Consider the following 72,089-nt stretch of genomic DNA (forward strand, 5'->3'; position numbering starts at 1 on the left):
CTTTATTTAGAAGAGCCATGGTTAAGAAACTTGCACTATGTCAGGCACTTGTCCAATTTGCTGCTCCAATAAACGTTTATTTACATAATGTGGAAATGCTGCAGTCAGAGGAAATGTGAATTCCACTTTACAGTAACCATGGTCCTTGTGGTAGAATGCCCACTTCAAAAAGCTCCTGATTCAAGTCCCTAACTGAAATCAGGTAAGCTTTGATTGGGTATGCCACAGGTGCAATGACTCATTTGACAACAACTCTCCTGCCTATTATGAATTTCATTCTGCACCCCAGAAATGGCTTCTAATAAAAAGTTAATTAATTAAACTTATACATTACCAACAAAGTTTTGTGTTCAACAAATTTACACTTTATAGTAAAGAAACCCCAAACAATGACAAAAGTATTCCTGATGAACTGTTTGAATTGAATGGAGGTGTTAAAGGGAATGGTAAGCATTTGGAGGATCAGACGAGGTGTTAACCTCTTCAAACAGTGATGGAGAATCACAGAATCATAGAATGGTTTGCGTTGGAAGGGAACTTCAAAGATCATCTAGTCCAACCCCCCTGCCTTGGGCAGGGACATCTTTCACTAGACTGGGTTGCTCAAAGTCCCATCCAATCTGACTGGGCATTTCTAATAATGGGGCATCTACAACATCCATCTGTTCCAGTGTCCCACCACCCTCATTGTAAAAAAAATTCTTCCTTATATCCAATGTAAATCTACCCTCTTACAGTTTAAAACCGTTATCCCTTGTTCTGTCACTACAGACCCTGGTAAAAAGTTTTTCTCCTTCTTTAAGTCCCTTTATATATTGAAAGACTGGAATAAGGTCTTCCTGGAGTCTTCTCTTCTCCAGAGTAAACAACGCCAGCTCTCCAGCCTTTCTTCACAGGGGAGCTTTTCCATCCCTCTGACCATTTTCATGGTCCTCCTCTGGACCTGCTCTAACAGATCCATGTCTTTCTTGTACTGGGGACCCCAGAAGTGGAGACAATACTCCAGGTGGGGTCTCATGAGAGCAGACTAGAGGAGGAAAATCACCTCCCTCCTGTGACCTGATGCCCATGCTTCTTTTCATGCAGCCCAGGATATGAAAAGCTTTGATGTAGAAGGTGATGGTAGGCAGGGATTTTGTCAGATTTCAGTGCTTCCCCTTACAATAGGAACAGGAAAAACAAATCTCTGGGACTGATATATTATAAGTACCACAAAAATATTCAAGAGCCTGTGCAAAAGTGGTCCTGATAGCATTTGTTGTAGCTTACAGTTGAATTGATAGATTAGATGCAATTACTCTCACTCACCTTTAGCTACCTATATATGTCAGGCTTATTTTTAGTTTTTACAAGGATTTAAGTATGTTCATGTTACTAGCTAGCAAAGAGTAAGTGAAGCACTGTGACAGTGCTCAATCTAACAAAAGCATCAGCAAACACGAAAATGTAGTAAATGGAAACAAATCAGTACAGTAAACACAGAGTTATCATGGGAAGTCTCAGATCACAGGGAATGATGAAGTCCTAGATAAAATTCTACTTCTACAAGCATGAAAGCAGTGGGGAGGCAGGACTGGTGTCTGTACAAAGACAATGAGGGATATAGACAGGAAAATGAAGGAAAATATGAAAAGGATAAGTTTGCAACGTGTCGTTATCTGGAAAAATACCGAAAAAGGCTGGGAAAGATATTTATCTAGGACTTGAATTTCAGCCATCTATGTCTATATACATCTATACTACAGTTAAAGGGATTCTACAAAGCTGCCCTCAAGTCTAGGTTCCATGTCCAAATCTGTGAATTTTCAAATTTGACCCCCAGTGTGGATGCAGCACAGGGGAGCCTTCAGGCCCAGTCATCTAATACCCTGTTGGTAAGGTATCAGGAAATTAGTATCTTTGCAAGGAATGCTCTCAAGTGATGGTAAGGTCCCTCATCTTTATTGGAAGTGGACCTAAGATCATACCTTTCTAACACCACACATGTAGTAAGAGTACAGAAGAACATTGGATTCACACCCTCAATGAAGCAGCTAAAAAAGGACTTCTCATTGCTGAGAAATCCAATATCCGCAAGTAAATTTGAACATATTGAAAATACTTAACTAGGGATAGGATTGTACAGAAGAAATGTCATTCCAGACAATGTGACATTAAATGTTATCCCCAGTAAAAGGGTCAAGACAATGAATTAATACAAAATAAAAATTAATACCAACATAATTACATGGATAATAAATTCAAAGTGCAAGGGTTCAAACCATGAGAATCAAGAAGGGAAACAGGTGACCTGAAATACGGGCATACTTATCATGGTGCACATTATGCGGAAAACCATGTGCAGAAAGGCAGAAAGAAATATGCCCTATGTTTAGGCAATAAAGCACAATGTGTGGGAAAGAGAATCACTTTATCCTCTACAGTCATGCTATCTCAAGAAGGAAAAAATAAGTAACAATCACCAAGGCTGTAAAGATTTCTAGCAAGGGGAAGGATAACTTCAGTGTAATTTTAGAAGACTAAGAGACGCTGAGGATGAAGTTTTCCAGAAGAATGCCAATGATTCTGTTTCTATGTTTGCAACTATGCTGTTAGACCAATGACTAAATTCAATTGCCACTGGTTTATGGAGCCAGGTGCAATGTAATGCCAAGAACGCGGGTAAACAGCAACATTAGACTAGAAAAGTGAGGCCAAGTGTTGTTCATCTACAGTAACCTCATTCAGGAGACAGTGGACAAATACAGAGTCTTGGTAAGAAGCCCATGAACCAACAGACAAGGAAACCAAGGAAATGGTACACCTAGAGGCAAGATGAAGCTAGAAATAGTTCCTCACACAGTCTTTAAAGCTACAAGAACACAGAATGCCTTTAATGTTGATGTAGCTGCCTACAAAAAAGGCATCATTTCAACCCTTGACATTTTCAGCGCAGCTGTCTTGAACTGGTAAGAAATTCTTCAAGTAAATTGTCAGTTGCTCAAACCCCAGATCTTTTGAAGAAAAAAAAAATCATTATCATGACCACAACTCTAAAATGCTACTATCCTGCAGAATGATTAGAGTGAAAGTGTAATTTCAATGGCGAATCAGCAAAAATGCTCATCTAAAACTAGCAGGCCAAAGCCCTTGCTAATAGATACCTAATATGCTCAGAAAATGCATCTGGAATAACTGCATAATTTGGGTTAGAGTCTTATCTCCGAGTTATTAGAAAATGACTATAAAAAAGCCCTACCAAGTGTACCTGAATGTTTACAAGACATGCTTTTGAAACTTCTGTGCTGTGAGGTTAGAATAAAAGTTACTCAAAAAAGCCACTTATGGTGGAAATACAGTGTAGGGCAAACTTGCCAGGACATGGAGATTGCAATGGAATGTGCAATAATGTTATCAATACTCTGTAAAGTCTCTGTGAGACTGAAGACCACAATAGAATAGTGGCTGCCAGCCAGAGGGCCTCAAAAAAAGGACCAAGAAAACTCTTGGATATCACTTGACTTTGTGCAGGAGAAATATAAAAAGTAATGTATGTTAAGAACTACTAGGATACCACCAAACACTTTGAAGACATAAATAACTGTGTGACTCCTACTGATAACGTCACAGACATGAAACTCTTTGAAGACTATCCGGTTGGAAGGATTGTGATGCTTAAATATATGCAGTGTCAAAGTTTCACACCATCTGCATTCCAGTAACCTGTAGTCCCGCAAACTTATCAAACACTTGAAAAAAGACACAGAAAAAGCAGTATTTAAAAGGCAATACATGAAACTGTAAGGAGCCTGGATATCATAGAATCATAGAATCATTTGGGTTGGAAGGGACCTTAAAGATCATCTAGCTCCAACGCCCTGCCATAAGCAGGGACACCTTCCACTAGACCAGGTTGCTCAAAGCCCCATCCAGCCTGGCCTTGAACACTGCCAGGGATGGGACATCCATAACTTCTCTGGGCAACCTGTTCCAGTGCCTCACCACCCTCATAGTGAAGAACTTTTTCCTTACATCTAATGTAAAGCTCTCCTCTTTCAGTTTAAAGCCATTATCCCTTGTCCTATCACTACATGCCCTTGTAAAAAGTCCCTCTCCGGCTTTCTTGTAGGCCCCGCTTTAGGCACTGGAAGGCTGCTATAAGGTCTCCCTGGAGTCTTCTCTTTTCCAGGCTGAACAACCTCAACTCTCTCAGCCTGTCTTCATAGGGGAGGTTCTCCATCCCCCTGATCATCTTTGTGGCCCTTCTCTGGACCTATTCAAGCAGGTCCATGTCTTTCTTATGTTGGGGCCCCAGAGCTGAACACAGTACTGCAAGTGGGGTCTCACAAGAGTGGAGTAGAGAGGGAGAATCATCTCCCTTGACCTGCTAGCCATACTTGATGCAGCCCAGGATGTGATTGGCTTTCTGGGCTGTGAGCGCACATTGCTTGTTCATATTCAGTTTTTCATCCACAAATACCCCCAGGTCCTTCTCCGCAGGGCTGCTCTCAATCCACTCATCACCCAGCCTGTGTTTGTGCTTTGGATTGCCCCGATGCATGTGCAGGACCTTGCACTTGGCCTTGTTGAACTTTATGAGGTCTATAGAGGCCCACCTCTCAAGCCTGTCAAGGTCTCTCTTGGCTGGCATCCCTTCCCTCCAGTGTGTTGACCGCAACACACAGCTTGGTGTCACTGGCAAACTTGCTGAGGGTGCACTTGATCTCATTGTCCATGTCGCTGACAAAGACGTTAAACAGCATCGGTCCCAATACCGACCCCTGAGGAATGCCACTCGTCACTGCTCTCCACTCAGGCATCAAGACGTTGACTGCAACTCTTTGAATGTGACCTTCCAGACAATTCCTGTGCATTTCAATACTTTCAATCCAGTGTAATTCAGTACATTAAGAAGTCAGTCTGCAGGATGCAGCTGGCAGTCAACCTTTATGTGACTGGATTAATAGCTAAAATTGTAATCCTGTTGTAAATGAAGCATTTCTTTAGGTTTTCAGTCATTAGTCTTTATGTGATGTTCATCAGCTCATGATCCGTAAATTAGGTCGGATTTTGTTTTTGCACTTCCCTTTTAGAGATAAACATCTATCTTTATTCCAAGAGGATGAACAGCTGATGGGGGCAGGAAGGTTTGTTTGGTTTTTGGGGTTTTGTAAGCCATATTTTCAGAGACTTAAGAAATTTTCCAGAACCTGCTCCAGGCTATTTTATTGATATTTCCAATTCCTCAGAGGCTGTAAGAAGGGATTAACTGTTGGATGATATCCACATAAGAGCCCATGAATACTGGAAGTTGAAGGCTTTGCAGCATAATAATCTGTGGAAATGTCATCTGAAAAGCTGAGATAATGTCTGAAATTTGCCAATGGGCAAGGATACTGTATCTGGGGATGTAAAAAAGATAGGCTTGAGCTAGATTATAAGAATTCAAGAAAGATGGAATTGAATCTAAATAGAGAGTCTTGTGGCTCTGGATTAAGTCTCACAGGAGATAAGCACTTGCTGACCTTCAGTCCCTCAGTGCTCTTCTGCCCAGACTTTTAGTGCACTTGAATGTTTGTTTGTTGACCTTGAGCCCTAGCAAAGCAGAGAGGTTTAGGAATACTTGAATTGGATCTGTTGTTATGATTATCTTTTCATGAATAATTTTTTGGCGAGATTAGTGTAAATCTGGATGCTATTCATGAATGGTTAGCATTGCAAGATACAGAGGAAAAATCTCTGATTCTGTGAGAAGAGCAAATGGCAATGTGCTGTCAAGGGTAGGTTCTTATCTGCAGGACAAATATTTTGATGAGCTGCTGTCATGAAAGGGAGTGGTTTGGACCACTTAAAATCACTTCCAATGGTATAAGCAAAAAAAAAAAAGATTTAACAGGAATTTAAATAAAAGTGCGACTTCACAGAATTTGATGGCAAGGTTCACTCTATTACTTAATACATGGATGAAATGCACACTGGAAAATTAAGTTAGAATCAGACTAATATTAGGTATACAGAGACTGAAAATGTAGTAAGTTAAAAAAGAGAAATATACAATGAAATATCGAGTTAGAATTGATTTTTCATGATTTGTACAGAGATGGGGAATTTTAAGGGAGGGTAAGGGAGGCCCTTGCACTGAGTCACGAGGTTCAGAGAAGACCCCCTTGCTTTCTAAACTCCTGTTGGAGTCTGGGTGTGGCTGGATCAACTCCTAGTCCCAGACTTGGTCAACGGCTTATATCTAAGGCATTATGAGTATAATAACAGCCTGAGATTCATTCACAGTCGAATAAATTTCATGACAGTAATTTAAGTGTAGATTTGAAAAGCAATAACTTGTAATATACTTGCTATAGAGTATTCAGGTTAGTACACACACATGCATAAAGGCACTAAGAGATAGACATAAAAGCAAGCAAAAGCAGTATACCTGTTAAAAATTCCCCTTGATTTCAGTGAAAATATTCATATTGAATGCTTTGGCATATTTCTCAACAGCGTGAAGAGTCAAGCCTTAAGGAATGGAGAGTATCAGCCCAGGTCCCATAAGCTTTCGGTGATAGACCTCCGATCTTCACAAACAGGAAAGTCTGCGAGCTCTGGGAGGCGTCCCACTCAGAGGGAGATGCTGGTCGCAGCCCACTGTGGTCCAGGAGAGCTCAAAGGACCTCACTTAGTACTGCTGCTTGTAGGTTCAGGAGATGATTGACTATAGTCATCAACAAATTACGGGGATTCCAGCTGCGCTAGTACCATTTCACCTGAGTTATGATTTGGATGAGGAATACTCTGGGGCTGTTGGAGAATGACTTAAGATTCAGATACGGAATGCTCCAAGGTTGTCAGGGGAGGTCTGGGATGTCTCAAGGTTCTTATGAGTGAAATAGTTTTCTCTACTTTCAGGTTTTTTTTGTTGTCACCGGACACTTGCACAGATGACTTTTTTCTTTGCTAAACAGAGTATTGTGCTCATACCTTCATTATTTTTTGCAAGCAGAGGTTTCCTCTAACCCAGTGCAGACATTTCTCTCTTACAACTCTGTCTATGTATTAAGACAATTTTTTCCCCGTCTGAAAAACAGTATCTTCATGAGTGTGGACACTCAGTCACCCTTATAAATGGTAATGTGCAGAATAACGTACCTTGCAGCTCGAGATATTCACAGGTTTTGGATCCTTTTTCTTTTGATACAAATTTAAGCAGGCTGTACTATTTTTCTCTCTTTTGTATTGATGTTTCTGGAAAAGAATCTGAAGCAGGATGAGACCTGAAAAGTTTCCAGTCTTTTGGCTATGGTAAGGATGCATTCAGTTATGTATCAGACGATTCATGAGGTTTCTAGTAGTGGGGACTACTTATCCTGCCCACCCTCTTTAGGGAACTTGATGAGTGTCTGTTCTGGGAGAATACAGGGTGTCCAGAAGTTAGAATAATATCGGTTAAATACCATATACTCCAGACAGTTATATGTTTTTAGAAAAGTCTTCTTTCCATTACCTCTGAGCAGTTTGGCTCTGCTCACAGTTGCAGTAAGATCCTCCTGTTCCCCTTAGTCTTCCAGGCTACGATCTCTGAGTCTACTGCATCTTTCCCTACCTTCATTCTAAAATATTCTCCAGGGTCAGTGTGGTCATTTGTCTTCAGGGAAGTAGAAATTTGCTTCTCCTTCCTGGGACTTCTTTCTGATCCAGTGTGTATAGGCAGGATAAGACAAACAGGTGGTCTCTTTTCCTGCTCAGCCACAACCTTTTTAATACTGTGTACGGTATAGTGCGCACACGGCAAACGATGGTCAAAGAAACCAGTCAGTAACATTTCTCACTTAGGGGCTGATAAAGTACACATCTTTAACACGATATTTTGCTGGCTCAGACGTTGGTGGGTTATTTCACATCCAGTCAATAAATTTGGCTTAGAAAGCACTGGCAGCAAGGAGGTAGATACTCTAGCTGATCTATATGATTCTGTATGAAGTACAACTCAGAGAAATACTCTACCCTCCAGAGGCTTGCCAGCTTTTGTCTATGCTTTGTATGTTGTCAGGACTGCCTGACAGGCAAGATGAACCAAATGTTTAGTTCATCAGTCCCACCACACTACAGACACAAGATAGGTGCAGAGACATCTCAGCTCGCTCAAATTTTGAGCACTTCAGCACAAACCTGGTAACTGGAATTCTACTAAAAACCAAAGATGTCTAGGGAATGTCACTGCTCCTAGGGGAAAAAAAAAAGACAAACAAAAAAAAAAAGCTGCTAGGTGCCCCCACTGACCTTGTGTGTGTTCTGCTATAGCTTGAAAAAGGTACATGAGTCAGACCACCTATCTTACAGTGATGCAAGTTTCTTAAACTAAATTATTCCCTTTACTAGGTTCTTCCTTCCAGTTATGACTTGGCCAGCTAGCACAGTTATGAAAGTACTAAATTGCATGCACAAAAGCTGCTAAGAAGTGTTTCAATTAATTTTCTGACACTTGAACAACCCCCAAATTTTTATACTATGTTGTTGCCAGGACCTCAGTGATGATGATCTTATAGCCTATGCAGAAGAGGAAAATCATAATTTCTTTTTTTTTCTCTAGAAGCATTTAAGAGTCAATTACCTATGCACAAACTTTTTATTGAGGTGAGTGAAGTGTGACTGCAGCTCTTCCCCTGGGGAATGAGTTAAAACTTTCAAATTATGTTGTCATTCAAATGAATTTCCTCCAAATATAAGTAAAAAACTTAATCTTTTAGAAGTGTATGTCCAATATTGAGTATATAAATCAAAGTTTTGTAAAGTATTTGATGTTACTTGTAACAAAAAAACTTTAATATCATCTCTCACAGTAATTTGTATGGGTTGTATATTGGGGGCAGTCATTGAGGATGTGAAGTATTTTGAGAAGGTATGTACTTTTTCTGTTGGCTTTCCCAATTATCTTTGTTCTTCAGGGCTGATACAGGGCACTGTAAAATGTTTTAGAGTGATGTACATTACAGAGAATCAGTTGTCATAAAAAGGTAGGCTGATGCTTGAAATCTTCAGCAAAAGCTGTGGGGAAAATATATTTTCAGGTCACTGGATGCAGTCAATAGTGTTGAGTTTCATTTCAAGTGACTGAGGTATTACTTATAAATCCTGGAGCAGAAGCTATTAATCTGTTAAATGTAAATAAGTTCATTAATGGACTATACCAATTTTTGAGTACACAGAGGATAGAAGGCTTTATTTGGAGAGAGTTGTGCAGCTAATGATACTTTTGGTGCTCAGCTCAAAGCTTTGGCTCATAGTCTTGTGTTTAGAACTGAAATTTTTAACTCTGGTTAGTGTCATGATTTAAGCCCAGCCAGCAACAAAGCACCATGAGGCTGCTTGCTCGCTCCTCCCATCCCCCAGTGGGATGGGCAGGAGAAAATAAAAAGAAAAGCTCGTGGGTCAGGACAAGGACAGGGAGGGATCACTCACCAATTATAGTCATGGGCAAAAACCAGACTCAACTTGGGAAAAAACAAAATCAATTTAATTTGTTACCAATCAAATCAGAACAGGATAATGAGAAGTAAAACCAAATCTTAAAAACACCTTCCCTCCACCCCTCCCTTCTTCCCAGGCACAACTCCACTCCCAGTTCTCTCCACCTCCTCCCCCCAATAGCACAGGGGGACGGGGAATGGGGGTTGTGGTCAGTTCCTCACACGTTGTCTCTGCCGCTCCTTCCTCCTCAGGGGCAGGACTCCTCACTTGTTCCCTGCTCCAGCGTGGGATCCCTCCCACAGGAGACAGTCCTCCACCAACTTCTCCAGTGTGAGTCCTTCCCGTGGGCTGCAGTCCTTCAGGCACAGACTGCTCCAGCACGGGCTTCCCCATGGAATCACAGCCATTTTTGGGGGCAACCCCCTGCTCCGGCGTGGGCTCCTCTCTCCCCAGGCTGCAGGTGGGCATCTGCTCCCCCGCTGCCCTCCGTGGGCTGGGGGCCAGGACAGCCTGCCGCCTCACTGCGGGCTGTGGGGGCATCCCCTCCTGTCCCGCTCCTCCTCCCCTCCTTCTTCACTGACCTCGGTACCTGCGCAGGGGTTTCTCTCACATTCCCATATCCTCCCCTGCTGCAGGTTTCCCCTCTTAAATCTGTTCTCCCAGAGGCACTACCGCTGTCACTGATGGGCTTGGCCTTGGCCAGCAGCAGGTCCAACTTGGAGCCAGGGAAGCTTCGAGCAGCTTCTCACAGGAGCCAGCCCTGCAGCCCCTCCTCCGCTACCAAAACCCCACCACACAAATCCAAAACAGTCAGGAAAAAGAATAGGAAGTGTTTTCAAGGACACAGAAAAATTTCTATTCAGGTGGCTTCCAACACTTAAAGCCTTCCTCTTGCTAACAGGATTTTGCTTTTCCCATCTTCTACTACTTTATTAATTTTTTAAAATCGATCTACATTGTCAGGACCCTGAGGACACCAGTAGGTGTTAACGGCCCTGAGAAGCCTCACCTGTGACCCCAAGCCATGCCCCATCCATGGGCCCAGGACCCCATTTCAGCTCAACCCAGGGCCAAAGTCCCTACCCCAGCCATGCTGTAGGATGCTGGTTCTAAGCTCTGCCAAAGCCCTGTCCTCATCACCTTGGCTGCTACTGAACTGGGCTGGACCTGTGGGCTGATGTCCCAGCCTGGCTTCAGCCTGTCCCTGTCCCCAGGGAGATGCCCGATGTACTGGGATTGGGAATGCCCCCAACGGCCCCCAGTCTGCCCCACTCCCTGGCAGTGGGATGACCCTGTGGGGACCCACTGGAGCTCTCAGTGTTCAGCCCAAGGGAGCCACTGGCCCCGCTGCACGCTGGCATCCCTTATTTCATAACTAAAATCTGAGGCGGAGATGTTAATTTTAGCTGTAGACCAAACAAATATTCACCCATCCATTACACAGTTATGTGCTGCTATGAATCTTAATGTCTGTCTCTGTAAAGGAAGGCTTTTGTAAGCTGAATGTTTAAAGAGATAAACTATGGAGTAGATTGATAAGAATAATGTAGCTTTGAAATTGCTTAGCAGTTAGAAAATAATACTTGAGTAAATAAGTGCTTTGCTGGACTTACATTCAGATTATTTCTATGAGACATTAGCCTGACCATTTTCTAAGAGATTTTGAAAATAAATCTTATTGTATATTTGCTATTCAAACAAAAAAAATCTCTGCTTTGACAAGGTGAAAGGTTTCCAGTTTATAAAACCTTTCTGAATATTTACACACATTTCATTTAATCATCTGGAGCCATCATTTTTACCAGTAAGATACAGAAAAGTGAATTTCTATTAAACTTATAAAAATCTATTATTGCTTTCAGAAACCATTTGTGGTACAGTTCTGCATTATTGTCACTCTTTAGAGTGTTGTTACTCTTTAGAGAAAAGAGCAGAGCGTTTTATTTACAGTTGCTTGCAAGCCTGGAACCAAATGAAGCCCTGCCTTTTCAATACCCATTGAAAGGGTGCTGAGCACTCCACAATTGATAGCCCTGCAACACTGAATCTTCCAGGGAGGCCAAACACAAGACCAGGGAATTTCCATTTCCCTCCTTCAGAACCTGTCTGTATTTGGATTTATTTCTAGATACCTTCAGAAAGCAGGAATACATAGGATGCTCTGTTTTTAGGGGAGGAATATTTAATAGGTAAACAAATAGCTTTGGTTTTATGTCCATTCACAGCATCACTATTTTTAGCATTAAGGACTGATACTAATCCTTTCATTGTTCACCCTGAAGCTATTTTTTGATTCTAAGTCCACCCTGTCCACAGGGAATCCTTGAAGAGTGTGGATCCTGGCATGCAGCATGTATCTGTACAGCCCTGTAGACTTCCAGCGGCTGGGTTCAGTATTGGGATGACCAAGGCCATCCTTGCAACCCTCCTGAAGCCACACTGCCAAGACTTTTATTGCAGGCAATGTAATAAATCCCATAACATATTGTCAGTTGCCAGAGGATTAGAGTTTTCTTTTGGAAATTCTCTGAAGTTTGAGATAGTGTCAAACTATTTTTGCACTCATGAAATACAGTGCTTCTCATGTGAGGATCTCAGTGTGCCTCGAAGACATTATATATCTAAAATGAGCCTAAATGCATTTAAACTTGACACAGTTAAATTTTTGACTAGACTTAGTCTTTTATAGAATGATATCAATCTTGTTTCACAGAATATATTTTTAATGAAATGTATTGACCAGTATTGCTAATATTTTCATTCTTTCTGGAAATAGTCTAATACTCTTCATGCTAATTATTTCTCCTTATATATAGAACTACCTTCTAGGAAATGATCTCTAATGTGGGAAAACACAAGCTTCAAAAAGTTCATTGAATTATGTTTGACTGAAACTGAGCAAATGATATTTGACAAATATCCAACATGATCTTTGATCTAGGAGGATTTTCTTAAGAAGGAAAAAATTATATTTGATGAGACTATTAAAGGAACACTGTGTTTCATTTTGGTATTGGTAGCATACAAAGACTTTTCACAGGTGTTAAAATCTTGGAGAATACTAAAATAACTAAGCTGTAGTTACAGCTTATTGTCTGCCATGCAGCTTGAACTCTTCAGTTTATTGCATGATTACTGCTTGAAAATGTTACTTGAATTTCGTCTTTAAGTACCTGCAGAAGCTTATGTGATACCAGAATATTTTTATAAATATTTATGTATATATATTTCATCTAAAGGAGGACTACATAAAATACCCAGTAGCTGGTAGCCAAGGTCAGTGAAGTTCAAATTTAGGGTGGAAGATGTTGTTTTCCAGGTAAGTATGAAACACATATAGGCGTCACCATGCAGAATGTCAGAGCCCTGTATGTGTGACTAACAGGACTAGACAGTTTCCTGGTAGACCAGAACAGTTTGTGTTGGACTTCATGCCATAATAAAATGGCTCATTTAAAGCTAGTATTTAAATATACTCCAAGGAAGACATATAACACACTCACATTTTAAAAATAGGGTGGAATTGCTTTCACAGAACTTTGGAAACCCAGAAATTAGATGTTTAAGTTTCAGCTAGTTACCTTAAGCTCTGTTTGTAGTCAATAGGGAGAAACAGAACTGGACTGTGTGAGAGACTTGCTTTTATATGCCTGACTTAGAATAAAATGAAACAACGTCTGCTGCTCTAAAAAATCAAGGTGGAAGGGGTGCTTTGGGTGACCAACTGGGAGTTATGATGCTAAATCTAAAATGATTACACTAGGATATATGACTAGATTTCTGACTCTTTTGCTTTTTATACACTTTCAAAAATTAGTTCTTATCATTATGTTTTAAAACAGTTTATGCATACCAAGAAGTGACTTGAAATTTTATTCATAACAATCTTAAACTGCCTTTTTTCTTAGTTCATCAGGTTCTGTTGTTTGGGTTTTGTCTGTGTTTATTTGCTCATTTCTACTTAAAAATTGAAGTCCATACTACACATAAAATTTTGCAAATATTTTCTCTTTCTGTAGTACCAAATGTCATCACCCATGTCTTACACTTCAGTAATTGGTTGGATATTTCACCAAAAGATAAAACATATCTACTAATATTTATAAAATATACTTTATAAATTAGATAGAAGCTATGGGGAATCTTAGACACTTATTCATGGTTTTGGAACAGGCATGAGAAAATACATATTTGGCAAGCTTCAGAGTAATTTGAGAAGGGAAGTCATACAATGTTATCTTGTTCCTTCACTTTTCTAGTTTTATATAATCCAGGAGACGAGGCTCTTGCTACCAGTTGAAACTACCATTATGTGAAATTTAGTTAGTGTTTTAAAACAAACTGGTAGCCTTGTAGGATGGATTTTTATTTCATTTTTTTTCCATTTCATGCTAGCCATATTTGTGTGTGAGCTTCTAGATTGAGCAAAGCTTGAATTTATACAGTCATTTTGGAAAGCAGAATACTTTGTTTACATCAAATAAAACACATTCATATAAGACTAGAAAATTAGACATTGCACAGCTGGTCTTCATTGGTAACCTAGTTCTAAAATAATCAGAAATTGCCTTTGGATATGTGGATAATTCTCAGGCATTATACAGTTGTGGAAAAAATACTTATCTGGTGCTGGGGCAAACCAGAGTTTAGGACTTTTTTGTCCTAAACTTCTGTTTCCTCCTTGCTCCAGGCATACATGACAGAGAAAAGGATTAATGCTTGGTAGAATAAATTTGCATGACACATCAAATTTAAATGACACATTAAAATAATTCTCTAACCACTAGATACAGAACCATACCTGTTTTAGTCCCAGTGAATCTTGCATTGTTTGATTGACCATCTTTCAACAAGAAAGATGGATAATACTAAACTAGCCAGGAGTTTGTGATTGTGGCCCTCATTTAGGAGGTGGGCGTTATGGTTTTGCTTTTCCTCAGGGTTGTGGGATGATGTGAAATTATCGCCCCAGCACCATACCTAATCAATTATTCTAACTTTTTGTCACAATTAAAATTTGTAGGATTTACATCATACTGCAGTTTTAAATATATTTAATCATTGTGAGTGTTCTCTTATTGCTGCTAGTACACAACCAGACATGAACACTGCATTTCCATATAAGAAGTTATATACATACATATGCATATATATTATATAATGTAACTTAGACATGGGGAAGTTATATGAAGACTGCAAAGATTTATTTCACTTAATGTCAGTTTGACTGTATCAGCAGAGAATATTCTTTGAAAGAAACTTACACTTTCTATATTCTATGTCCCTTTAAAGTCCCTCACATTACCTTTAGCTTTGATTAACCCAAACCGTTATATCCTATGTATGCTTTTTGCCTCCCTGTTGCTCATTCCTTTTCCCTAAAGATAGACAATGAACATAAAATTAATTCTAATACAGACTGAAAACATTAACAGCCTTATTGGGCCTTTGTACTAAAAAGAAAAAGCTTTAAAATAAGTTTTTAAGACAGAGAACAATACAATAATGAATTCCAATATGCATCATTTGCTTATTCAAAATACTTCCAAGAAATTACTTATAAAAATGTCTTTATTGTTGTAATGTGAAACAGTAATCTTCTACATTGATGAACAGTTAAAAGTCAGTGCAAACTAAGAAATCCCTTAATAAAATTATATAAAGAAGGTCCTTAGGTTCTTTTGTTTGTGCATGTGAATATCCTTTCTGTCTAGAAACTCTGGGAAGTCCGAAAGGACCATAAATCTTAATTCAAGTCTTTCTTGCTTTTCCCATTTTTTCCTCAAAAATCTTATATTGAAATGCTCATCTGTGTTCACTTCTCCTAGTGAATCCTCTAAGATTGTAAACTTTTCCTAAAGGTCCAATACCTTTCCGTCTACCCCATAAATTACAACTCCCTTGTAATGAGCTAGTGTTATAATGAAGACTCACTGGCAATGCAGTGTATTTTAATAGACAAATTACTCTAAATTAAGCTCTAACCATCTGTTCCATTCTCATTTATGACTCTAAAAAGAACATATTTTAAAATTATATAATTTAAAAATAATGTAAATGATTGAAGTCTGCAGTAAGGCTTCTGCATATTTGTTCATTCAGTGTAGCATACTTATGGTAATAGTGATGTTTCTTCCTTGCTCCAGGCATGTATGAAGGAGAAAGTGGTTATTGCTTGATACAATAAATTTGCAGTTATTATGACGCATTAAGTATGTCAAAAAAGATATTTTACTCCTAAAGAGTTACACTGAATGTAAATCTCTGTATTGGAGCATCCTGATGGGATACCTGGAGGCAAAGCTTTAGCTAATTCCACAACTTGTAGGGGGTTAAGGATATCAGAGACATTAAATGCTGACAACTGTAGTTTTAATATGCTGGGGAAATGGAGCTATTCCATATCACTTTCTGTATTTGTTAACAGTTATGCCACCACCAGGGATCTCACTAGGATTTATAGAGAAAGAACACGCTGATAGCTATTTAGAGGGAAAACAGCAAATTTTTTTTTCTCCTGCAAACTCATTCAGTAGTAAATTGTGGTGCAGATTGATAGAGCAGCAAGGAAGAGAATAGAAGAGACATGGTTTTCTTAAAGGATGCAACTGAAAGTCCAAGTAAATCCCTTTTCCTCCCATTGCCTCTCTGCTCTGTCTGTGCCCTCTGTGTTTTAAAAATATTGCATTAAATACTTATATTGAACTTATAAGTGAGATAAATTTATTACTGTTTATGCTGTTGATTTTAACTTCAAAATAAGCATCAGCAGTCAAAGAATATTTATCTGGGACTTCATGTGACTTGCATTTGATTGGGAGGCCACCTGTGGAAGTGGCCGAGACAAGTATGACTTACCATGCAGAGACACTTTTTCCTGCAAGACTGGGTTTCTGCTCTAACTGGAATGTAAAACAAGATCAGCTGAAAGTAAGAACTGAATCTGACCTGCAGTTTGTCACCATATTCAGCTAAAAGATGGCATCGGTCTCACCAGTTTGCAGTTTAAAAGGTAGCGATTTTGCCTGGGCTAAATAACCAGGCTGGCTCTAGAGACAGTGAAGAGTGTGACAGGGTTGCTCCTTCGGCGTGTTTTTAAACAGGATGAATTTCCTTTTGGAGGTGTCACTGCCTATGGAGACAGCCCGTCTGACTGAGGCAGGCCAGATGCTATGCTGTTAGACAGCTAAAGTTAGACAAGAAGAATGCCAAAGTTAGCATTTACTCATAGCACTCCATTTAACATCTCCTTTTCAATCATTTATAGAATGACATCTATGATTATAAAGGGAACATCTGCTGATGGCTTTAGGAGGTATTAAGTTTGGAATGACTAATTTAGTCATATAATTAACAGAAATATGGTTTGTTTGGCAGAATAGGAAAAACACACTATAGAGATACTGATGATAATTGTGAAGGCCAGTAATAGAAATCAAAATGTATCACTTTAGTACATTACATGTCTGAGTCTGTCATTCCAAAGTAAGTGCCTCTTAAAACCAGATGCTCCCTCTGCAATATTTGATGTGTGTTTATAATGGATGGACAAAGGAGATATTACATCTTTTGTTATCACTAAGCACCAAGGTCAAATTTGGTAAGTAAGCAATCGTTTCAGAGTTTTAATTATATACAAAATAATTCTGTTTAATTCCTGCAGAAACGTGTCTGCCTTTTGGGGATTCTCTAGAAGGTAACATTTTAAAATTGGCCATCTTTTTTTCATTTGTCAGGAGATATAATTTTTAAAGTATCCTTTCTTTTTTAACCTTGTAAATATTAGAAACATAATTCAGATCTTCTCTGTGTTGGCTGAGGGTGTACTGGAAGGATAATAGTAGGATGCGTGTGGCTAGTTTTCACACTGTAGCATAATGAAACTAACAAAGACGCTCCTTCTCTAGAATATTAATCACTGGAATTACAAGGTATATTAATACAGGACAAAAAGTTATTTTACTCTATCTAAATAAAACTTATTGACTTTTCATTATTTAAACTATTAAAATTTTTGTTTCCAGCGTCTTCAGAATTTATTATTTTCCAGTTCCTCATTTATTATTTAATACATGATTTCATTCCATACCATCCAAATTTATAAACTAACCTTGTACCAATGAGCACTCTCCAGTATACAGTTAAGAGCTGTGATTAAGGCTGTTAATTTATGGTTCATTCTTTTCCATTTTCCACCCTGGTGTTTGTAGTATTTTTTTTTGCCAGGCTTTTAAAATTTATTTTATTTCATGTGTTTTAATTTGGAAAAAATGCTAAGAAGTGAATCTTGCATTTGGGAAAAGAAAGGCAGAAAACTTCCCTCCCCTTACTTTTCATAACTTCCCTATAGATTTTTTTTTTTTCCCCCCAGTTATTTTCACTTTGCAGATCAGCTTTTTGTTCAGTCTCATAGAACTCCCACTTTTGGCAGATTTCTGACTGTCTGGTACTGTTCCATTCATCCCAGGAGGAATGGATTCATGAGCAGAGCAAAGGTGAGGAGTTGAAAGTTCATGATAAATAGATGTTCTTATAGTATTCCACAATTTATACTGTGGATATTACTGCTATCTAGATGGACTCTTTTGGTATACATGTGTACATATTCAAAAGAATTACATGGTGGATTTTTTCCTCTGTGGGAGCTGAACTTCTGCTTGTATAGTTCTTTATCATACAGGCTTTCTTGGTGAAAAGGAGACTGATTGGAAAAGTGCATTACAAAGGGAGAAAAAAGGAAATTGGACATTTTCAAAATTACTGAAAAGTTATTATTTTCTTTTCTAGAATTTGGTTCCCTAGCAATGGTTTGACTATATAACTTAATGTGTATTTTTTCTTTAGTGAAAGTTTTTTAGTAGAAGAGAAACCAAGTCTAATTTTCTTCCTGTCTAAATTTTCCATTTGTATTTAGGAGGTGATAAGTTTGGGGCCATAGTGGCTATTACTGTTCCTTTCTGTGCCCTTTGAGAGCTCAAACTATGTAATGAAGCCAAAGCTGCAGCTGCAGCAGCAAACATGCACTTTTTTAATGAGAAACATCTTGCTGTTTTCCCCTTCCCCACAGCAAAATTTTGCATAAGATGAAAAATAACACATCATGTTACAATTAGGCCACAATCTATTAACATATAATTTTGCAGAGATAAAATTAAATACAGGTATAACATTTTTTCATAGATTTGTTTTTTTGCACATATTATTGCACATATACCATTGTATATAATACTATGTATTCAGGAGGAAAAATACCTTCTTTTGTCTCTTTTGTAAGTTAAGTTCGTATTCTTCAGTTTTATATTAATATTTTCAATTGATAGCAATTTTATACACAAGCATCATCCTGATATAAAATTTTGGTACTATTTCACGTAATACTTTTATATAAATGAGGCTTCGATTCAGTGTGCCGTCATGTCAGCTTCATGCACTTCTTCAGTTTTATTAATTCTAACATTCGTCTGTTGAAGGGCTAATGATCTATTGTGTGTGTAAATTCCACAATACCCTATTTTGCTTTGACAGCTTACTTATTCTGGTGAGTTAATTAATGGGAACCCCAGTTAAGATGATTTTCTGATGTGTCGAGAAAACCCAAAGAAACAGCTGACAACTACACACTTTGGTTTCAGGAAATAAAAACGGTTTCCTTCCTTTCTTTCCCTGCTCTTCAGGTATAGACTATAGGGATTGTCCATTGGAAAGAAGAATGAATCCAGGCAAATCTTTCAGTTTCACTTTAAAATCCATTTTTGTAGTAGTTCCTTTTTAAGATTTGTCTGTAATATTGCTAAATTAAAAAGAAAAACAGTACAGTTGAAGCAAAAATAATTCTATTATTTTCTTAGCTATCTGAACTACTTCCTACAGTGAATTAAGCGATGTGATTAAAGTGATTAATTTTCTTTCATAGTCTTCTTTATACAGCAGTCTATGGTCTGAGATGTAGGAATCTTTAATCTAGCAGTTGAAGGCATAACAAGATACTACTGTGGCTGAAAGCAGAAGTCAGAAACATTTAAACTGGCAATTAAATGCAACTTTTAAAACCAGGATGAATCTGACCTTATTTTCAAGCATCTCACTACGCTGAGGGCAATTAATAACTGACATTTCTTCTCATAGAAAGTGACAAATTCATCATCATTCGGAATCTTGAAATCAAAATTAGATGTCTTTGAAAAAAATGTTCCGTAGCCCAGTCAAAGATTAAGACTGATAATATTAATTTATGTTAAAAAGAAAATTGTTCCCAATATGAAACAGCAAGAAATTCTTTGGTCCTTGTTATTTAGAAGTTGGATAGTATGATTATAGTGGATTCTTCTGGACTTAACAGTCTGTGGATCTACAAAAAGCTGTTCAAGTAATACATGATATGAGTACAAGCAGGAGATAGAACATTTTGAAATGAAGGATGACATTAGGGAGGCAGTCTGGCTTAGCAATTAGCGCATGGATTCACAAGTCAGAAATTCTACATTCTATTCCCATATCTGACATTGATTAGCAAGTCACATTAGGACTTATTATCAAAAGTCAGATATGCAGCTGATCATCTAATTAAGATCATCATGCTATTAGCATAACTGCATTTGCAAATCATGCATGCAGAGCTTTAGCCTTTGTTTAACCTTGATCTGTGATATCTGAAAGCAAGCTATGTTACGGATTGATTCAACTCTCTTATTCCATGATTTGAGCAGCTCACAATTTTTAATATATTTATCCTCATCAGATTCTGACAAACTGGGTCTTACTATTTACCCTTATTTTAAGAAAGTGGAACTGCAGCACAGAAATATAAGGTTATGATTTCCAAAGATACTTAGGCATTTAAAGATGCAGATAACGAATTAATGAAATTTTCATAAGTCCCAAGGAGAACACATCCTTAAGTCCTATATACCTTTTAATGACATTTTAAGTGCGTAAATGACTTTAGAATTTGGTTCTGCACCTTGTGAGGGTCTATGAAGTCAAAGTCCAGTTGGAAACTGTGTCCACATTAGCAAGTAGCAGAGACCAATATAAGCAGATTAATAAAATGAAACAGTCTGTACTAAGGATCTGGCTTTCACACATTTCAGGAGGCTTTAATGCTGGGCTAGTTCTAGTCATGCTGTGGACTGAATGTTTGCCAAAGCTCACCTTCTACTCACTTTCATTCCAAAATCCAGTTTGTGTGGGGATCCAAGACCAGTCCATAACAAGAATGAAAGCATTATTAAATGGGAATGATCGGGAAAATTGCTTCAAAAGATGACGCCTGAGCTAAAATGTTGATGTGGGCTCACTCTGTGATTCTTAGAACCAAAACAATGTGAGAAGTGTATAAGTAATTGGATTTCTTTCTGCCAAGGAGAATATTGATGCCCTTGCTTGAAAAGTTGGTATTAGTAAGCAGATTTGATCATCTGAAAAGTATGGTAAGATTGGTTTTAAGTAGCTCACTGAAAAGCTGGACAGAAACAATTAAAACTAACTTGGGAAGGGATATACTTGATTATGGAAGGTTAGCCAACTTAACAAAACAAAATACTTAGCACCTGTCCAACTTTGAAAATATTGCTGTATTCTGAAATTATTTTAGTAAATATTCTGAATCTCTCTTGGTCAAGTTTATGAGAGAAGGCAATAATTTTCCATCCACTGCATTGCTCTCACATTTTCATTAATTTTCCATGATGAGAAAATGAAAGAAGAAATGTCTCTTTTCAATGTTACTAAGTGTATGAATAAAATGAAAAACATTTATCAAATTAAATACACTTCCATGCAATAAGTTGAAAGAGAAATTAAGATTTCAAAGAACAAATACGATGGAGAGTTTCAGCCAGGTAAATAGTTCAAAAATCCCCTGGAATTACTAAATCCACTAACTGCTGTGTCATTCTTTTGAATGAATTAATTTTGTCACTCTTACAGTTTCCAGAGAAATATGGACATACGAGAGGTGCTCTGTGAACTGATATTTCTAACCTAAATATTTTAATTTTTCTAAAATATGAAATGAACTTTCATCACTGTACACATGAAAAAAACCCAAAGCAAAACAGTCCATGTGACAACTGCGGAGGTACAAGATTTTCTAAGCTATTTAGATTTCCTCCCTTTTTTCTTGTGCTTTGGTAATGCTGACATGCTTAAGTAATAAATACACATGAGTATTACTCAAGAGAGGTCAGCAAAAGAATGCTGGGAAAAAAAAAAAAAGGTCCATCGTTACCCTAATAGCCTTTTCATGCTCTGAAATATTACATCAGAGTTAAAAATACAGGATATAAACAACAGATACTAAAAACACCCAAACGAATTGAACAGGGTCAGAGGTTAGTAACACAACATGAAAAATCTATATGGATTTTAGACCAAAAAATTACTTCTTTTTGTCTGGATTTTATATATTTATGCATGCATTTATTTATTTATTTTCTAGGATCTCAGTTATGAGTAACTACTGTAAGTTTCTAGTATTTTCTTGCCATATTCTTGAGTGAAAAGGTGTCTTAATCCACATCCTTTCCCTATATTTGTGTCTGACTGAAAACTTAGAGCCTTGATGACTTGTACCAAATACTATGGATGACTCAGGAGAGTCTTTTTTCACTCTAGAAAAGTAAGCTACTTCTAGAGATTTTCCAGATGTTACTGCCAAAAGGATTTGTGATATCTTAACACGTCCCTTCAGTCTGCTAGTCTGATGGATAAATTGAAGGAGGTAGGCTTATAAAACTATACTGCTCTTCTTTTCTCTCAGTACTGTATATGCAGAACACCTCAGCTGTCCTTTTAGTATAAGTACTACCATGCTTATAATATATTTCCATTTACATTATTAGTATAGCTTGGCAAGTAATTTATAAGGTCCAAACCTACCACTCCACATTACCCTGCCTAAGAAAATATTTTTAACTAAAATATACATAGTTTTCCTTTATAACTGGTGAGAATACTCACAGTTTGCTTTTGTTAATTTTATAACATTTCCTAGAAATTATTCTCATGGTGTCTCTTACTTTTAAATTTGTGAAGGATTCCAGATTTGGGGGCAAGATTAATTTCTTTTTTAAATTATTGTCTTAAATTTGTTAGCCATATTGCTTCTTCTGCTATGCAGAAAAGAGGATCTCTAAACATCTCAGAAATAGAATACTTACAATCAACAAGGCTTCCTAGACTGCTTATATATATACCTGTTATCTTGGATGCAATTTAAAAATTTTAAATTTAAAAGAACAGATATAATTTTTGTGTTCTTGTAGTCTCTCTAGAGAAATGCTGTCTCCCTTTTCTGAATACTGAACAGGTGGGTATAAAAGGTGGGACATATTCTCTATTCCCCAGTGTGACCTCTGAAGCCTCTGTCTTGGATTTCCCTTGAGAAATGAAATGAAGATGTCTACAGATCTTACAAACATCTACTTATGGGGATTTTTTTATTTTTTTTTTTACTTTTTAAAAAATAGTCTTTACCTCTTCAGAAATTTCTGGATCTTATGAATGGCTGCTATAATGCAAAAGTTGGAGTTGGAAATCTGTTTCATTAAAGGCTGATACAACCGGGAATATATCTTAAATGCTATCAATGGTTTCATAATGGCAATACCATAGTAGGTTTTAGTGAAAAATCACTATCAATGGCATATGGAATGTCTCTATAGAAAAATACAGTGATCCTTGACATTTTGGGCACGAACATGAATGACTTGGTGTCTACCAAGATATTTGCTACCATAGATAAAAAATAGTAGAGTGGAATGTTTTTCTCAAGCAAAGTTGAAGCTGGTAAACTGCAGAAAACAGGGTTTGGAATTGCTCAGTTTTGTGTAGATTATCCTAACTGATAGAGTTTTTGAAATCTGACAGAGTCAATGAATGCTGCTGAAGAGAAGAGCTTACAAAAAAGGTGAGGTGTGGTTATGGGAGAGCCATTCATATTACCAAAAGGGTTCACTTCCTATTTCTAGTTTATTTTCTCCTCTAGCATCCAACAGTAGCACATCCCAGAGACTGTTCCTACTTCAGGTGAGAACTTCAACTCATAGTAATGTCACGTTCCTATAAAAACCTACATTCAGTAATAGCCACCTCTTTCACTAAGTTTTGCTGAAGTAGAAACTTTCTAATATCATGCTTTTCTTTTTCATCTGCACAGATTGGAATTAATCTTGTATTTTGTTATCATGCCATGACAACAGGTAGCAGTGTTAGAAGCTGGACAATTATTTGACAACATCTTTGAGAGGTGACTAGAAAGGTCAGACAAAGAGGTGGACACACTTTAATTATTTTGTAAGATCTATCCATCTGCTCTTTTCTGTATTGCCTAATACAAGTATATTCATATCATCCTCATTCTGGACTATGCTGGTGTAATCCAGACTCCGAAAGATGAGCATAACCCTGAACGATTCTGGCTCATATACCTGCACCTTCTCTCTCCAGAAACTAGGGCCTAAGGAGAGTTGATGAGTCCGGGTCTCACCTCAGGTCTCACCTGAGGTAAGGAAATAACAGGGTGCACGTGAGCCTGAAAACTGGGAAAGCCTTTGCAGTTTAGGTGGAGGCACTACGGAGTGCCTCCAGTTTCTACTGCTTTTTGCCTTCATGACAGATGACAAAACTGAGGCCTTTGTTCATGGTTTAGTCTCTATTTTATGGTGGTTTTGGTGTTTTTTGGTTTTGGTTTTTTTTTGTTTGTTTGTTTTGGTTTGGGTTGGGTTGGGTTTTTTTGTTTTTTTGGGTTTTCTTTGGGGGGGGTTTTGTTTTTTGGGGGGTTTTTGGTTTTTTTGGTTTTGTTTTTTTGTTTTTTTTCTTTCTTCTCATTTAAAAGGGTGTGACAGAACAGCAGCGAGAAAGGCTGCCTCTGCTTTTCCTGGCTGTGGCACCCTGTGTCAGGTGGACGGGAGGAGGGAACGGAAGAGATTCCAATGCCTGCATGCAGACTGAGAGACTCCTGACAAAGCGCATGGCTTGCTTCTTGCAAAGGAGCAGATCTACAGCCAAGCCTCAGAGGTCAAGGAGAGGATACATTCCTAGAGACCCAGAGGGAGACTGTGTGAAGGTTGCTGCAACCCAGGAAGGCAGTGCAAATTGCTGGACTCCAGACCATCTGGAAGGAGAGGCTCATTCTGAAAGAAAATAGAAAAACAGGGGGAAGATTTGTTTTCAAACCTGTTATTTATCTGCATCATCCAGAAGATCTGCATTTGCTCTGTTTTAAGGGGTTGTCTGTGCTCTAAGAAAACATAAGGATTAGAATTACTTTAGTGTTTTGGGGTATGCTCATTCTACAGATAAGACTGGTTAGTACTACCTCAAGGCTCAGACCTCCTCAGAGTCACATCAAAACCTCATAAAGGCAAATGTTTAAGCTTTCTGGGATGGAGGCCTTCTCTTCCTTATTTGGAAATGAACACACAAATCTTAGTAAATTATCCCTGGTGTAATTTATTTGGCCAGTCCTGCTGGTAGAAGGAGACAAATAGCTACTATAATGGACTAGAAACCATGGAAAAATAAGCTTGCTGTTTAAAATGTTGGAGTTGATCTAATTAGTGATGACAACTAGTTTCTAGTTAGTACAAGAGATTTAAGAGCATACTCTAGTACTGTTTTGTTTCCCTCATTTGTTTCTCTGATTTTCTTTCTCTAGATGCTAAAATCAAACATTTCAGTTTTCCAAGGAAGCACCTATCATATAATACACACTGCAAACAAAGTATATTTTCTATTCCGTTTAAGACATCATTTATTTATACAGTCTCTGGTTCGACATTACAAATTCATAGACATGTGGGACCCCATGCAGTCAGCCAAGTTCTCTGCTGTCCTATATCCTCAAGCAATCCTAGTACAATCCAGGGAAATAAATGCATAAGCTATAGGACCAAACTATCAACAAAAGACATTGATCCCTCTGTAAACTGAGCATAAAGAATTATACCCTTTTTAAACCCTCTTCCTTTCCTGTTTTGGGATAACTGGCAATGTTACTGAACATGAACTGAAATCCAAATGCCACATGCTTTGTAGAAGCATTGTAGCCTAAATCCTATCTGCATCGTCTTTATTGAGCAAATCTGCACCATATTTTGCTTTGTTAATATCTGTTATGTTACACTAGCTAGCTGAGATGCTAATGGATTGGTGTAAGAGAGTAATGGTTGGCAATAAGTATAATTCTGATTGTCTGATTTGCTGTATTTGATGGGACTTTGTTGAGGCATCCAACAAAGAAACTGTGTAAATAATTTGACACTGTGAAATGATGGGATTCCTGTGATAATGGTTTGAAGTTTGTGACATAACACGTGTAGATTTACCTTCAGAAATTACTATGTAGTTCACAGTAGATTTTACAAACTGCTTTTTTTCAGAAATATTTTATTTTATTCTATTATCTTGAGGAAAAAGGCAGGTCAGGCACTACTGTCACCTTTGTAAGCATCTGTAAATGTAGCTTCTCATGCTAAGAATCAGGAGAAATCTACTTACCTGCAGATGCAATGAAATGACTGTTTGTGTTTGTATCAGTTTTTATAACACTGGGACAATTATTAAAGGACAAATATTGATATTGTTGCTGGGGATGGTCCAAAGTTTGGCAGATTGATGCTTCTGAGAAGTCTTTCACTGTTGGCATCACGGTATCTCTGACTATTTTACTCACAAGTAGTAAGCTGCTTACACAACCTAATTTGCCAAAAGTTACTTAGCCAAGAGAAGTGTCAAAATCACTGTGAAGATAAAGACATCTGCTTCTGCATTAGAATAGCAGGGAAAGCAAATGCTGATGTAGTTTTCAAAATAGTGAACATGAAAAGTAGGAGATGTAACAGAAACGAAACGTGTTAAACAGAGTATTGGTAACAAAGGCTTGTTAAAAGGAGAAGTCCCAGAGAAAGACTTTGGGACTTCCAGAAAAGGCAGAGGATCCACACTTGAAAAAATAGTAGAAGCCTTTTCTTTATATCATTCAACATTGTGCTATAAACATACTGCACTTGATGAAACAGGGTACCACTGGCAAATTTGATGACAATACTAAATCAGCAGAGCGGCCAACAGGACAAACAATGCATCTGCTCTCCCCGCAGACCTTCATAATCTTGAAGAGGCAGCCAACATAAAAAACTTCAACAAGGAGTCCATAGTTCTGCCGCTGGGGCAAAATAATCCCATGCATCAACTCAGGGTCGGGATGGACTGGCTAAATAGCAGCAATGCTGAAGAGAACCTGGGGATTACCGTGGATGCCAAGTTGAATGAGAGCAAGCAGCATGCTCGCATCGCGAGTAAAGCAAAATGCATACTGGGCTGCATCAGGAATTGCAAGGCCAGCAGACTGAGGGAAGTTCTTACACCCTGTACTCACCACCAGTGAGGCCACACTGAATACTGGATTCAGTTCTGAGGTTCTCAAATCAAGAGGGGTGTTGAGAGACCGGAGAGGGTCCAGTGGAGGGCTATCGAGACAAGATAGACTAAAGTACGTGACATATGAGGAAAGGCTGAGGGATCTGAGCTTGTTTAGTCTAGTAAAGAAGAGGCCAAGGGCAACCTAAGAACAGCCTGCAATCATTTGAAGCATGCTTCCTGTCAAAGGCAGCAAAGCCAAAACTCAGCTTGGTAAAGGCAGGTGATGTAGTAAGGGACAACAGCCACAGATTGCACCTTGGGAGGTTCAGATTGCTGGGCAGGAAAAAACTTTCCACAAGGAGTGTGCTGCGGCACTGGAACTAGTTAATTGTGGAGGTGGTGGAAATTTCCACCCTTGGTGCTTTTTGTGACTTGGCCAGACAAAGGCAGAGCTGGCCTGACCTAGTTAGGTGACAGCCTGCTTTGAATAAGAGGTTGGACAAGAGACCTCCAGAGGTCCCTCCAACTGGTGTTTCTATGTTTCTATAAAGTAAATTGAATACATATTGTTCACAAAACATTTAGGAATAAATTCACTCATTACAGAATATTGGACCCATTATTTAGATGATTAAATCAATGCTTTTAAATTTCTGATTTTGATTGTTCTGTTTTTTCTATTATACTAATTCTAGAGACAGAAATGTGTCATAATGATCATATAGGGCTATTACTGCTCACAGAGCAAATTAAATGTGGGGACTGAGAAAGAGAAGAATGTAAATGATCACTGAAGTCTTTCCCTAGTTCTGTGCTTATTTACCATTGGTTTTAATGGTAGCTGTAGCACTTTAATGCAATTTTCTTTTTTTTCTTCTAATAGTGCATTTTATTCATAATTATAAAATGTCCAAACAACTACTCAAACAGTTTCTCAGAACCCATAACTGATAATATATTCAGTAAACTGCACTGTAACTTTGAAGAACAGGTTAGGACAAGAAGTGAAGCGTAATATCTTTCCTTAATTGAATCTGCAAACAGAATTCAGGGTGCTTAATTAAAATGTGGTCAGGTCAATGGCTTTTCTATTGACACAAGAGATTACAATATGAGCTTTACATCTTTTAAAAGAATAGGTCAGATTCTGATTATGTTCACGCTGGTGTAATTGTAGAGTGTTTCTGTTGATGCTAATTCATATTTATGCCAGTGCTTGAGAATTTAAAATCAATTCAAGCATTTCTAGCAATACAGTGCCTCCTAGCATGATATTTGACATTGATTTAGTTTTAGAAGTACAAGAAGTAAAGGAGCGGTACAGCTTCCCGAAATATAAAGTGCTATCAATTTATGCATAATTTGTAGATAATGCATAATATAATGGAGAAAACTTAAATTTGTTATCTCTTTGTTGAGTTCACTTTTTCGCTCTAATAATTGATAAATAAAATTCACATTCAGGCACTTATGATTATTAATAATGCAGGGATCTGAAACAGCAGTAACAATTACAAGAAATTATATAACCCATTATTTAAACAGCAGCTTTCTTCAATTTCAAAATAGCATACTTTTTAAAAATAATCTCACTTTCTGCAATACTGGCAAAAATACTGATTTAGGAAAAATTTGTTTGTACAGTTCACGTTCCCCTGAGTTTTTTTGAGAACCAAAGGGTGAAAAGAACATTTTATTTCATTCATTATCTCTGGAGAATAGCAAGTTTTTTGTTGTAGACAAGAGAACAATAATGTCTTATATATAACAGTCTTGTTTCTTCTGCTCTATACTACTTTTAAGACTTTTTGTGCTCTTGAGTATGCATGTCATGAAAACTACTTTTTTTTCTGCTGTCAGAGTTGGTAATTCTTTTGAAAGTTTCTTTCTGTGCATTGGGGTATATTTATAGCCAAGTTATAAAACTATTATTTATATATGCAGCACAATGTCCCTATGATAACCTCCCAGTTCCAAATGTTTTAAATGAGGATGTCCGACTATTTCATTTCGTCAGCATAATTATAGGAGTATTGTTAATTAAGAATATCCATTTGATAGGGGTTGACTTCACAACATTTATAAAAGTCTCTAAAAAAAGCCTGGTAATATTACTTATTGTGAGGAGGGTCACAAAAGACTTGAAGTTTCCCATAATAAACTCCGTGTGCTTGCATTTAGTTCTCTACAGTATTATTTGTGTTTCATCCAGAGATCCTCCACAAGCACACGAACACCTCTGTGGAAGCTGCTGTCATTGATCAGTGTGCAGAGATAGCTGCATGGAGTTTTCCTCAGAAATCAAAAGAAAAATAACTGTGTTTGCATGACCCTGTTTCTGAATTTATAGATCCCATCTCCCAGTCAATTAATTAGCTCCATGTTCACCATGTTCATTTAACTTCAGTGTCTTGAGTTTCAGAGAGAGATTGATTGCTGCTAACTCAGGGAATTCTGCACTAAATTCCATTGTACAGCATAGACACGGATTCATGTAATCCATAGAAATCAGCCCTACATCCCTGTCCTTTACAAACCTTAATTTTGCAATTACATTCCAGGTATTACTTATGAAAGAGTAATCCCAGATGTGGAGAGAGCCTATGAGATGATTAGGTGAATTTTTTTGGACCTCAGGAGGTCTCTAGTCCAATCTCCTACTCAAAGCAGGGTCACCTTTGAGATTAGATCAGGTACCTCAGGACTTTATCCAGTCTTGTCTTAAAGCCTCCAAGCAGGGAGTCTGCACTGCATCTTTGGGCCAACTGCTCCACTGCTTGACTGTTATGATGGTCAAAAAGTTTTTCTTTATACCCAGTCCGAACCTCTTTTGCTTCAGTTTATGCCCATTGTCACTCATCCTCCCAACGTTCACCTCCATGAAGAGTCTAGCTTCATCTTCTTGATGACCTCCTTATAGGCACTCGAAGGCCACCATCAGGTTCCCTTGAAAGCCTTCCCTTCTCCAGGCTGAACAAAACTTGGTGGCTATCCACTGAACTGACTCAAGTTTATCAATGTCTTTCTTGTATGGAAGTTAAGGCGGGGGTGAAATACTGGATACAACATTCTAGATGAGGTCTAATGAATGCTGAATGCAACACTGCAAGTGCCTGAGGCCTTTACTATGTCTAAGATCTTCTTATGCTCTCAAATGACATAACCTTTTTTTATCAGCTGTCATTAAATTGGAAATTCCTAGTTTTTGTTAGTGGGATTATGTCATATTTATAACCAAGCTAAGGAATGATGACAGTATTATATATGTAAACAGGAAAGTTGTACTGATTTTCTTATGTAATTTCCATGGGGGAAGGTAAAAATATCTTGGTCCCAAAAACGTGGTCCCACACTGCCAGTGGACCACAACTCCTCATTCCAATGCTACCCTTAAGTCTGCATTGACTCCCCACCAGTACTGGGGTGGGAAGAAGATACTGTGCTATAGTGGCAAATAATGGATCTTTTCCTGAATTAGAGCTATGTGCAGACTGTGATCTATGGATGACTTCCCAGAAAAGATCAATTCATTTTTTACAGTACCTCATTATTCACATGAATTAAAGATGCAACTCTAATAACTCCACAGCTATCATTTGATATATTTAAGACCTTTGAAAAAATACAAGAGAAATCAACGAAACTGACTGTGAAGCAGGAAATAATGTAAACAAAGAGTGGCCTTGCTAGTGACTACTTTAGAAATATAATTTGGTGGTCTTCTACAGTGTTGCCACAGAGATAAAGGATTGACATTTCTATGAGGCAAAGAAAGCATCAAATTGGTCTTAGAAAGTGAACACTTTGAAAAGTAGCCTTTGTAGTGGTATGAATAGAATTATTTAGTGTTTAAATCTTTCTCCAGTGGAAATTCAATGGCAAACAAGAAGTACAAATGTTAACGGTACAGGTTCATTCCACTTTACAAATGAAGTGAAAGATATAATAGGAAGATTGGATTTGTTGGAAGATGCAATCCATATTTTCCACAAAATGAGAACTAATTTTTATTCTTTTAATTATCCTGCTGTGGTGTTGTCCTCCATTTTCCTTAGCCAGTTTTCAGTTCTCTTCTTCTTAAACCTTTGTATAGACAGCTATCTTAAATATTGTCTATGATATAATAGAAAACTACTGAATTTATTAGCAAGTGAGGGTTAGAAATAAAGACAGTTCTATTAGCAACAAAAGGATGTGAGAAGGATGAAATCCAACAAAAAAACCCCCAAACTCTTCACATTGGAAACAGTGGAACCAAAAACTAAAACTGGTATGTTAAACAAGCACAGTAAACTTGAAAACTACCATATTGCAATGACCACAGAGTTTTCTACACAGGCTGTATACTCAATCCTACAGAAGAATGGTGGAATTAAGTAATATGGTAATTGAAACACTTTTTTTTTTACATTGTATGTGTGCACAATACCACAAAATATCCTGTCTTGTACTGTAATGAAGCTGTAATACAATATACATTAGATTCTCTTCAGAGCAATTTTTGTTTCATTTAGAGGTTTTCCTGCAAATATCTGAACTAAATTTAAAAGCAGGGATTCCCACAAGTGTCCAGCTCAGGTCTGCAAGATTTGCCTTCAGCATCTTCTACATATTCAGCTTGTTTCAGAGTTCTGCTAAGTCATGCATGCTACACAGTCCAGTGAGCTAAAACTGCTGGCGGATGCACTCCACAGATTAGCACAGTGCTCTGAAAGCTGACCCTCATCCCACAGCTCAGAATATCAGACTCATGAACAGGTCAAGAAGCTGGTTTTTTTCCTCAGCTCTGCGGAGTTTTGGTAGATAGAAAGATAGCATGAATTCCTCCTCCAACACCCTGTTGCAAGACCGTTTGAAAACAAGAAGAGGCAGTGGCAGTACCAGCTGGCTGTTGCAGGTACGCAATAGTCTGAACGACGATGAAGTCCAGGACAAAGGAGCTGCTTGAGTGCATAGGTCTTGTGAGTCTGCTTCATACCCATCATAAACATTAGCCATAGTATGGGAAGGAGGCTGCCGATTTGTTATTTAGCTGCTGAGTTGGCGGAGAGGATTTAAATGGTTTGTTTCCAGTTGAGTTCATTGTTGCCAAGATAACTCTACTTATAAAGGAGATTACAAGAAATCATGGTTTCTGCTACAGATTAATTGGATAGATAACCTTGATGGTTAGGTCATCAGGATGTTCTGACTGCTGAGTGCTTGTGAGAGCCAAGAACGACCAGCTGTACATGTTATGCCTGAAGGACCATGGTGAAACAGGAAAAAATGGATCTGACCTTATTAACAGTAGTTAATTTCTGAAGGATACTCATACAGTGGAAGACAACTTCTGCATTAATATGATAAATGATAGATCAGGAAACCAAAAGTGCTGGTGAAGGTGGCTATCCAGAAAAGTCAAACACCTTGGGTTCTAGAGAGCTCAGCAAACCAGAATAGCCAAAGAACCCCTAGGCAATGGATGCACTGATGGATACAATCCCTAGTCTCATTAACCAATGTGTAATCCATGGTTACACTGTCACTTCCATGTAAATTGAACCCCTTATTTCCACTGACATGGGTGCTTCCATCCTCTTCTCTGTTGGGAGCTGTTTGTTCTAGTGTGTTTCTTGTGTCAAACAGCGAGTCAAATGAAGGAACTGATTTGACTGAAAGCTAACTTACAAAGATTTACTATTAAATGGGTCACTTCTTCGGTGTGTTGCACAGTGTAGCCACCTTTTACTGGTGTAAAGGAGGTGAAAATAAGAAGCTGACATGCAGAAAAGGGTGGGATTCTAGGATCTTCTTGCAAATTCTTTTGGAAAACAGGACAGATGATATGTTTGTTGTTGTTGCACAGTTTCGGTGAACCTAAGCTGTGGGCAGGGGAAGAAGCCCAAAGAGAAGCATAGTCTCTGGTCACTGTCACAGGGGACCTTGAATTGGTTATCTAGTGCTGGCCTATATATTAGGTTTTTCAGTACTAGAAGTGACTTAAATACAGATGACAGAAGAATGCAGAAGATGGCAGAAGAGCTTTTTGTTGCTCATAGGTGTCATTGCGGTCAATAAAACTGGGATTTTTTCTTATCCTTTTCCTTATCTTGGCTTGAATTCTCAGTAAGCCCTGAATTAAAAAAAGAAAAAACAACAAAGAATCCCCCCCCCCCCCCCCAAGCCCAAATCCAACACCCTTACAAAGGGAATTTCTAAACTCAAAATACAGAGTGAATTTGCAATTCCCTACTAGCAGGTTGAACCTTGATTATAGTCATCAGCGAGAACATCTAATGAAGTCCACTTGCCTTCGGATTCAGCAAAAGATATAGATGCCTGAATCAATTACTTATGTGTAGATGCTTACAGAGAGCTAGGTGTCTGATCAATGGAGAGCTTATCAATACAGTTAATGGAGACCAGAGAGCTATTCATCAGTTATTCATCCGGTCAAATAAGGTATGGATGAAAGGGCGAGCTGAATGGTTCTCTAGATTCTATCAACTATAAGAAGTAGACCTCTATTGTTTATAGTGGCAGTTTACATATCTAGTTCATATGTACACACTCATTTTAGGTACCTTAATCTGCAAACTAAATTTTTATTCCGAAAGATAAACAGAGATTAAAGCTGCCTTCACTACTGTTGTACCATCTAATATTGGGAATCCTTTATTCTCCTATGTAAATGCTTTATTTTATAAAAGCTTTCAAACCAACACCAGAGTTTCTCCATGATAAAATATTCTGCTGCTTGCCACTCTGGTATCGAGATTTTACAACTTAGAGCTCAGAGGGTTTTGACTGAATGTAAACCTTTTGGCATTGCTGAGTGTCCATAATCGTATGTGTATCCATGGTAACTACAGGAAAGAAAGTATGGCTGTATAATCCTTCTTAAGTAATACAATATTATGTTTTTCTTGTTAGACAAAGAAATGCTAGCTAGTCATAAGCACATTAAACAGCCTGTGAATATCAAAGTTGCACATACGCTCCTTAACAGCAAAATGGAAATTGTTTTAGTAAAATTGTAATGTGTGGTAACACTTCAGGAATATAAATACAAAATTTCTGGAGCTTCTGTTTTGAATAAAGGTGGGCAAACTAACTTCAGATCAATCATTTTAGTTAAACCACCTTTCTCTTAATCTTACAGTTTAATAGAAAAGATATAACTAATCATGCAAATCTTGTTGCTTAGTAGAAAAAGGGCTAAACTATTCTCTGACTAATCAAAATGGAATTTATACCCTTTAATGTCCTATATTTCTGTGTGATAGCCTAAACGTGTTCATATAAATGTTTTCATATGATGTAAATGATTCAAGAATCAACATGATATTTACTACACTGCTATATTTTTAAGTAGGGATTTTTTCCTTGTTTTATTAACTATTTTTGGTTAGCAAAAATACAGAATATTTTAGACACAGTTATGACTGTTATTTAGAAACCAAAAATATCTAGACACCATTTTTGCTTTATACTTTCCAGCTTTCGTCCTGTGAATCTTGGTAAAGCAGCAGGAACTGTAAGACTGTTGTCTTATTGACAAGAAACAGGAGAAGTTGCACACTTGTGCAAGCAAAATTAAACACAAGGCACAATTTGGCACTGATGCTCAAGTAAAACAAGCTTTGTATGTCTACTCCCTCTAGCATTCGGGGTCTATAGAGACATGCAAGTGGACAGAAAATAGGTGTACCTGAAGAAACACAAACTTGAAAAATAAAATGTATTTTGCTGCAAAAGAGAAAGAAGAAAGTCCAATTCTATATACAGGCAAAATTGTTTCTAAATGGAAGGGTTTTTTTCCAGTTTTCCATGAGTTTTCAGCTGCTTTCTAATGGGACATACAAACTGAAGAAGGAATGCAAGCATAGGTTCTGATCCCACAGCAATTTTTTTCTCCAACTGCTGGCCCACAGAAATTTGGCATCTGTGGCTTCCCAGCCATGAAAGTAATCCATTGAGTGGAAATCTGGGTTGTTTTTTGTTTTTTTTTTTTCTGTTTTTTTTTCTTCCCATCTATGAGATACATTTGGTGTTTTGATGTCCTTCACAATGTCAGAGACTGATTATGCTTAGCACAGTTTCTATTTAAAGAAATAAGACTGGGAGTCCTCAGGTTGGGTCTATGTTTTTCTTTGTTTTCCCCCTACTTCAGCCATGGGGTGGCGAGGCAGGGGCAGGAGAGAAGATAATTAAATAAATTTACAGTCACTGTATTTTGCCCAACAATTTCATTATGAATCCAACAATGACCAGAACGAGTCTGTAGGTCCTGATGATTTTAATCCTGAGAAATCTGTCACAGCAGAGCCCTCATTGTAAACAGGGAAAGGTCCAATGTAGGAATGGTAAGGAAGAAAACCTCCATTTTGGACCAGAATCAGAGAACAAGAATAAGGAGTATAATCCAGTTTCCCTGTAAGTGTTTGCAGTCTTTAAGGAAAGAATCCCTCTTCGGTTTTCAAACTAAAATGCTTCAAAATGTCACATTCCCACACTGGTAACGTAGGAAAATAAAATATCTAGACTCAGTTGTATTCCATTAATTGCATATCTGCTGTTGAAGAGGAAGATAACCTCAAGAAATTTGAGCAATGGAGCTCTAGAAGAAGGATAAACTGATTACACAGAATTGTAGAACTGGAAAGCCTCTTGGATGCTCAGTACAAAGCATCACGTACTCCTATTCCAGGGAAGAATCAACTATAACTTTTGTGATTTTTGATATTTTTTTGTCTACTCTGTACTTAGAAACCTCAAATGACTTCCCAAGTTAATGACTTCCAATGATTCAGTTCTTTTATCATTTAGTAAGTTTTTCTTATAATAGCTGTGCCAAATTATGCAGCCTGCATGTATTGTCCTGTTCCTGGATACATTCATAACATGTAGTCATGGAACCGGAATGATCTAGTCTGGTGATGTGCCTTTTGGCAGTAATTTTTCTTCGAAAGGAAAAGGCTAGTCTAATATATTAAATAATTCTGTGCTGGATTCAGAGCTAATTTCTTTGTTCTCATTTTAAGTATTGTCCTGGAAGTGTCACAGTATGTTTCAATATGTGAAGTTAGCTGGTTCGGTAATTGTAATGATAAACAACAAAGCCTACTGAAGCTTAAAGCTACTTAGTAATAAATAAGTAAGCCTTAAGTAATTTTAAAAGTGCTCTGAGCAATATACTTTAAAACTTGTAGGACCTTTGTATAGTTCTTCTAGAGGGCTGCATGGGCTGGAAGGATCACCCACTTCTGATGTAGGTAGACTCAATTCTCTAAGGAACCTGTGAATCTGGAATTCTGTGCATAGGAGGGAGTGAGCTGGATGTAATTCAAATATCATCCTTCAACAAAGACTCAAAGAACTGGTATAAAAGTATCCATGAAGTCTCTTTGCCCTTTTTCTTAGTGGAGTCTGGCTCCTGGAACAGAAATAAATTATGGAAAACATTGCATTAACATAGGAGGAGGGGGCCTTGGAAACAAAGGGCATGTCCATGTCTAGATGGCTTAACCTGCTACAGAATTCCCATAATCTATCCACATATACAGGAATCGTGGTTATAGGTGCTGAATCCATCTATGTTGAAACTTGCAACAGATTCCATTTTACCAGGAGAATAATCAATGGAAATTCCATTCAGACATCCCAGTTTATTCATCTCTTGGCTTTTCTTGTTGATTTACCATGGAGTGGAGGGCAGAAGGGAAGGGTAAGTTTCCAGTTTGAGTGCCACAAAGCTCAGACTGATTGTTTGGTAACCACCTCACCGTGGACAATAGCATGTCACTTTAGCTATATACCTACCATATAGCTATATATGATGGCCTGGGAGTTTCATCTGAAAAATAACTGCGGGGTTTTTTCCATATGCTGTACCATCATATTAGAGATCTGTGGAAGTACTTAAGTGACATTCCTCACAATTGCAAAAGAAGACTCTATGAAAGACTTCCTTCATGGTTCAGTTGCTGATCAGCCACAACAGCATTTGTTAAACTTACAGGCATGGCACAAAGCCCTTGTTTTCCCTTATTTGAAAGGTGGGGGAGAAAATAATTTAAAATCAATATTAAACATTATTTTTTAGTTAGGTCACTGTATTATGCATAATTTTTCATAGACAATTTAAATAATTTTTTTGATGTAAGTATATGTACTGTGCTACAGAGGATGTATGATTTAACTGTAGTAAGATTTTTATTTGGGGTTTTTACTCTGAAGACAGCAAAGAAAAATCTCAGAGCTTCCCAAAACCACTCTTTCCAAAGAAACCACAATGTTACAGAGCCCTTTCATCATCCAGCATACGGTACTGTAGAACACAAAAATATACACTGTACTACTTTAAATTAATTCATATTTGCAGGAGACACAGTCTGTGTGAGTGTGTGCAATTATGAAATGTAACTTTTTTGCCTCTTGACTTTTTTAGCTGCCTCACCCCTTTTATTTGAACACATACATATGGTGTGTGAGAGTGAGCAAGCTCTCTGTAAATGTTTGGAAGGAGCATCTGTCAGACAATAAAACTTACAAGAAAACATGCTTCTCATTTAAAGTGTATTCACTAGAACTATTTCAGTGTTGGAATCAGTTCATTTGTATAGCTTGGAGGCATTAATAAGAGCAGAGAACTGTAAAGGCACCAGAAAACTCGAACTGTTACTAAGAATCCAAGGGGTTTTTTTAAAGCATTTCGTCTATTCGGCATCACAGTTTTCTGATAGGAACCTGAACCAGTTGACAGACAGGAAACCTCTGATAGTTCATCCAAAAAGATTGCAAACAAGAAGATGGCATGCTTTTTGCAAACCTGGAAAGTCTAAAGATTACAATAATTCTTGGACCAAAGGGACCCTCTTCAGGCATAAATAGCAAGACTCCTACTGTCTTCTCTTGCAGACCAACTCAGCTGCCAGCAAAAGCAGGTGCTCTCCCCCTACCAGTGCTCCAGAGGAAATATTTAGTGAGTATTCACAGCTCTTTTTACAAATTAATATATTATTCGTGTTTTAGTTATGTTTGTATAGTTTTCTCAAAGGACAAAAGCATTTAAAAATAAGTTTTTAAGGCTGTTATTTTAAACAATTGCTGGAGTTCAACAGTCTGATGCAATTACCATATTAATTTTTTTAAAAAATTACACAACCTATGACAGCAACTTTTAAAAAAATATTATTTTTTAGCAACTGTGTAGCTTAAACAATCTGAAGCAATTACAATGTATTTTTTAGTGCCCATGTTATGACAGCAAAGTAATTTATATAAATATGAAATGTATTTGACTTAAAATGTTATGCCATAAACCAGCCTTTGTAGAACACAAATTTAAAATAAATCATTTCTTTTGGCAAAGTAACCTGCAATTTAATCTTTAGAAGAATAAATATACCACTAATGTTTTCCACAGAAACAGTTGCTACTCTAATTGATTCAAGATGTGGCTCTAATAAGATTTCAAAAGAAAATCAGAAACAGATTTTTCTCAGAGGTAGTACTACGGACAAGGTTAAGATTTTTTTGTTTTCATTAGAAACACTTGTCCCAGGTAACGTTACAGATTTGTAGTATATAGCGTGGTATATATCAAATCTGAAAGCATTATAATAATGTTTTTAGAAGCATAACAATTCTTAGTGTTTCAGATATATGCTTTCTTTTTGGTTATAACTTATGGTACGTTACATTTTATTAGGTAACTGTTATTCAATTTGGAGTTTAAAGTGACTAATATGGCTAACATTTTTTTCTTTTTGTGTGGAAGGGAATGGAAAACCTGATGTTTGTCTACTGCTCCTGTAAAGTTATCTGGACATTACTTGTAACAATACTAGGTTATGCCAGCAGCTTGCCTGTGGGTGATGATTCTATTTGCACAGCAGAGGAACTTGCAAAGTACAGCATAATCTTCACAGGGAAATGGAGTCAGACTGCTTTCCCTAAGCAGTATCCACTTTATAGGCCCCCAGCACAGTGGTCATCAATGCTAGGTAAGTGAAGTATGTACAGTTTTAAAAACAGATTAATGCCTTGGCCACTGTGATCTTTTTCTTCTAAATAGTCAATTTTAAGATAACTAATGAAAAAGGAAAAAAATAGCTGGAGTTATTAAAAGTAAGATGCAGAAATTGAAGTATCCACAATGCTTTCAAAAATCCACAACTGTTTTCAATTGACTTCTGTTTTCAATTGGCTGCAGCTGAAATAAACAGTGATAAGCCAAATGTTTTCGTGTTCACTCATTTTTATACACATATTTTTTAACCTCAGATATAAAACAGAGAAACTGAAGAAATAGGGGCAATCTGAATCAGACTTTTATGTCATGCCATGTATTCACTCAAATAGGTGTTACTCATAGTTCTGACTACAGCATGTGGAAAAAAAATGAATATGCCAGCAATGGTGTACGTGATTTTGCTGAAAAGGGTGAAGCATGGGTATTAATGAAAGAAATAGAAGAAGCTGGAGAGAAAATTCAGAGTGTACATGGAATCTTCTCTGCTCCTGCCATTTCCAGTGGTACAGGACAAACCTTCACTGAATTAGAAGCACATTCAAGACATCCCTTAGTAAGTAAATGTACATATATAATTTTAAAAGTTTATTTTATGTCACTAGCACCCAAAATTAAATATTTGAGTTCTCACTTGTAGGAACAGTATAATGCAAGAGTTACTAAAAAGCATGTCACATTGCAGGGAGCACTGTACAGGTTCTATAAAGGAGAAGAGCATAATGACATTTATTTCAAAAATTTTAAGTTAAAATTACTATAAGCAGGACTGGAGCATTTCCAAATAAGCGATGCAATCCTGATGGATCATTTTGTTTCTTTAGGTTTCATTTGTTGTACGAATTGTTCCAAGCCCTGACTGGTTTGTGGGTATTGACAGCCTAAATCTCTGTGAAGGAGATCACTGGATGGAAGAAGTATCAGTAGATCTATTTCCTTATGATGCTGGAACTGATAGTGGTTTCACGTTTTCCTCCCCAAACTTTGCCACTATTCCACAGGACACAGTTACAGAGGTAGGTGTATATACGTAGTTTAGCACTTTAGACCGATATGTTTTGAGACCTCCCTTTAAAAGATAACTATCGAATGACTACACAATAGACTCTTGTGAAACTGATTTCAGCATTTGAGAGTGCTGATGCTCTCTCTATATGAATTTATTACATAGCGGATAACCCTACTGCTTTCGTTTATTTTCTGTATCTTTCAAATTTATGAGGTAAATGCAGATGGTTCATGAAAATTTGGCTCTACATTTAAAGTATTTTCTTTAAAAGCTGAGTATTTTTAGATGATTTTTAACAATTCTTAAAACACCAAGAAAATAAAAATGTTCACAAAAGTCCTGGCATTACTAAATGTGTATCTAAACAGGAAAATTCTTCGTAGTGAATACTGATGTGGGGACGAGTTTTCAGTTAAAAGCATTGGTGAAACTTGAAACTGTTACAGTTGAGGGAAAGGAGCTAAGGGAAAGCAGAGAACTTCATCACTACTGCGGTGACCCCACTTTAAATCTCTTTCTCGCTTGATGCTCTATATGCCTCACACTTTGCTTTTATCATTTAAGGGTGGTGGGGAACAAAGGATTTTGATTCAAATATTTTGAATATTATAAGCATTCAGTTAATCCTTTCTTTAAGGTCAGTTTTTCTAGAGCCAAATGCTGTGCTAATGAGTAATGAGAAAAGGAACAGAGAAGCTGGAAAACAATACATTTGGCCTTCTATATGCATATGACAGCTGCTATAGCATACCTAATACTATTATTTAATAAGCTTGTATTCTTGCTTGTAATAACATCCACTTCTTCCCATCAAACCACTCCATACATTACTGTGTTTTCAGTACCTCCCACCGCAGTCCTCTATCCAAAGGTTGGCACAATTCATTGTGCCCATTCTTAAAGCATTATGCATAAAAATGCTGGGATTACCAACAGCAGTTGTGTGGACTGAGGTTCATAGAAACTGGTTATATGCATTTTACTTGCCAAAAAGTATTAGCATGATGTGTAAACATGATTTTACAGTTATCTTCTTACTAATATGATGTAGTTCCTTTAAGGTTCCCCTTTTTATTTCACAGATCACTTGTTCCTCTCCAAGTCACCCAGCAAACTCATTTTATTATCCCAAACTCAAAATTTTGCCACCTATTGCTCAAGTAACAATGGTGAAATTAAAGAAAAACCAGCTGGGTCTTTCTGCACCTTATTTTAATCTTCCAGCTAAAAGCAATGAAATAATAGACTCTGTCTCAGGTAAGTGATTAGTACTTTGATATGCTCAATTCTGTTATTTCCGTTCACTCAGAAAATATGTGGAAATCTGGCAGGCAATGTGGATGAAATAGGTGATTAGGCAGAATATTCTCCTATCTGCATAGGAATAGTTTCCAGACTCACACATGGGAAATCAAACAAGCCCATTGACATAAAAGAGAATCCCTGAAAGAATGAGGAAGGGATTGCGTATTTGATCTATGGTTCAAAGGTTTGGGTTATATCCATAGTAAGGGCTACTCAAGCCTTACTATCAGCATAAATCAGTGAATTTTATTATTTATCAACACTTGATCAGAATCAGAGTTGCCAAATTCTTTGCAACTTTGAAGTAAATATTCATCGGTAAGTTTGTACATGATGATGGAACAAAAGTACTATTATTCTTGTCTCTTGCTGGGTCAGAGGGCTTGATAGTTATGTGCAATAAGAATTGATATAATTCAATTGATTTGGACATATTTGTGATAGAAACATACATCCTGACAACAAAAATAATGTTCTCTCTCATTTTTCTTTTCTTAAAAATATTAGCTAATAACCTTGTTTAGGTAGGAAGACATGCAAACTACTGACTCAGGTCAGTCTTAAGGGTAATTTTCAAATCTCCAAATTAACAAATACGTAAACATAATATTTGCTCTAAGGGAAAGATAGCAGTTGGACAGTGTCCGCTGAGATTTTCTCTTCACACTTTTTGAGTGATTTTTTACAAAGTGAAAGAGGAAGGTTAAGAATAAGAAGACTGCCATCCTAAATACTATTTGAGAGACAGCAACAAGCTAAATCCCCAATGAAGAGCTAGAAGAGCTGCCATGTTCCAAGAGCTTCTCCAGAATGTCTGAAGATGGCATGCCTCTAACTCTGTGCTGAAGACACCTCACAGTCACTAAAATAAAGCTCATTAAACAGCTAATAATGCATGATTTATACTTTGATAAATGTTTTTATCAATTTATAGTGGTTTAGTGTATTTCTATTGGTAAACAAGACATATTAGAAGTGAGTGCTACATATCCCATTTCAGTCATCTGCCTTTCCCTCAACATCTGAAAGGAACATTTGGCCCTTTTTAGGATATACATTTAAAACAATGCATTTAAAGTATGTTATTTAAAAAAATCATTTTTAATGATATATCTCCACTTTATTGTATATTAACCAGTAAATCAGTCTATTTAAAAACATATTCCAGAATCAAAAGGACAGATTTAATTACCAGAGATCAAACTGTGTCCCTCACTCCCTCTAGAAACATGGGAATGAGCGATCACAACAGAAGTGGTGAGTTCCGCTGTAATAACAGAAATTTATACCAGAGGTCACACATTTAGTACAGCATTTAAAGCTGGTTTTGTGCACAGGTATTTTACCCACAGATGCTGTAATACGCAATTTTGATGCAATTTCCTGTGACAAGCAATATTTTTATTTAACCTACTAAGGAATAGTCACCTATATTTTTATGAGAGATATTTTCAGTGGAAGTATACATTATGAAAAATAATTTAGAGTTCCTGATTTCTTTTCTTGCAGCAAATTAAAACTATACTGAAAACTCTTTTAGTATTAAAAAGCTTCTAATGACAGAATATCTTTGTTGGCAAAGGGAACTGTAGTGTACAAACCAAACAATAGCAACATGATTTAATAATAAAAAAATGAGACTTTATTTTGGAAGCAAATTGGAACAAAAGTTAAATGGAATTCAATTGAACAACTATAGGAACAATATCTATCTGCAAAGAAATATGAATATACCTAAATAAACCAGAGAAAAGCTTTAATCCTGGTGTTTTTAGTAAGCCATGCAAAGGCAAATGAGTTATAAAATTGACAGCAAATGTTTTTTAATGCAATCATTTGAATGCAATTATTTTAAGCATAGTTTTCTTTGATAGGAATTCTGTATTTTCAATTTAATAGATAATATGCTGCACTACTGATACAATACCTCAGTCTCTAGACTGTAATAATAATAATAATAATAGTAATACAAGTGTTGATGAGCTTAGGAGCTGAAAACAGACTTTTTTATTTATGAGACAATGTATTGATTTTAGTAATATCACATGTATTTTTGTATAAGAAAGGACACTATTTGATCATCATTCCTTAATGCTTTGCCAACTATTTGCCTTAAGCACAAATTTATGTAAAGTTACCTTTTTATTGTGTATATTGCAGAAACACCACTGGACTGTGAGGTTTCACAATGGTCTTCCTGGGGTCTCTGTAGAGGTCTTTGCAGAAAAACAGGGACCAAGATCAGAACCCGTTTTGTACTTCTTCAGCCTGCCAATAATGGAATGCCTTGTCCAAATCTGGATGAAGAAACAGGATGTGAACCAGAGAATTGTGTCTGAAATAAAGAAAAGATAATAATTTAGATAATTTAAAAATAGGATAAGTTTAACTAAATCTAAACTACATGTCAGTCAATGTTCTTTATAATTTGGGTATGCTGCACTATTTTGCTGAAAAGGTATATTAGACTGGTTTTGAAAGTTGCTGTTTAATATCAAGATTTTGGGGGGTTAAATTCCTAAGGTTTAGTATGACAACAGTACTTGATCATTTACAGACCAAAACCCACCAAATAAAGCCTTGCTATAAATATACTGTAAGTTCTTGGACTACCCTCTAGTGGCAGAAAAGAAGACATTTGGAAAGATTATACTTCACCAATGTAAAAATCTTTCAGTGACAGAATCTAAACTAATAACGTTCTTAAATACTGTAATTTGTTTATCTACAGCTATTTATACCTAGAAATTAATTTTTTCTCTAAATTATGTTTTTATAATTTATTGGCATTTTTGTCGTCTTTCTAAACATGTTTAACATACATTTCTTCAGAAACTACTTACATAAATCGGAGTGACCAGATGTTTGCAGTGTGGTTAAGACAATAGTATAACTGAGTAAACTTGTCTTGAGACTTATGAATACATAAAAATGTATTTTTCTTTTCTCAAAAGTGAGGAGAATATCTGTCATGAGGACACTCAGCCAACAAAATTATTAGAAATAATCAGAAGTGTGGATAATAGTAGAAAACCTCTGAACTTAATTAAAAGTGTTAGCTGAGATTTAAAAACTGACTGATTGCTGGTATGTGTCCCTCATGAGAGAACTATCTCGAAGTTAACAATGTTGACCATAACATAAATTATATCATTGTCTTTATATATGCAGTAAATGTGTCCATATTTTTTTAAATGTGCTTGCTGCTATTTGGGTCATCCTAACATTTTTACAGAGAAAACTTACCAATATTTTAATATTATCTAAAACTGAGGTATACACAGATATAACAAAACACAGTATGTCAGAGACTGTTCCTGACTGCAAGTTTTAATGCTCAAATAACCGCTATAAAATGAATGTAACATATGGCTTATAAAGAGTTGTGGCTACCAACTAGGAAAAGAATTTTGGAATAACACTGTTCAATAGCATATGTTTACAGTCAGCCCACAAAACTTTTACAGCACACTGCAATTTTACAAATACACAGCACAGATACTGAACAGGAGAGTTGATGTGAGTAGGTTCTTTTTGGAATATGCCAAATATCAGAAAATTTATTATGTACTTTAAGGAGCACACTGTATTCTCTGTAGGGCTGAAACATTTAAAAGATTCTCTAAATTTTTTTCCAGGAGATAAATCTTCCAAAGACCCAAAGAAATTTGAAACTTTATCAGACTAGACTAAGTTGGTCCTGCAAATGCTGATAAACGCACAGTTGTTAGAGCTAAGTATAGGAATTTCTACATCTTGCATTCTTCAGATTCCCACTGTTGCCTGTTTTTCAAAATTGCTTCACTTACTCTTTTTATTATACCTATTTTTTTCAGTTCCCCTGTTTCCATTCTGTAATAGAAATAGTGTTATTGTACTATAATTTTCATATTTTGTGTTTAGTTAATTTCTCCACCTTTTCAATTTTTTTCTTTCTTCTTTTTTATATTACTTTTTGCTCATTCTGTGTTTTCTTTTCTGTTAACCTATGTACTATATAGTTGCACAGTTATCACCATCTCAGAAAACATAAGCATATATTGAAGTACATATTTAAGTATTCTCTGAGGACAGGAACTAATTTCAAATGTATTGATCAATGAGTGATAAACTAAACTCAGTAATAGTCTTGGGCAGAAATCAGATGCAAGTCTAAATTATGACTTAGGGAAAACAAACCCACAAACCACAAGCTATCCTTGGAGGAACCTTCCTGGAAGTTCTCAAAACACTAGAGTTTTGCTTCCCCACATGTCCAGAACAGCTAAAGGACTAGGTCCAGTAGAAAAGTATCTATCTGCATCTGTAATTGTATACATGACTAAAATCTAAGATTTCAGTCCTGCAAGATATGATTTGGTAGTGGAGCAGTCCCAGTGTTTACTCAAACTCCTGAAGCCAAAGGTTTCCCAAAGGACACTGAAGGAGAAGGGATGAGAGGGAGAGGTGGAGTAGAAAGGGAAGTGAATATGTAAAAGGCCAACATGCTTCAGGAAACTCCAGTTAGTGATAAATACCTTTTCTATTTTAGAGTGTTTACATACATGAATATTCACTGCAGAAACTTCAAGTAGAAGTTTCCTATCCAGTTACCTGGATATGTTTTTTTTGGCAAGCAGTGACTTCAGGAGACTTTGGTAAATATGGCATTCTTTAAGGATGCCCCTGTGGCTGTATAATGTTTGGCCATAAATATAGTTCCAGGCATTCACTTTGCAAGCACCAGGGATGGAGACATTTCTTGGCAAGACTGTGGATACAGTGAGTTCCAGTGAAGCACATTCTAATGATGGAGCACATTTCTCATAATATATCTTTATTAAACTGATTACTAGGTACGTGGTCCCTGTGTGGATATGGCTAGGCCTTTGTAGCTTTTACTTTCAGCACTGTTTTGGATTTGTCTTTATTAAAAACTTTGGGACAGCGAAGAAACACAGAGGAGCTCTTCCTTCCCTTTCCCTTACATCCAGTGTTACAGATGGCTGGCAGCCAAGATGCTGTGGTCCTAAATACATGAGATTTAGGGAAGGAAACAGGTAAATTAATTTCTGGGTTAAACTAATCTCAGAAAACACATTAGGAGGAAACTTGAAATGGACTTGTAAAGACAATTTTTTTAGCAAGAATGTTTTGTAGGAAGAATCAGCTTTGATGCCTTGGCAGATATTCTTGCAGAATGGAAGCCACAGTTAAAGGTAAGTGTAGCAGCAAAAAAGTCACCCCAAACTGGAACTGTGGTCCTACAAAAATCATGAACACCAAATTCAATTCCTATAGTGGAAGAGGGAACCTCATTACTGAGAACAACTTGTCCAGTACCTGAAGGAATTTAAGGACAGTTAGCTGTGAACACATGGCAGCTCTTCCTATTATCTCCTGGTAGGTAGGAATGCCAGCTGAAGCTGGATCTATATTTATGCTTTTCTATGGGCTGTGGCTTCTTTGCAGACATCCAATACAGCACTTTGGTGGTTAATGACTGGGAAAAAACAAGGGTACTTTTGTAGATAAGTCAGGCTGCAGGAGGGACTGATGTGATCTATGAACTGAACTCAACTGAAAAGCTCTCCCTGGTACCATGCCATAAATGTTGGCTGTCTGAGCCTTAGGTGGACTACAGAAGAGGGCAGACATTTTGTTCTACCAAATACTCCAAAATGACTGGGATGGATGCCCAGGGTTGGTTTGTGAAACAAACTTACTAACTGCAGTTTGAGGCTCTGTTCCATTTTGCTAAGTAAATATGCGTTCCCACAATTGGGGAGAAGCTGTAGCAGAGGGCTAACTCTATACTATGTAAGCATAGTGCGTAAGTGGGCCAACTCTAACTGACCAAATCTCATCCACCAAGCCTGCTATGAAATGTTGTAGGCAATTACTAAAACGGCACAGGGTCTGCTGTTAAAGATCATTTTGTGGAGGGGCAGTGTTGGATTCATTGAAAATAGTTCTAATACCCTCGCTACTCTGACTAAGTTAAGCATGGTCATGGAAACGAATGTGTGCCTAACTTCTAGGAGGGGAAGGAAAGTGTATGCCAGCCTTTCTGACCACTGAATGAGCACTGTCCCCAGCAGGATATAACTGGAATGCAAACAAAAGATCTGAGAGTACCTGATGGTATTGAAGGCAAAAAAGTCCATTTCATGATATTCCTGGGTAACTGAAGAACATTGGGAATATCGGATCTGTCATGAGTGATCCAACATAATAAAGTAACTCAGACTGTTCCATGACAATATTTAATGTGTTCAGAAAAAAAAAAATCTAATATGATACAGCAGTTCTGAAGTCAGATGAATCCTGTTTAATGGGATGTAGTATGCAGAAGTCGTGTCCATGATAATTTACAGGTACTGTGAATGCCTGAGACAAAAAAGCTCTCAATATGCCACATGACAACCTGATCACCTGCAGGCTGACTTATTTTTGTTTGTTTGAAGTCCAGCAGCCCTACTATGGTAGCATTTGCTAGCCAGAAGTACATAAGTAATTTGTCTGTCCCAACTGGTCTGGGCAGAGTGAAGGATAAAGTGGTGTCCCCTTGTACATGTTGTGTTCTACCATTGGAACATGGAATTTTGGAAGCCTCAAGTAGTCAATTAAAAGATAAAAGGGTGATTGCTTAAGTAGCTCACAATCTGCAGACAAACGTATACTTCTTACAGGTATAGTATGGCATGAGAATTTATGCAGGTGCATGTCAGTCAAGATCTCCCTGTGGTGGAGGGGTAAGAGTCCAATTATGTGATGAGATCCTGTATAATCTAAAATTACTTCTGATGTATAAATGCTGAAGCAATAATGGAGTCCTAATATCACCCTTGAGATTTCTAAGGATTCATTGGCCATGAGATGCAATTTGTATCCCTCTATCCTTAACCATGTGGAGTCAAAGAAAAAGAAGTAATGTTTAAGGAATCAAGTCTCCTCATCTGACAATCTCTTTATCCGTACAGAGATGTTGTATTTTGCTAGGAGGTGAACTGTTACTTGTGCTAGAATGTCTGTGAAGATACTTCATGCTGTGAAATGGACTGAACTGATGACAGTTGTAAGCCTGTGCCAATGTTAGACAAAGACCTTTTTTTATTGAGGCAACTTCATAGATAGCAGGTGCAGTGAAGGGCAATAAACATGAATCAGTCCTTCTTTTGCAGATGTGGAATAATCCAGTAAGAGTTACCATCCTGAAATTTTAGGTATTTAGGTTACAGATATTGAAGATGAGTTGCTGTCCACCCTTATTCCCTGAAAATACCTGTTCTTGTGCTATGATGGAGCCAATTCTGCAGCTACTAGTGCTAGCAGAATGCATCTCCTGCCAAAGCAGATTCCCAGAAGGGCTGCTCAGAAATGGATAGGAAGACCAACATAGTTTTATTTACTGGTATAGGTATAACCAAATAACAGTAAATGGAAATGGAACATTTTATGAGGTAACTGAAAGAAAAATTCAGAGGAGGTGTTGGACAATATGAGAAAAGGGCTAGTCATGATCCTTTGGTGTGTGCATAGTGTTAAGGATGCAACGTATGCAGTTGAGCATTTGACAGCTATATAAAAACAAAACATAAAATAAAATCCAACTTCCACCTTTTCAAGCAAAATAAATGCTGGTAAAATTCCAGCAAGGAAATGGTGTTTTCCCTGTCTATGGCACTGTGTACAACATATATGGCATGTGTGTGTGCAGTAGAGGTATCTTATATCCCATATCCTGAAGTCAAGCTGACAGACCTCTGAAGTGATCTGTGAGGTTCATCAAAGACACATTCAAGGACATCAGTGAACAATTACATCTGCGAATGCCAGGTGCTGCTGAGGAACATGGCAGGGTTGGACAGAGTCAGTGATCAAACTATAGAGCCTTCAACAGGAGTGTAGTGAGCTTCTAAAGGGGAAAATGAGATCGAAAATGGGTCCTCCCTACTGGAAATGATCCCATAAGTGGGTCTTCCCTGCTAGAAAATGACCACATATCCTCTCACATTCAGGCTAACCTTTCAGACACAGTGATCTCAGTTTACAGGACAAGGAACACTTGAGTGGTAAATGAGTTAATCATCAGACATATAGATTGATCTATATTAGTACAAAGGGTAAAAATAAAAACTTCAATCATTGTTTGATTTACACTATAACTTGAGAGAATTTATTAGGCAGTATCTAAGGAAAATACATTCTTATGTAAAAAAATCTTATTCAGAAAATGTTAATTTTGTTTTTTTTTTTTTTCCTGCGGTATCATATTTATTAGTGTTTCAGATTCTTCTTTGTTCAAGTTCTTTTGACTTCATATTTCTTTCAGCCCTTTTATGGAGACCCTGTGAGTTTTGTGCACGTGTATACATATGTGCAGTGATTTAGGATGGAAATTACAAGATTTCTTAATAAAAGAGGAGTGAAGGTCTGGAATAATCACCCAGAAAAAATGGGAAATACAAGTTAACAAATTCATTTAAGCTGAAAACTGAGCAGCTTATGGAAAGAGAGAGCCAACGTGGTTGCTTACAGTAATCTAGGGAACTGATCTCAAGTACCTGAGAGGTCCTTTCCAGTTTCATGTTCTTCTATATGCGTAAAATAAAATTTTAAACTAGATGCTGGGAAAGAAGAAAGACTTTACAAGTTATCTTTTTCATGTTATCTCATTCTGCAGAACATGATGTAGTTATTTATAAATGTGTAACCACCAGCTGCCTTTTCTCACAGTTTTTTTTCTCTCTCAAAAATACACTGATAAGAAGCAAACAAGGAATGACCACAGGACTACATACATTTGTAAACAGTTATCTTCAAAAGCAGTACAACTGGGATACATAAAAACCATGAAAAGCCAATTAACAGGATTTCTTATGAACTTTTGCATTTCTTTTTCACTTGCTTTGTATTTTCATAGTGGAGAAAGAGAAGAGAAATGCATAATTGAAGACGTTCCCAGCGACACGTTGGTAATTGGTAGGTACCTGTCAATGCTACATGATGTCTAACCTATGCAATAATAAAGATAGCTTGTTATGTAGCAGGAAAATCTGTGATTGATGAATATGCTAAAACCATGGTGATAAGAAAGAGGACACGTTGACAATAACTCCCTGCAGCGGGGGTTAGTCATAATGTCCTCACACTTTGTGTGTATCCATCACACAAAGAAATGCAGGTTTCCGGAGTGCTTGACTGACTATATGAAGCAAAAGAATGCCTTCTAATTCTACAGTAGTGATGAATTGCTGCTTCAATTTGTGTTTCTGTACATTCTGACTGATTTACTCATTCATACTAGAATTTCTGTAACATGGTTTTCCCCATATAAATGGGAGAGTTACTTTTTTGACTAATGCTGGTCTGGAAAGAAGCAATTCAAGATGTACTAAAGTTCCATTTTACCTGGGATATCACAAGCACATTAAATTCATCTACAAGACTGTAAATGTAAGATTGAAAGGGGATAGTAAAAATAATATATAATCATCTTTTTTATAAATAATGTGATAAATATGAAAGACAATCCTAAAAATGTAACTTGAATACAGCACACTTATGCTTTTGGAGGTCTCAGCATGCCTTCTGTATGCTAATCTTGCCAGAGCATTAGAAGTAATCAGAAAGTATTACTTGTTAATCAACCATTTTTGTAGTATTCTAGAACATTTTCTAGTGTGGTAAAAATTTATTGGATTTCACACCATTATAAAATGCCCCCTGAGAAATTTTAATCAGAAGCACATGAAATATATACATTGTTTTATTGTTAATCATTTATCTTTATATTTTTGCTGAAAAAGCAATAAAGAAGTTTAATATTAAGCTACATGTTATTTAACAGATTTTTATCTATGTTTTTATTTAGGGAATTACAAAGTACAACGCTGGGATATACATAAGCAAGACTTTCTGGAGTCTGCTCCTGGTTTGGGAATGTTTGTGACTGTCACAACTCCTGCTGCTGAGGTAAATATGCTTTACAAATGTTTCCGAAGGATTTATGAGGTGACTTTTGGCACTGGCATGCAGCAATATCTAAAAATAATAGGCACTTTTGGGGAAAAAGTAAATGTACAGTCTTAATCTAAAAGTAAATCTACATCTTCATTATTTTGATGCTGAAAGGTATAAGCACCTTGTGATTTCTATCAAAGTAAATAGAAATGGCAATGTTTGATAATGATGTGTGTGGACAATTTTTGCATTACTACCAGATTTGGGAAACTGTGTCACTAAGAATAGTAAGTGACAACTGAGAAAACAGGTTAAATTCTAAAAATATGAAAATTCACTAATGAAGTAAAATGGTACAGAATGTACTTGAGCAGCAGAAAGGAAGGCTGATGATAAACTAAACTGGAAAAGTCAAGATTACCTTGAAGGTGCATATAGCCGTCATGCATACCAACTGCCTGTGTTATTATGAGGTCCTAAGCTTTTTCAGCAATGAACAATTTATTTCTGTGCCGAAAGTTTTCAAACTTTAAATGCTTTAAAGAGCATTGGGTTTTGTACACTGCAGAAATCTATAGCATTTCAAAGTTCACTGTGAGCTAAAATTGTTTATTTTCCTCTAAATCTATTCTGAAATTCAGATAAATTTAATGATGTCAGGAGGTTAATGATTACTTTTTACATCCAATTCACAGTACTGTTTTTTGATTGTTTTACTGATGTTTATAATGTACATACCCAACTTATATAATGTCTAAATTACAGGTACTATTGTCAAAACTGTATGGGCCACAAGGAACGTTTTCTTTCACTTCCGATCTATCTGGGGAGCATGTTATCTGTTTACAGTCTAACTCCACAAGATTTGTGGCATTTGCAGGAAGTCAACTGGTAGGTGTATTAAATATTCTTTGCGGTAATAGTATCAATTGTTTACAAACTGAAGAGATTACAAACTAGATTAGAAGTTGGTCTAATTTCCAGCAGATAATTTAACATTTCCTAGTAATTAAAGAAGACAAACCTAGAATTATGAAGATGAAGAGATAAAAAGACTCTGTTCTGATGTTTAAGTCAATTATTAAAGAGGCAAGACTAATAACTGTAGAGTGATTTAATGTTTGTACAGTGCTTTGTATGTGAAAGATTCTGATCAATAAGAACAACTATTTGGTTCAGAAAGATAGACATGTAAGATTGACCAACACAAACACTTGTCCCAAAGATATTCCATGTCTTCACTAACTTAGACTGAATTCCTAAAGAAAATTTAACATCGTAATTTTTGAAAGATATTAAAATTAAGAACATATTAGCATACTTGATATTGTCTACTACCAATAAAGTTGGTCTTAATGCAGATTATGAAAAAAAAAAAAGAAGCCATCAGAGGTGATATCATGGCTCTAATTTATTTCAGCAAACACTTTCATAAACACTGTTTTGAAAATTTAATCTATATGCCTCTTCTCAGATAGTTGAACAGGTGAGAATTACTCTCTAGGGGTGTTTTTTTTTCCCAGTTGACTGCAAAAGCATTAAGTAACCAGCTAGATATAAACATCTCATAAATGTCTTATGTGAGGTAGGCTAAATTTAATCCTAGATGTAAGCTTTGGGAACACGTAGATGACACAGAACTGAGAAGAGTTAACAGTACTGAAGTGGGACTATTACACTGGGATAAGTAGGTGTTCTTATGGACTGATTTATGGAAATGAGCGGAAATTTAATCATACACATTATAAGAGCACTTAGGTTCTAATAATAAAAATTGTGGAGCTCATCAGCTAAGGGGGATAAAACATTGGTTGGTCATAGTTAACTACACACCATGAATATGATTCTGAGGATACACCAGGAGATTTTTATCTGGTTTAGACGGAGCTGTATTAATATCATTTTACATGATGCATGCACCATGTACAGTTTTGGTCATCCTGTTTAAAAGAAGTGAACAGGTGCAGGGAAGAATATTAACAGCACAAATACTAAAAAGGGTGGTTTGTTTAGCTTAAGAACATAGAAGTAAAAAAGGAAAATATTGCTTTTTATAACTATATCTGCAAGAATAAAGATACCAAGAGGAAAAACAGTCTTTAGCTAAGTTAAATCTTTAAGTGGTTTTCTGGAAGAACCAGATGCAGTGGTGGTTATCTGAACTGCTTCAAACCAAAGTTAAATAAATTAATGGATGAAAGCTACCATAAGACCGTGAGATGGATTTCTGGATATTCAGTTAGCTAACTCTAAGAGAGCTGAAAGAAGATGTGCTCCTCATTTTGCATTGATGTCTGAGTAGATCAAACTTCTACTGTGATAATACCAAGCTGTAGGATTTCCGCAGATTATCTGTTTGGCTAAAAATTTTTATTTTGTCTTAGGTACAATTTGGCTTCTAGGAGAAATTTCTCCTATTAGTTTTAGTAAAATTTTTAATTCATGCCAAAATAAGTTGCATAGTATTGCAAGTTCCATTCTTCTCTTTTCTTTCTATGTGTCTATTGCTTGGCAGGTTTGGGGAATTTTTGCTATAGATCGTATGATAGCTTATAGGATATTGGGAGGTATTTAATACTGGATAAACCGTGTGTGGAGAAAGAAAAAAGAAACCTTATGGATGGTTCTGCTTTAATACCTATGACAAACTGCAAATAATGATTCAGCTGGTCTCCTTCCAGTCTTATATTCCTAAGTGTTAGTGGAGGAAACCTAGAAGTCCATCTATAAAAAACTTCTTGCAGTCCTACTGAAGAATTTCTGCAATATTAGGATGGAAAGTGAAATACAATGAGCAGTCCTAATGGTGCTCATTTTTTTAACTAGTTTCGACAAAGAACAGAAAACATTTTCATGGTAGTTGAATCAATACGAGCATAAAATAATGCCTTAACAGTAGTTAAGACTGTAAATTTATATAATAATTTAAAAATAAAATTAAGAAACACTGTAAATATCTCACCTGATTCTTATTGTAGGAAAGATTTCTATAAGCAACTAAAACCATTTTCCTGTAATGAGCTGAAAGGGAAATTACCCATTGTTTCTTTTTTTCTTAGGAATTTTGAAAACACAGAAGACACAGTAATGAGGATATTTTTTCTGTTTGCAGCGTATCCATTTGGACATTAGAGTTGGAGAACATTTTTTGGATGAATCTGTTGTTCAAGCCAAAGACAAAGTGAATGAAGTTAACCTTAGACTAGAACACCTAATTGAGCAAATTCATCATATATCCAAAGAACAAAACTATGAAAGAGTATGTATGTTCCCTGATGGAAATGTTAAAAATATTGTACATAGGCTTATTGATTTATAAAGTATTATGAGGTTTATTATTTAATTGCAGTGTTATTTTTAACTAACTCATAAAAATCTATTGGTATTTAACCAAAATAGCCTACATTACCTTGCAAAATATTTTTAAGCTGTAACATAAAAACTAATTAATCACTGCGAACTCATAGCAACAGGTGGTATTTTAAAGCAGGAATTTCCAAATATAATTTTCTTGGTCAGAGTCAGTAACAGCAGCTGAGCAGGTGGCAGGTACTGTTGCTGGTGATGTTGCCAGCTGTTGTTTCCATGCTGGTCTGTGTGCATAAACTTTACTGGAGTGGGTAAGGAAATGACTGTATATTTATATATCTTCATGCAGTTAGAAATAAAGCCCTCCTTCAAGCAAGTGTACACCCGTTGTCTTCACATTTCTATACATACACAGGCAGTCAGACTGTGTTTGAAATATATCAACTAATTACCTAAAAAAAAAAAAATTGACTGCAGAAAGGTTCTTGACTGCAATATGGAAGTGACTGTAAACCTAAAAAGGCTTAAGCCTGTACTAATGGAACATATTTAGCACAGTATATCTTTTGTCAACAAGGGAAGCCTTTCTGCTTCAGGAGACAGTGTGTCTGCTTCTCAGGTTTGATTTGTAAAGGTACCCACCTTATGGATAAGAACAAACTTTCATTTTTATCAACATGAAAAAAGCGTTTGTTCATTACTATGCAGAAGAGGGATACCTGCCTAGTTTCCTGGGTAGCAGCATGAAACATACAGATGCCAAAATAATTATGCTTTTCCTTTTTTCTTTAGGAGCGTGAAGAAAAATTTCGGAAGACAAGTGAAGAAACCAACAGCAATATTTTGTGGTGGGCTATTGTACAAACACTAATCCTCATCTCCATTGGAATCTGGCAAATCAAATCTCTCAGAGATTTCTTCATATCTAAGAAGCTTGTTTAAGTCTTATAAAGTAAATGCACAGATTGAAAAATTGCACACCATCTAATACCTAACATCCAAAGAAACCCTGCATCTATGAGAAAATTGGTTGTATATGATTCTCAAGCTTCTCTCATCTTCTATTCTGATTCTTACTCTAACTCTGGTTTCCCCATCTATATCACAGTCTCTGGCATCCCCTTACATTTTACTTCTTGAATCCCTTCTTTTATCAGTTTTTTTCTCTCTACAGATATAAAGCTAAATCTCGATGAAGGACTCAGTGACTAAGGCACCATTTAAGTTCAAATCTGGATTGTTAATAAAATAGAAATCAAAATATTTCCTAATATTTTAAATTTCTCTACTTGCTTAGTAATCTTATTTGGTACTACCACGAACAGTTCAGCATTTCAGACTGACTAGGATTCAGATAGTAGGCAGAGAAACAACTATATCCCCTGCGGTGCTTAATTTGGTGAGTGTCTTGAACTCAACCTATGTATGTGTAACACCTAGCTTTTTCTCAGATATAATTGTGACTGTTTTTTTTTAAATATTCAAAGTTTTAAGTGATGCTGGAGCCCACCCTTAAGATTATGATCAGTGGTTGCAGCAATTACCATGGAAAAGAGAGACCCAGACAAACAATTTGGAATTACTATTTACTTCCAGATAAGCCGTATACATTAGGCTATAGAATTGAGATCAGACGTCTCCCACAGTTGTTTATGTAAATTATAGTCTTTATGAAGTATGCTAAAGTAAACCAAATTACAGGTTTCTTGGTAAACACTGAATTTGTGCCTATGTATTTTATTTTGAGTTATTCCTACGCTAAATTCTTCAGTCTGTTTTTGTGTTGGAGAATTATTTTTGTTTTCATTATTCAGTAACTGTAACATGACTGTCTAAGGAACTTACCAGTTTTTGACTTAATGTATATTTCCATTTTAGTTATTGCAGCTTGGTTGACTATAACTTTGTGCCTTAATTTAGCTAGCTTATGTACAACTGGTAGAGTAGATACAGTATTGTGCAACTGCAAGTAAAAAGCTGTGGTTAAAAATTCAGATAATCAGCTTGACAAACTGCAGTAGTGTAAGAAGGAGTTGAAGGTGGTTATAACATGACCCATCTCAGCACTTGGTTAACATGTAAAAACATGAAACTTGAAGTTTCTAGAGAGTGCTATGGTAGCAGAATATTGTGGTTTGGCTTCCTACTTGTCTTTCCAGACCCTTCAGTAGTCTAAAAGGTCATGAAAGCTGAAATCTGTAGCCCAATTATTGTTTTAAAGGCACTGCTTGCTTTCTTTTTTCTATCTTCTCACCCTGTGTTTTCACTAGCAAGGAAATGACATTGCCCTTTAAGTTCACTTATGTTTACAGTATGGGAATGAAAATACAGCTGTGAGTATGTGAGAATCCATACAGTTGATACAAAGTAGAGACAAAAAGCAATGCTCTGTGGACTAAATCAATCAAAACCTCATCAAGCTACTCACTGAGGTGTGTCCTATATTTAAAAATTCTGAGACTTTAGAGTTGTCACTTGAAATGCCCAGTACGTAAGTGTTATTAAATTCATTTTTACAGAGCACTCACTTACAACGTGTCTTGTAATAACATCTTTGGTGGTGGGAAAGAAGGAAAGATGTGTTATAACCATATGGTATATGAAGTCCAAGAAGAAAGTTTAATAAAAGGTTGTTGTGAGCTTGTGGTTCAGACCTTAGCTGATATTTAGTGTAAGGCTCCTAACTACATCCCAATGACAAACTTACAATATACTTAAGCTTTTAAACCAAATGGACAGGCACCACGTCAGAATTTATAAAGGAGCTGATTATGTTTCTCTGTATTAATTAGGTCTAGACTCAAACCAGCACTGAGACCTGGAGCCTTGACTATAGCTTGAAAGTGCTTCATTCTTTATCTGTAATAATCATTAAATATCTTTGCTTTGATGAAATGCTTTCAGTCTCCTCCAAAATTTTTAATGAACTCTATAAAGCAGAAGCTGAATCGTAGCTCTTTTGGGAAGGACTTTGGGGCAGCACTCTTTAGGAAGTTAAAAGTCGGAGGTTCCTCCTATGCAGTCTGTGGCTCTGTCGTACCCAGAGCTACAGCCTACACTGCAAGTAGGTCTGTAAGGGAATTTTCCCCTAAAATTTTCATCAAGGGAAATTAGCAAGCCCTGGGTTTTTTTCAGTCTAAGGAATTAAAATCAAAACTGCTTGTTTTGCTCTTTTTCCTCACCAAAAGAAGCGACAACCAACCGGTGACAGTAAATTAATAACCTCCCCAGATTTACTGCATTTAAAAGAGGGAAAAACCACTACCATTTTCCACACACCTACTGTCCTGATGGCAGCCCCTGCTGCATGGCTGCCTCTGTCAGGAGGACAGGTCTCGTGGCAAAGCACCTACCCTAGAGCCCCTGTGGCTGGTCCAGTTCAGTCGCCCACCTTTGGGGAAGGGAGGGAGAAATCTCTCAGAGAGGATCCCCTGTTGTGGGCACCTCTCCAGTTTGGTAGTGAGAGGCCAGAAAAAACCCGTGTTTTGGGGTGTGAGGGTCAAAGTCTGCTGCCCTCAGGCCCCCCCCGGGGAGGGGCAGCACCCGTCCTCACCTGAGGCCCGGCAGTGCCTCAGACTGGAGGAACATGGCGGAGGGAGGCCTGTAGGCCTCACCCCGGGGGCGGCAAGGAGGGTCAGCATCTGCCTCAGCCGCCTGCTCCCTGCCGGGCCCTCCTGCCCCTCCACCCCATGGCTGTCCCGGTCTTTTGCAACGTCTGCTTCTGTGAGCCCCGCAAGCCCACCCCACGGTTCAGCCTCACAAGCTGCGGCCATGTTATCTGTGAGATCTGCCTCCAGAAAGGTAATGGCTGCTGCAGGCACGGGCGGCCTGGCCCTCTGCTTCAGCGGGTCAGGCAGTGCCGGTGTGTACACATCTACCTTAACCATTAGCATTTCTAACTCACTGTGGAAAAAAGAAAGGCCTGAGCATTTTTTCTTCTCAATCTAATGTTATTGATAAACCTTTTCAATTCTTGGTATAGATTTGCTTTAAAAAACACTTGCGTCTGCCTCCAGATGAATCTGGCTGGAGCAATGTGGCTTTGAGAGCAAGCCTTAGATACAGAAAACTGGAGGCTTTAATAAAATTTGAGTCGGGATACTTATGATCCATGATTGCATTGTAAAAAACATAAGATGGCATTCTGTTCTGTCTAATTTTGGAAAGGGCATGCTTTTTCATTAGTGAAAGAGCAACTTGCAAAGCATAGGATTTGTTTAGTGCAGGTTTTGCTAATAGTCTTAAGACATTTTAAATCTCAGTATTGTTGCCGAAACACTAGAAAATTTTCAGCAGCATTAGGAGGATTGGAGGTGATGTTTTGAAGCTCCTCTGTGTCATATGCAATTCCTGAGTCATATTCTGGGGCTCCTGTGATGTGCTTAGTTGAAGATCTTTGGAAAAGATAGTGGAATATGGAAGTTGCTTTGCAAAATGAAAAAATAACAGACAAATATCAATATTTTTGCCTTTGAGGTCATGCTAAATGCCCTGTTTTTTGTAAGGGCACACAGAATAAATGATCAACCTGTATTTCAGAATTAAAAACTTTTGACTAAAAGTTTTCACAAGGTTGCTCTTGAGGAGAGAGGATCATAAAATGCAGCTTCTAAATACAACTTGCAGGCTCCTAGAACCTGAACAACAGCTTTCCTTTCTGCTTTTAATACTCTTTGGCAGAAAAAAACCTGAGACATTATGTATTTTTTTTTTTGCTGTGGATTCAATAATAATGATAATATCAGATTTAAATTTAACTCTTTAAAGATGTTTATAAACATTGATCCTTAGAATCCTTACAAAAGAAGCAGCTAGTAAAATTATTAATTATAAATATTGTAGTAATATGCATTTGCTAGAAATATTTGCTAATATGTTTGCAAATAATCAAATAGACATGTTAAAAAATGGTGAAGTTTTAAAAAGTGATTTGATTAATTTTTCACTGGAAAAATTCACAAGGTAAAATTATTAATTCTTTGAAGTCAAGGTTTCATGTATTTTAACAAGTGAGCCAGACTGGGCCCCAATCTAAAAAGTCATATATCTGTTTGACTCTAACTCATTAGTGCACTTCAGCATACATTTAATTAAACCAGGCAAGTAGTCCTATTTAAATCAACAGAACTAAAAGTCACCTGCATTCAGTGACACAAATGATATTCATAAAATCATTTACATGAATGCTTATTTGCAGGAGTAACACCTGATGACATTCACACACATTTTCCCTGTGCAACTGTGTGCAATGGTTATAGAATCAAATTCTTTATTCATGCTTATTTGCATTTCTTGTATAACTTTCAGATTCCTTCCACAAACTCCAAAAAAAAGGTTTAAGCATCAAATTCTGTTGAATAGGTATTCAATATCTATTCAGTTTGATGTATATTTTAAATGTGTCTTTACCTTACAGGCAAAAAAGATGAATGTTTGATCTGTAGAATTCCTTGTCATACATTAGTCCTTTCAAAACAGGTAAATGAAGCTTTACTATTGCTGTATTACATTAATCTGTAGTTTGCTTAACAGCTAAATTATTTGCATTACAAAATACTTCCCTTTTGTTTGCCAACTGTGACATGAATATTTACTGATGATAGGTTGGTAGACTTAGATATTTATCCACTAAACAGCTTTTAGTTTTATGGATTTCTTCAAATAAAAGCCTACAGAGAGTTTTTACATTTTCAGATTCTGCTGGACTGTAAATCACTCCAACCTTTTGAAGAAACATGACTGGCTACTGTGTAACTTTCAAACTTTCAAAATGTGGAAAAATGTTTATTGACTTTGCCATTTGTACATCAGAGAAAGTGGACTGTAATGAATTATTCATGTAATGAATGGAATCAAAAATCTGCATGGTGGTGCATCAATATTTTCAAGTGTATTGGGTTTTTTTCCCTGTTTTCTCTTAAGCTTAACTATTTTCCTAATGGCCATGTGATTAAGAGAGGATCTGGAAAATTATTGGGAATTCTTGCTATTCATTAGAGAATTAATAGCCTTTAATTCCCTTTCTTGATAAATCATTAGAAAGATCGAATTTTCCCATTTGTCCCAGGAACCATCTTCTTCTTAGCTAATTTCATAAATGGGTTGTGAAAACATTTGTATATTCCTAGACTGATGCCTACCTAAGAGATAAGCCTGCCTTACAATGGTAGAAGAAAAACACTAAGAGTATTCAATACAGCTAACACATAAAGTCCTACAAGGCTGTAAGGCAATCATGTACATGTAATAGAGCACAATTTGGGACTAATCCTGAAGAGGTGACCTTGAAGGAGGTCATGATTTCTCTAGCTATGTTTAAAACTGAGCTGATAATATCTAAATACAGAAATCTCTACCTCTATATACTGTATATAAAAAAGTAAAAAACTGTTACACTATATTTTATATTCGTAAACACAGAACCTTGCAAAACTGAAACAGGGTGAAGAAGACAATGCTACCAAAAGTAAAAAAATTACAGCAAACCGACAGAATGCAAACATAATACAAAGGAACAATGCACACAGTAGTCAAATAAAAAAAACCAAAAAGCCTCTCATAAAACTTTTAAAGCAGGTATTTTAATAAGCTTTCAATATCAGCCTATCCTGGCTGCAAGTTTTGTTATTAATTTCAGTCACAGAATAATTTAGGTTGTCAGGGACCTTTGGAGGTTATCTTGTCCAACACCTTGCTCAAAACAAAGCTAATTTTGAAGTTAGATCAGTCTTAAATAGCAGCATTTCAACAGAACTTGATAATTTACTTCAAAAATACTGAAGGAATTTAAAAATGCAATGACTGGGATACTAACAAAAATATTATATGTTTCATTAGAACCTGCCACTGCTCTGGAGGACTGGAAGGAAGCAAATTACCATATTCTTTAAAAAAGACATTCATGATGATTGCTTAGCCTTGATTAAGAACAGATAAAATGATTGGAATGATAATTAAAGATGCATATAAAAAAGTCATGACTCTATAATTCAGGCACCCGAGTGGAAATATACCTGGTAACCTTTATGAGCTTGATGCTATGGAAGAATTCCCAATGAGTAGGAGGTCCTATAAATGTGTTAAAACTCCTCATTAAATTGCATATTGGGGCAATCAACATCTACACATTAAATATTCTCATCTTTACAGTAATGGATGCTTGTCACCTTTATATCTTCCTTCTATGTCTCATGATCCCCACTTGCTTTTTCCCAGAGGATGGCGAAGTGTTATGATAAATCAGAATCTCACTGTTCATTATTTCAGAATATCATATTAACATCTGCTACTCCTCCATGCAACAGATAAAATATTAACAGTGTTATACAAACGTTTATTTTAAAGAGTCTTACATCAGCAATGAAGCTGGTTGTTTCTTATTTTTTTCAGATCTGATAGGTACTTAAACCAAGGTCATTGCTTTTTTAGGACCCTAAATAGGTTTCTAGAGCTTGCCTCCTATGAATATATTTTAAAGATGACAAATGTATTTTTATGAATACAGTAATTTTTCTAGATGAAATTTTATTGTCCTGTTTGTATTTTCTTTACTTAAATATCATAGATAGGTTAGACTGTGGTTGCTATCTGTCTATCTGCTTTTCTCTTTCTCAGTCTGTCAATTTACACTGTGGAAATTTTTGAATGCTTTGGCTAATGTCAACCAAATTCAAAAAAAGCAGAGGAAGTCTCAAATACAATTAATTTCCTCCTGTGAGTTCTATAAAAATTAGTAGCTGGGGAAAGCAAGGAAAAGCAGTTTAGTTCTCCTGGTGAGAGAAATGTGAGTACAGCTCAACAATAATCCGAAGTGCATTTGGCAGCCACATGCACAGTTCTACAGTAACCAAACAGTGCATGCCATCTTTGCTCAGATGAATTGCTATACAGGACATCGAAGTAGCTCATGTCAGAATATGGGGAACGAAAGATATAAACCTGTTGCAAATCCAGGTTATTAATTTAGCTCCTCATGTAATTATTTTTCATACATATAAGACTTAATTCCCTCTTGTTATTAAAAATAATATAATATAAACACATGTTGAAAATAAGTTTGGCAAATACAGCTGTTATTTAGTCTTGGATATTTGACTTTATACTAGTGTTATACTATTTCTGGAGTAGGTAAAAATATTGTCTCTCTATATGTACATTTCTAAATGAAACAAAGCCTAATTCTTTTTTATTTCAGTACAATATTTTTAATTTAAGTGATAACACTTATATTTCTATTTTCATAGTAGCTTAGAAAACTGTTGCTTCATTTACAGTTGGCCTACATCCTATTTCTTTCAACAATTCACCTTTCTTTAATTTTTCAATTTTTTAAACTTTCTGAGATTCTTTAGTACTTCTGGGATTAATTTATATTTTGCCTGCAACAGTTTCAGTTCTTTTTGACTGGATTTTGAAATGTGGTTCCTTACATGAAGGATGCCTTTTATCTGGGACAATCTTCTTTTATCATCTAAGTACGCTGGGATTGTTTTTGCTTTTTTATTGAACCTTTGGCTAGTTGTAAGCCTATCTTCTATTTTACAATCACAATACATCAGAGAACCTTCCAGTTTGCAGTTTACAGGTAGATTTTTTTTTTTTTTGCTAAATTCCTCATTTTTAAAGGCTGTTTACTGTTATAGTAGAAGATAATTGAAATATGATCACTGTTAGTTCTTAGTAATATAACTATTTTAACTTAGTACTATAACTAGTGTAACTATTTTGGGATTGTATTTTGTTTGTTTTTCTTATGAATAAATTAGGAATACATGTATTCCGGATAAGAGTAACACTTAACTAAGTTATCTACAATGCTTTGTAGATTTGGATAGATGTCCAAATGTCAGTATCATTCTGAGATGTGCTTTATATTTTGTATCATTTCTTTCTCACCATAAATAAGTATATCTTTATTACAATGATAGCTTAGGTACAGAGCACTTACTCAGCATTTTCTAAAAACACAGATGGCCATTTCTGAGGTCATATCATGATCTCTGATTAAAAGTCTCAGTCATAGAATACTTGAAAAATTCAACTATGATTTTAGGGCTTTTTTCTTATGCTAGGATAGCATTCTGCTGCTCAACAGGCAGGAGTGATAAAGGGATCCCAGTCAGCATTTGAGCTATTCTGAAAAGGACTTTGAAACAAAACTGAGTATAAGATGCATCCATGTGGCTGGGGACGGTGAGAACCAAAAAGCCTGGAAAGGGACTGCCGGAAACCTGGCTGTTGGTCTGAAGGCAATGCCTTTTCCAGGGAACCAAAACATCTTCCTTGAAAGTCCTCTGGAAATGGTTATTGTCTTAGTTACAATAAGTATATATGTGTATAATATATTTAAACAAAAGCACAAAGCCTTCCAGATGGTTAGTAAGGGCATTAAATAAAACTGTGCTTGTTTTCAAATTCTGTATCATCCCACTTTTGAGCTGTCTATTCTTTATTTATATACATCAATCAGTTTAAGGAACACTTCACAAAATGTTTTATTTAATATAACTTGCAAATAAAAATGCTAACCTTGGTACACTTTCTTTTCTTGGTAGACAAATCCTGATATTCAATCACTGTTCATGGGAATAGATACGTTATGCAAGAAATATTCAAAAGAAATATCACAGGTGAATCTGCCTTAAAACTTTTTAACTCTATAAAATAATCAGCAACTTCTACTGATTTTTATATAAATTGGAAAAATATATGAGTGAATGCTTGAAAATGAATGCATGCTTATTACCATCTTTTCTTCCTTAATTCCACAGTTTCAAAGTTCTTAAGAAAGCATAAATTACTCAACACGGTCACTGCTTATGTTTTCAAACTCTCTCTGAGGACCACTAGTTTGGTTATGTTAATGGTGTAAAATCACTTTCAGTGTCATGCAGTGAAAAATTAGATGTGCCAGAACCTTAAACATGCCCAGACAGTGTGCCCTAATTATAGCAATAAAAAGTTACACAGTGAAAACCTGAGCGGGCTAAAGACCTGAGCTGAATGCATGTTCTCTCTCTCTTTTTCTTTTTCTTTTTCTTGTTTTAAATCAAAACAGGTCTGCTTTTTTTAAGACAGATGCAATAAATGATTCCAAGGTAAATTTCCTCCCTGCCTTCTGTAAACTCCAGGCAGGATCCTTTCCTTCAGGCTTGGTTTCCAGTCCAGAAATTTAGTAGCTGTCTGGGATAAATGAATACATATAAACTGCTATTCCCTCCTCATTTTCTGCATCTTTTCAGCTTGGCTTTGGGACTTGTCCTTGTCCCTCTTACTGAGCATTTCAGTGGCAGTTTCAACCACTCTAGGTTGAACTGTAGTAGTACATTCTCCCTGAATCCACCTGTAACCTTCATTGTGTATTCTCATTTCCTTTGGCTGGTACTTGTTTGATCTTGTGGTGAGCTTCCTGATCTAGCAGGCAAGTAACACAGGGAAGATCACCTGCTTTCTTCAGTGGTTATTATGGATTCACATTTGCTCTACTCTATGCTTCACAAACTTCTCCAAAGCTGAGCACAGTCGCTATTCTCAGCACTCCTTCTCCTAAGATGCATAGGTGACACAAGGTAAACAAGAAGCCTTCCACTTTTAACAGCATGTACAATGATCAGCAGTTAATCTGTAAACTGAACAAATCCAGACAGCTATACCACCAATCACATGTGAATACAAACTTCTGTAACACGTCAAAGAAAGTAAAAAGAGGACACAATCTCAAAAGACTAAGGTGGGTTTTCTGTAGCCTGAGATAAGCTATGGAAAACATATTGGAGTATAATTAAGGCATTAAGGTATGTTCAGAACTTCTACCAGCATCAGAAGACATAAGAGCAGTTTGTGCTGTATTAGGGAAAAGATTTATCTAATCTAATATCCTGTTACAACAGCAGGCACTCTCTCATATGAGAGCAAGGCTGGCATGTAGTGATATGTCTTCAGAACAGCCTCCTAGCTTTCCACACAGGGATTTCTCAAGGTGGGGATGGTGCCTTTGCATTCAAAAGCTTTTGGTAGATAATTTTCCCCATGTAATTGTCAAGTTGTTTTCTGAATATTTAGCATCTATCGCATACTATGGAAGGGAAGTCCACAGGTTGTAAACTGTGTGATGATTTCCTTTTTCAGGTCTTAACCTGCTACCTGCTAGTTTCATTTGATACTCTTGAATCCCATTCTAGAGGAAAAAATAACCATTCCCATGCACTCCATCTGTGCTAATCATCAGTAGACTGCTAACATATCCCTTCTTCAAATGTCTTTTTTTCAGCCATGAAGAGTCATATTGCATGTGGTCATTCTTTTACTGAAGCTTTTACATACCTCTGATTAATCTGAACTATCTCCAGACCTACTATATCTTTTCTGAGATGTTAAGCAGACTCAGGATTTAGTAACATATATTTTTTAAAGTGCAATAATGATGTTTCCTATTCTATTCCTCTTTTAACCACTTCTAAGACCTGATTTGCTTTTTTTTTGACTGGTGCTGAGCACTGAATTGACATTTTTACAGATTTCTCCTTTATAGACCCAAGACCTCACTTCTGAGAGGTTGGAAGCAGCTCAGAACCATTACTTTCTGAGTGGCTGTTTCTTCCATCAGTTCTTCTGAAGACACTTCTGATCCTTTGATGAGTATTCAATGGGAACCTCCCAGGCTCTTCTACAGTGAATAAAAATGAACCATTTCAAATAGATACTCCACTATGGGTTTATCTTTTCAGAGTGTTTCTTTTTGATTTTCTCTATCCCTACACATTTTCTGGCAGTTTTCTTACACATCAGAGAAAAGATTTATTAGTAAGTTATTGCTTATTGTAATTTGTTCCTCAAGCTCTTGTCTTGCCTACCTTGTATGTTTTTACTTTTAACCTGTCATGGTTTATGATCCTCATTTGGACACAAGAAGTGCTTACACACCACCAGACAGTGTGTCTAACAATTATTTTTTAATTAACAGGATAGTTTTACAAGGCAAGTTATAATTACCAGTAAGACGCATTACTTTTTATGTTGCCATTAATTTTATGTGTTTGCTTAGCACTAATGAGTAAGAAACACCACAGCTAAACTGGCTTCCCAATGTCTTTACCTTGTAATTGAACATAGTGTTAAAATATAAATTCAGTGAAACAAATCTACCAACTCTCGGGTAGGTCAGACTAGATTAAATAAACTTTATAAAATTTTCTCTAATAGTGATAATAACTTAGAATGTTTTGTTGGGGAGGATTTAAAGAAGATATGTTAAATACTTATTAAAATATAGAAAAATTTGAATACTGTGAAGTAGTTCTTCTCCATGACTTTTTTGCTAAGGTTGCATAAACGTAATTAGGTGAAACTTGATATAACTGTATTTATTTTTAGATTTCAGAATTTCAAGAAAAACATCGTAAACATTTATTAGCATACAATAGACAAAAGGTAACTCTAATTGTGATTTTCTTATTTTTGTTGCTTATGTTTGCCTTGTTACTTTGGTTTATTTTTAGAAAATATATTCAACTTTTATTGGAATACTTAGAATAATTTATCTTGATTGACTCATTTCTGTCATTATAAATACCAGTTTTTAATTGTTTAAAATCTGTGAGGACTTTATTAATTATGGTTACTATTATTTAATAAAACAGATTTTAGTTGTGGGGTGACCAAGATTAAATGGAGAGTCAAAGGACAGGGAGAGAAGAAATCATTTCACTGTAGGAGGACAAAGTGGAAGAGGTGGGGAGAGAGTGGTACTCAGATGATAAGCCTAGAGGAAAAGAAGACTAGGGCTGACAAACTAAATGAGAAGCTTGAGCAGTGGAGAATGAGACTAAGGGCTAGTACTTCAAAATAGGGATAGCTCAATGGGAAGAGGAATAGCATAAATTATTCTGTGAAGAAGAAGTACTGAATTTGTGACTATGCCTCTTCCTCTGTAGGTTGGAAAGAAAATTTCTTTTTCATTTCTCAGCCACTTCTAAATATTTGATAAAATAGTTGGCTATTTCATTCATTTCTAAGGACACAGCCAGGTATATTACTTAAAGCTACTTGACAATACTGGTGAATCAACCCATCAGTAGGTGCCCAATGTATGAAACGACAGAGGCAAACTCATATAGCTGGCCAATTGGCCATTTTGTGTGTGAGGACAGCACCTGATATGGCTCTTGTGGGTAGAACAGCTTGGAAACTTAAGTGCTTGTGTCACATTCTCCACTGTTTTCCATGACTGCATTTTGGAATAAGTCCTAGTGTCCTGTCCTTTTGCTTACAAAGCCACACCATGGAGGAATCCTGATTTTATGTCCCCTTCTAATCTATTGTACTGACTCCAGATGGTAAACCTGAAGACTGTAGACAAAGTAAAATAAAGCTCTTAACAGAATTTTGCATAAATAGAAATCTGATCTCCAAAGAATCTGTGCAGAGTCTTGATACTTTTTGATGGTAAGTTTCTAAGCTCTTTACTGTTGAGGTATTCATTTAGCAGTGTTTGTAAAGTACTCAAGGATGCTGCTTGACCCAAGGAAGGCGTTTAGGTGACAGTACAGAAAGAGTTGAAGATTTAGTTGGTTGCTATTTCAATGGCTCGCTGTTTTGGGTGTTTTTGTTGTTGTTTTGTCCATTCTATGTATTAGTATTTTAAATCTGCTTGCATTGGATCAGGGTCAGAAGAGGCTGGTTGTCTTAAACATCCTATGTGCAGCTATGGCTAGCACTGGTGAGACTATTTTGGTGGAGAAATAGTTTGACAGTGAGGCTGAGGTAAGCAAGGAAGAGAAGCATTTCCCTGTGTAATGACATACTCATCTCCTTCCTGTGAGTTTCAGTTAGCAATGCTCCCTCTCAGGGCTACTGGGAGGGAGTCTGAAGAAGCTGGGGAAGGCCAGATCACAACTGGCAGAGGCACACAGGATGAGAGAGTGGGAGTAGATGCTCAGGGTTATAATCTCCATCTGAGTCTTCCTTCCTTCCACTGTCTTTGAGATGAAGGTGAGTGGGAAAAGGATGGAGCAAGAACGATTATCACTATAAACAGTTCAGCAAATGGCAGTGACCCCAGGGCAGATGAAGAAGCACAAAACTACCCTTTGACACAAGTGCTTCTTCCTGCCACTCTCCACTCTGCAGGTGTTGGCTTTTGAGAAAGGTGGAGTACTGCATAATGAAATTCACAATCAGGTTCTCATGCTTGGCTATCTTGTTTGTGGTCCCCTTCCTTATTTCTAGTATGTCATCCTTGTCACTGTCAACCAATAGGTCTCACGACATTGATAAAAGCTTCTTTGTTGCTGTTTCTGTCAGTTGTACAGATACTGTGGTGCAGGTGACAGTGTGTGGTGTGCGCACTTGATGTCCATATTCCTGGCAAGTCTAGACCCTGTGTTGTGCTAGGACCCAAAGATATTGAAACCCAAATAGTTTTTCACCTTATTTAAGGCATTTAGGCCTAAAAATGATCCAGTCCTACAGAGTGACAGGGTAAAGTACATTGTTCCTGACATCTGTACTGGTCACTTTCTTAATCAAACCTAGCTTTCGTTAGGAAAAAGAAAAAAGAATACACAAAACCAGATCTTATGTAAATTAGAAGTTGTCTTTAATCTGTTTTGCAGAGTTTCACATCTGCAAAAAGAGCATATATCTCCCACAAACAATATGATTTTATAAAGGTATATCAGGTAATGTTATTAAAGAATTTGAATAATATTGTGAGGAGAAGCTTGAAAAGTTAACAAGAAAATTCGTAATTTGTCTTCAAATCAAAATATGAGTAGTGTGAAGTAATGAAGGACTAAGGTCACACAGTGGAAATTAAGGGTAAAATATAGATGAAGTATTGAGGCTATTGAGTAAATTTTTACATCCTTCATAAAATATAATGTATGATAGTGTAATGAAAGACTGTAAAAAATACACATACTAGGGAGCTGACCTAATGTTCTTGACCTTAATGTTCTTCAATTTTGCAAGCTCATAACATTCTTTAATGGAGATATTTTTGATTGTGTCTATAACATAACAGGAAATACTCTTCACATAAGCTTATTACAAATAGATACTGCAAAGAACTGAATAAATTTTGAATCTGAAATGAGAAATATGGGAACATGGTATTTGGTATTTTGTACAGTTATTGGTATCTTTTCCAGATAATTTCATATTAAATGCAACATAACTTTTGCATCAGATATGGAAAAGAGGAATAAAAATAAAAGCAAACTATCTTTAAACACTTATCTTAGTATTCATTTATCCAATATCACCAGCACACTTCACAAAAGGTAATCAAACTAAGTTTGTAACTGCCAAAATGAAGCATATATTTTTCAGACTGTTTAATAGACCCATATAACAGCTATAGTCTTGCCCCAATAAATCTGGAATAGCAATGATATCTAAGATTAAAACCAACAGAAAACAGCCTTTCAACACTTTAGAATACTAGTTGTATGAAAATGGAGTTGTATATCACACAAATAGATTTTGTTTAAATCTATGATTATCTCACAGACAGTAAAGTTGGAAGAATCTCTCAAGAAAGTAACACAACAAATGCATCAGATACAATGGTAAGAGGTTTAATGCAGCAAAAGTAAATGAGAAATAGTCTTTTTAATCAAACAACAGTAAGTTTAATTGATAAAACAATAAAAAAGTCATGCTTTGTTTGCCTTTCTCATATAGCGTGTTGTATAAATAGAAGAAGCTTTTTTTTATAAAAATAAATGAACAGTTATTTCTGTCACCAGGTCCATTTTCTTCACATTAATCAAGCCTGTCAGGAGGAATTCTTTTATTTTTAAATTCAAGTCAGTAGTTACTCTAAAAATGAATTTTTAGCAATCTCTATCATATAGATATTAAGTTTTAAAATTTTTATTTGCATTTACATGAACGTGTTTGTTTTTTTTTCTAACAGGCTTTCCAATATCAGCTTGGAAAGTACTATGATATCTTTCCTAGTATCTAGCCCATTCGCAAAATTACCAGTTTTTTGTAACATGATTCTCATCTTCTCTGTTTCTTGTAAAAATCAACTTTTTGACTCAAATTAGTCTTTTTTCACAAATGTGGCAAGGAGATAGCCAAGAGGTAGCTCATTGTTATTCCCCTGCTGTTACACCTTAATCTTTCCATCTTATTTATTTCCAATTTAAAGCCAAAGTTCTTATTGATCCCTAAGTGAACTCTGTGCTATTACTTTTCATTTCATTAAATTTTATTTCAACTATTTGTTTGAAAATATCACATTTTTTAAAATCATTATGTAGTTCTCCTCAATATTGATGTAACTTTCTACCTTCAGAACTTTCTGTCTTCAGATTTCACAAACTGTGGGCTATCCCTGAGTCATCAGGGAGTATATTACACAGGACCAGTTGCGAGACTAAACTGAAGGGGACATGTCTAAAAACATTTCTGCACTGCCTTCATCCTTTTTTGTTGCTGTTTCCCTTTTAACGTTATTTATAGCATACATGCCTGAATTAATCACTCTTATCTCTGCTTTAAAGTCCACATGGCCTATACAGCACTCTAATGTTTAAATTGAATTAACACAGAAAAAAAGTAGTATCTTACTACTGTTTAAAAAAATCTGCTTACCAGAACATAAAACAAAACAAAAAAGATATCAGATTGATCTACTGTGATCCACTTATGGTGAAATTACGAAATTTTCCATATAGCATTTGTTTCTATGTCCTATTTTATCCTACCCATTTTCTAAGATTTCAAAAATATCTGGGAAAAAACCCTAACAGGCATTGTCTGCTTTTCCCTTTTAGTGAATATGGGTATTAAGAGTACTTAGTGTATAGTTACAATGTAATTCTCCCTATAGATCCATCTTCTTGAGAGAAGCCCTTCATGAATGCCACTTTATGAACAGCAGTGATCAAGGATGCTGAAATCTCCTTAATAAGCCAGTTCATGAAGCCAGAAATTTAATTGCAAAATTTTGTTGATCTTTATTCCTTTTCTGTGTTTTTTCAGTATAGACTTTCTTTTGACTCTGACATGCACATAATACTGTGTTATGCTCTCTTATGCTTCTTGGGCTACTATAATGGAAAGAAAAACAGTATAAAGGAAACTATGTATGTGGTGGATTATCATAGTTTATACATTTTTATCCACTGCCTCCTTTTTCTTGTCTGCATTTCAAATAAATAGAATTTTGGTTATACCACACACAGAGTTCTTACTGAATTTCAGATTTTTCAAAGGTCTACCAAGAAAGTGTGACTTAGGGCTTCTTCTTGCATGCCCACTAGACATGTTCTATTTATGGTTATTGGCAAAGGTATCAGTTTTACATAGCTGTTGATCAATAGTATAAATATGCCAACATTTCTTTTGATAACTGGATTTTTTAAAGTTTGGAAAATGTATACATCAAAATGAAGATTTTTGGCTCAACTGTAGTTAATAGTTGTGCTTTAAGATCTGTTGTTCCATAAAGTACATAATGTTATCCTAAATTGATATTGTTGGGCATGTAATGACTGATACAGACATTATGATATAAAGTAGTTAGTAGCTAATCAAATACATTGTTATTTTGCTTCATGGCAAATAGTGTCATGTTAAAACCAGCTATTGATGAATAAAATGCTTTGATTTTATGCTTTATTGACCAGCTAAACAAATGAACTAACCAAACCAGCTTTCTATTTATACCTGTTGTTTCTTCTG

At 36.5% G+C, this 72,089-nt stretch overlaps 3 protein-coding genes across 3 annotated transcripts in view; all 3 read left to right on the forward strand.

Annotated features, from left to right (window-relative positions):
• Positions 1 to 37,673: 37,673 nt before the first annotated feature.
• Positions 37,674 to 44,307, forward strand: SPON2 (spondin 2, extracellular matrix protein). The gene is made up of 6 exons (XM_010577604.1): positions 37,674 to 37,774; positions 38,573 to 38,798; positions 39,157 to 39,380; positions 39,649 to 39,840; positions 40,916 to 41,090; positions 43,299 to 44,307. The coding sequence occupies exons 2-6, from the start codon at positions 38,576 to 38,578 to the stop codon at positions 43,475 to 43,477; spliced, it is 993 nt and encodes a 330-aa protein (XP_010575906.1). The 5' UTR covers positions 37,674 to 37,774; positions 38,573 to 38,575; the 3' UTR covers positions 43,478 to 44,307.
• Positions 44,308 to 49,949: 5,642 nt separating this feature from the next.
• On the forward strand, positions 49,950 to 55,345 carry LOC104838073 (transmembrane emp24 domain-containing protein 11-like). Its single transcript, XM_010577615.1, has 5 exons — positions 49,950 to 50,102; positions 50,995 to 51,095; positions 51,849 to 51,974; positions 54,196 to 54,342; positions 55,185 to 55,345. Exons 1-5 carry the CDS (start codon positions 49,973 to 49,975, stop codon positions 55,332 to 55,334), a joined length of 654 nt encoding a protein of 217 aa, XP_010575917.1. The 5' UTR covers positions 49,950 to 49,972; the 3' UTR covers positions 55,335 to 55,345.
• Positions 55,346 to 58,081: 2,736 nt separating this feature from the next.
• RNF212 (ring finger protein 212) overlaps positions 58,082 to 72,089 on the forward strand; it is a 21,865-nt gene continuing 7,857 nt past the window's right edge. Inside the window, exons 1-5 of the mRNA XM_010577940.1 lie at positions 58,082 to 58,193; positions 59,809 to 59,870; positions 63,947 to 64,021; positions 66,765 to 66,821; positions 69,903 to 69,961. Coding sequence (XP_010576242.1) covers positions 58,082 to 58,193; positions 59,809 to 59,870; positions 63,947 to 64,021; positions 66,765 to 66,821; positions 69,903 to 69,961 — 365 coding nt within the window. The remainder of the gene's footprint in view (positions 58,194 to 59,808; positions 59,871 to 63,946; positions 64,022 to 66,764; positions 66,822 to 69,902; positions 69,962 to 72,089) is intronic.

Source organism: Haliaeetus leucocephalus, unplaced genomic scaffold (genome assembly GCF_000737465.1).
Source record: "Haliaeetus leucocephalus isolate CR32 unplaced genomic scaffold, Haliaeetus_leucocephalus-4.0 Scaffold51, whole genome shotgun sequence".
Lineage (NCBI taxonomy): Eukaryota > Metazoa > Chordata > Aves > Accipitriformes > Accipitridae > Haliaeetus > Haliaeetus leucocephalus.

Bases quoted from the DNA above. Each gene is read 5' to 3' on its own strand.
- SPON2 (XM_010577604.1), top strand. From the start codon at position 38,576: ATGGAAAACCTGATGTTTGTCTACTGCTCCTGTAAAGTTATCTGGACA. The intron at 38,799-39,156 runs GTAAGTGAAGTA...TCACTCAAATAG, and splicing joins ACAGTGGTCATCAATGCTAG to GTGTTACTCATAGTTCTGAC. The intron at 39,841-40,915 runs GTAGGTGTATAT...TTTATTTCACAG, and splicing joins CACAGGACACAGTTACAGAG to ATCACTTGTTCCTCTCCAAG.
- LOC104838073 (XM_010577615.1), top strand. From the start codon at position 49,973: ATGAAAAGCCAATTAACAGGATTTCTTATGAACTTTTGCATTTCTTTT. The intron at 51,096-51,848 runs GTAAATATGCTT...TCTAAATTACAG, and splicing joins TCACAACTCCTGCTGCTGAG to GTACTATTGTCAAAACTGTA. The intron at 54,343-55,184 runs GTATGTATGTTC...TTTTTTCTTTAG, and splicing joins AAGAACAAAACTATGAAAGA to GAGCGTGAAGAAAAATTTCG.